Genomic DNA, 72,089 nt, shown 5'->3' on the forward strand with positions numbered 1-72,089 from the left:
TGACTGGCTGTTCGACTGACTGACTGACTGACCCACCCTGATAATAGTTATCTTTCTTGTGTGAGCATTTGTAAATTTCTGTGCACACGGTCCCTCTGACAATACATTAATTTAGTTTCAACAGTTTTTTTTTGACTCCTTCCTTAAACCCAACCAATAGTGTTTTCAAAAGCACCAATTGAGCTGTCACTTGGTGTTGAGCTGCTACCCACTTCCATAAACCCAACTGACAGTTTTAAAAAGCAATCCTGAAAAAGAAAAGCTCTCGCTTGATTTTTCCATGTTTTCAGATTTTACCATGTTCTCACCCTGTTATTTACTTGTTTACTTTTTTTTTTGGCTTCTCTTTTTGTCTTGCCTGCTTTCTGGAACCAATCTTCACTGGACTCGAACCCTATCTTCATGGTCAGCTTCTCTCTGCATCCTCAGTCCCCAACATACATGGCAAGCTATTTGGACAAACTGGTAAAGACGTAATGCCACCCCATAGCATTTGTTTTACAGATGAAATGCAGCCATACATACTTCTGGCTACATAATTTGCCTGTATCTCTAGAAACATAAATAGGGCTACGTTTTCAGAATGAGCCTATGTTGCAATAAATGGCAAGAAAAAAAATACATACATTTTTAAAATATCTTTGGCATATTTTATAACTTTTATCTTCTACCCATGTGCATTTAGGGCCAAATTTGTTTGAAAATATTTAAAGTTTTATGGTATAAAAAGTTAAAAATGTTACTGTACATAAATCTAAACATTTGCATATTCAGTTATATTGCTAAAATAATATTAAAATTAATATAAAAAATATATATAGGCCAATCAACCAGTCAATAAATAGATTGGCTGAGATAAAAAAAAAAATATGTATACCAGTGCAGATTCTGTGTGGACCTAGTCATGAGTTGTATAAATTTATGTGTAAATAATGACCACCGTAGCTACATGTTAGAACATGTTTGTTATTTAATGTATTTATTAACACTCTGTGGTAATTTTTTATTGAATTAATAGTAATATAGTTAATAGTAAAATTAAGACTCACATCATCATTAACGTACATTATCATTTATTATCATCTATGCAAAATGTCCTTAAAGTGATCCTAATAGTTATCTTTCATGTGTGTGCATCTGTAAATTTCTGTGCACACCGTCCCTGACAACACATTCATTTAGTTTCACCTGGGTTTTTTTTGACTCAGTGTTTCAGTTGGTTTCAGCTTCAAAATACTGTAATGTTTTATTCAAATATTTTAATTTCTTTTTAATACGAAACTATCTTTTTAAAAGCTACATGTTTGATCAGTGTCCCCATACAAAGCTCAGCTGTATCCTTAAAGAGCAGTACATTTCAAACAGTGTTTAGGGTTAACCTTTAAAACTCCTTAGACACTGTTGAGTTCATCCCGGCGAGAGAAAGAGAGTCTCATTTCACACCGACCGTCTGCAAACACCTGCTGTTTGCGAACACTCCGCTGTGGTGCCCGTCTATCCGGGAGTCCTTTAGCCCTAAAGACTGTTTTCCAGGCCTGGAGATCTTAGCTTTCAAGCGCTCTTTGGGCTAAATAGAGCTTCACCTGGATAAGGAGCAGAGGAAGTGAAAGGCCAAGGAGAGAGTTGTGTTTACTCCGGGGGCTTCCTTCTCAGCCAATGGGAATCCAGCCTGGCAATTTAGAGAAGTAAATGGTATTATTTTCTTCCCAGGCAATCAAAACACTATCTCCGTGAAAAATGGCAAGGGCTCTTGCGACATGATTGCAGGACTTTTTTGTGGGTTGGGGGTTGAAGCCGTGGGCCAGGCCTGGGTAATTCTCAAAGCCACAGACTGCAAGCGATCCAGCCAACATCTATCATGCGGCTGGCAGTAAAGAGATACTTGAGATTAGAGGACAGGAAACAGAGACTTGCGGCTTCCCCTGTGTGAAATGCGATACAAAAGGAGAGCATGGTCCCTCAAACTTTCTAATTGAAAAGATTTTGGGACTTAACCAGAGACCTTCTCGTGGAAACCTGTAGCCATTTTTTCTCTCTGATGAAAAGGAACTCATATCCACTGAGGTCGATTAAAGGAAACTCATATAGACTCCAAAACCATTTTTTTCTTATGTGATTCAACAGCTTACTCTGTGTCGAGTTTCTTTTCTGCAACACAGGCTCATTCTAAAAATGAAGCCCTATATACATTTCTGGAGATCGCGAATTATGTAGCCAGAAGTACGTATGGCTGCATTTCATCTTTAAAACGAACAATGCAGGGCGGTATAAAGCCGTTCCCTTTTGTGCTTACCAGCTGACTGCCAACCTCTTTATGGATGGCTTTTCCACTGTTACCAGTTTGTCCGGGGGCTCGTTGCATACGTTGGAGGATTTGAGATGCAAAGTGGAGTTAACTGTCATGATGGGGTTCGAGTCTGGTGAAGAACTGTTCCAGAAAGCAGGGGAGATAAAAACAAAAGCCAAAAAACAAACAACAGGGTGAGAATGTGGTAAAATCTGAAAATGTGGTAAAAATCCAAGCCAGGCACTTTAATAATGTACATCTATATACACTTCTGGAGATCATGAAATACGTCCTGCAGGAGGTACATTTTTTTTGCAGTGTTTGTTTTTGCGAATCCACCTGAGGCCGCTGTGTATGCTTTTTCAGATCTCAAATTTCTCTTGCGACTGCCATTCGCACTTGCTGTTCTCACGTAAATCCAGCAGAGGTCTCCGTCAACTGGCCGACCGATAGACTGTGTTGTAAAAATCAGGCTGCCGCAAGGGCTTTTCTTGTTATGCATTGCTTTCCAAAACACCGTCAGTTGGATTTAGGCAAGTGGGTGGGCACTCAATTGGTGCTTTTTAAAACACTATCGGTTGGGTTTAGGGAAGGGGGTCGGTGGGGTATCAGTGTAATGCAGCTTTATTTTATCAGTGCTTTGTTGTAGTTTTTTTCTGTAAACAAATTAAACCATTACACATTTTTCACAATGATTCAGAGTATATTTAAATCAAGAATATTAGATTTAAAAATAATAAAAGTATACTTAACTGTAAAAAATGCTGGGTTCCATGCAATTCCTTCATTTTGTCTTAGCACAAATCGATTAAGTTAACTTAATTGATTTTATTTTATTTTTTACAAATTTAAGTGGATTAAACATAAAGCAGTTATGTTGTTCCAAACAAAAACTCAGGATTTTTTTTCTTCGATTCAGCTGATTTTAAATAGTAGTTTGAATAAGCTGCAACATTTTTTTTGTCATTTTAATTTACATTTTTGTAAATGCTAGGATTTGTCAGCAACACGTTTTTGATAATAATAACAGAGTAAAAATGCACACATACTTTAAACACATAGGGCGGTACTTATGTTGTTTCTTAAATAATTTTATTTAACATGTTTAATATTAAGTATATTTTATACTGAAAGACATTTCACTCATATTTGTTGATTATATTGTAAAATTTAATCGATTCTTGTTATAGCAGTGCTAAATGTTAAGCAGCAATTACTTTAGCATCACATGATTCTACAGGAAACATTTAAATATGCAAATACATAAAATTGTTGAACATAGCTGTGCTGGTTAATAGTTTGTTTTGTGGAGATTTTTTCTCAATAATGTTTGATGAATAGAAATATAATAGCACTAAATTACAGGTGCAATTTAAAATGGAAATAAGTGAAGTTTATTTATAAACTAATTTCAAGAGGAGCACAAGCTTATGATTGATAGCAGCTGGTCCTCATTAACTCACGCACAATCGACCAGTCAGATGATTCCTAAATCACTATAAATAACCAGAGCATCTTACTTTAGCCATCTTCGTCTTGAAGAATCCCCCCTTCTACCCCTACTCCTCCCCTTTCCTTGTCATGTCAGCAAAGAGGCCTAATGGTTATCATCATTGCCTCACAGCAAGTATGTCACTGGCGCAGACCTTACCTGGCCAAGTCGACATATCGGTGTGGAGTTTGCATGTTCTCCCCATGTTTGCATGGGTTTTCCCCAGGTTCTCCGGTTTCCTCCCACAGACCAAAAACATGTAACATAAGTAAGTTAACAAAAGTAAATTGACATCATAGACAAGTGTTGAGTTCAGCATACAATCTCCTAGCTAACTCATAATATATATTTACAATCATCAAGCAGGGGTGTTCTCAAGACCTACTTGAGCTCAGACTCTTCTCTCGCCCTGCAACGGGAGGGAGCCCCAGGCTCGAGGATCTCACAAGCTCTGGGCTTGCTCCCGGGACAGCATGCCAAACACGCTTTATAATCAATTATCAGCTAAGGGCGAAATCTTGAATAAACAATTGAAAGTTTTTACTATGGCATCTAATACATTGGTTAAACCACTGATCCCTATAATGAAGAACAACTAAATATAAATAAAACTATTTACAAATAAACAACTAATTGTTTGCCAAATTGGTAAAATAAATCACCCAAAAAAAAAAACTTGTAATCACACTTTTGCTCACACAATCCAAAATAAATTAAGTGTTAGACTTTAAAATAATTGTTCTTAACTTACAGTGAAAGTGTTAGTTTGATACAATGTACTTAAATAGATGCTTTTAAATTGTACTTGCTTGATTTCCATTGTACTTGCTTGATTTTCACTGTACTTTCTTGCTTGAATTAAAACCTGCATGTAATTTCACCTGTAATGAATTTGTGCAATTACATTTATAATTACAGTATTGACCATCCCTTACACCTTAACCCAGCCTTAAACCTACCCATACCACCAACCCTTGCTCTAACCCTACTTGTATCACACCTCAACAGCACCAGAAGTGTTCTGCAATACAACTTTAACACATTAAGTACATTGTATTTATCTTTTGATGCAAGTATAAATTAATTAAAGCCACTTAATATAAAGTTGGACCAAATAAAGTAAACTCAGGCTTATTATGGATACATAGCCCTGTATATATTTCTGGAAAGCGCAAAATATGTTCCAGGAGCTACGTTTTTTGCCATTTTTGTTTTCCCTAATGCATCAGAGGCCGCTGTGTATGTTTTTTCAGATATCAAATTTGTCTCGCAAGTGCCATTCGCCGTCCACACAGACGCAAGCGATCATTTTAAAGATGAAATGCAGCCATACGTACCTCTGGCTACATATTTTGTGCTCTCCAGAATTGTATACGGGGCTATATATTCACAATGTGCCTGTGTTGCAACCAGTAATAAAAGCCACTGATTAGTGGATGAAGTGTTAGGATTAGGGTTTCCTTCCACACTTCTGTTTATCCATTTAATAATTGCATCATCCATGTATTTAAATTGCACTTATTCATTTTAAAATACTAGTGCGAATGCACTATTCAAACTTTTATATTTTAAAATAATGTAGAGTAGTGAATAAGTATCTGATTTGGGACACAAAATAAAGCATAAAAAAAACAATTATACAATTTATTATTTCTAAAATATTTGCCATTTGTTTCTCGCATACAAATAAACTCCAAACCATTCAGTCTGCAATTACAATTTAGCTTTCATGCAAAATGTTCAAACAGATAAACAGCAGAGCAAAAGCATAATCTGTTTGTTTTGGGTGTAATTTTCTGTTTTCACTTGTGTATCTTATAACCAGACTGTTCCCTGAGGCCTTTATGTTCCTCAAAGCCGAGGCAAAATAGACTCTCCCTGGCATCATTTGCACAGAGGAAGCTGATTAAAAGTACATGCATCGAAGTCCTCCATTAAACGAGCGTCGAAAATAGACACCTCCACTTTCTGCACACTCCAGCGATGAAGAGAAAGTTGTTAAAACCAATCAAGGCCAAGATTGTGCTTTTCTCGCTTCCACCCGTCTTCGTTAGCGAAACGCTTCCCGATTCAAACACTTACAAAACATGAACAAGTGCAGCTGCAGCTTTAAAGATAGCAACAAACATCTTCTCATTTTTTCCGCTTTGCAGAGCCTTATTCAGTGTAATTATGTAGTGTTTTGACAGAGCAGGAAGACAGCAAAGTGTCGTATTTTCTGAAATGAACATGCACAAGCACTGGTTTTCTGTTAGCGAGAGAGCAGATGTTGTGTCTTTTGAATAGCGGACGACTGGTGGGAGATGCGGTGAGCTGAGATGAATCCCCCATAATTGAGGATGGGACGACAGAGCCATCAAACACTGAACCAGGCTAATTCAACAGCAGGAGTTGTTTAAACCTGCAAAATATTTTACAAAGTGTGTTTTTTTAATGACCAGGTTATTATGGCCACCAAATGAAGCACCAGATAAAGTGCTAATAGTCAGTGCTCAGACGAGAGCGCCCTCTCCTGATGTGGCATTACATCTCTACTTTTATCATGACTTATAATCCAGTTCAATTAAAGGCTTTTATTTATTTATTTATTTATTTATTTATTTATTATTACTTTTTTTGTATCTATAACACATTGTTGCTTTGGAATATTTTCATCTTTTCTATATAAAAACGTATTTAATTTCTGATAGTTGCAAATACATATTTACTATTAGATTAACTTAAACCCTAAATTAATAAATAGAAAATAACAAAAAATTATTTTTTTTAAATAAAAAAATAAAAAAATAAATAAATCGCAGAAGCAGTGGCGCAGCAGGTAGTGTTGTCGCCTCACCGCAAGAAGGTCGCTGGGTCGCTGGTTTGAGCCTCGGCTCAGTTGGCGTTTCTGTGTGGAGTTTGCATGTTCTCCCTGCGTTCGCGTGGGTTTCCTCTGGGTGCTCCGGTTTCCCCCAAAGACATGTGTTACAGGTGAATTGTGTAGGCTAAATTGACCGTAGTGTGTGAATGTGTGTGTGGATGTTTCCCAGAGATGGGTTGCGGCTGGAAGGGTATCCGCTGCGTAAAAACTTGTTGGATAAGTTCATTCCGCTGTGGTGACCCCAGATTAATAAAGGGACTAAGCCGACAATAAATAAATAAAACTAAAATTATATAAAACGCTAATAGAATAAATTAAACTAATATATATATATATAAATTAAACTAATATATATATATATATATATATATATATATATATATATATATATATATATATATATATATATATATATATATACTAATACAAGCTAACAATCCAAACACTAAATCTGTATTGAAAATACAAAAGAAATTATACTAAAATTTAAAAACAGTAAACAATTAAAGTTAAATGGTACTATAATAACGATTCAAAATATTGTTTCTGGTATTTCTCCTTTGTCAAATGACCATATTTTACATCTAATTTCACTGACAAATAGCTGACATATCTATGCAACCCACCGATCCTACACCACCCAACCCATGCATTGCATGGGTATCGGTTGCTCTTATAAAGGGGGCTAAAGACCATGACTTGCAGTGTCTGTTGCTAGAGCACCTTTTGAGCCCAGAGGAGTGAGATTTACCTGCATAGCACTTCACTACCTGGCCTCTGTTACATCTAGATATAAAGCATCCGACATTTCAGCTGGATCTCTAAGTGATAATAACAAATTCACACCTCTCTCTCTTAAATGTAATAATCCGCAGTTATAAGAATTAATATTAATGTTTTGAGAGATCCATATCCTCAGCACCTCATGTCAAGGGCAACTGAATGTATACATTTTCATATCTAAGAAGTTAACATTATTGCATCAGCATCTCCTCTCCTAAATCTCTCATCTGTTCTGAGCTCTTCCTGGTTCAGCCTTCGGTCACCTTCGTGTTTCTGTCAGACAGAAAGTGTTGAGATTCAAGCTCCTCTACTTCTGATGAGTTAATTTACCGGAAACACAGACTGCTATAGACAAGAAAGAGAGAGTGCATGCTTTCAGTTTCACTGACTAAAGAACTAAAAAAAAAAGTAAACCATTTATAGAAGTTTTAGCTGTAGTTTAAGGCTTCTTCTGTACTCTTCTTCTAATTGGATTGTGATTTGTTAAAAGATACATATTTTATCCTCTTTTAATAAGATGTTAAATAAATATTTGACATCCCCAGAATGTGTCTAAGTTTCAGCTCAAAATTCTTTACAGATCATTTATTGTAATTTTCCCACATTTTGGTATGAGGACAATAGATTTTTTTTGTGTGTCACATGAAATGCAAATGAGCTGCTGCTTTTTCAGAAAAGGGCAGAGATTTTACCTGCTATATTCTGACATTCTAGAAAGAATGGAACAAGTGAATCCTACCAACATAGGCTTATTCTGAAAACAGAGCCCTATTTATATTTCCAGGGATTGCAAATTATGTAGCCAGAAGTATGTATGACTGCATTTAATTTTTTAAACGAATACTATGGGGCTGTATGACGTCATTCCGTTTCATTCTTACAAGCTAATCTCCATACGGATGGCTTTCCCGCTGTTAGCAGTTTTTCCAGTTAGCTTGCCATGTACGTGGGTGGACTTGAGTCGCAGAGAGGAGCTAACCACGACGACAGGGTTTGAGTCCGGTGAAGAACGATTCCAGAAAACAGGTAAGACAAAAACGGAATCCATAAAATAAACAAGTAAATAACAGGGTGAGATTGTGGTAAAACCTGAAAACATGGTAAAAATCAGGCAAGGGCTTTTCTTTTTTTTTGTTGCTTTTTGAAATTGTCGGTTGGGTTTAGGTAAGTGGGTGGGCGGGTCAGCCTGTGCATTTTAAAATACTGTGCCATTGGTTGGGTTTAGGGGAGGAGGAGGGTGGGTCAGTCAGTCAGTCGACAGCGGCCTCTGGTGAATTTATGCGAGAACAGAAGGTGCGAATGGCACTCGTGAGAGAAATTTGAGATCTTAAAAACTTACACAGTGGCCTGTTGTGGATTTGCAAAAACAAAAACTGCAAAAAAACATTAATCCTGAGACGTATTTGATGGTCTCCAGAAATGTATATACGGGAGCGTGGGACAAAAAGTAACATGGGGAAAAATGTAACACAGATTTTTAGGGTTTTCGCTCAGGGCTAACCATGGCATGCTTCTGAGGATTTTACCACAGTGTCGGCAGACGTCTTCTTGACAATCATTGAAAAAGTTTGAAACTTGGAAAAGAAACACAGGAGAAACCATTTTTGCATCATAAAAGTATTTTTATTGTACTCTGTAATCTGTGAAAGTATGTAAAATCTTACATTGTTTTGATTATTGTCTTCCAAGCTAAAAGATGGAACCATTTCGAAAGATGTAAAAAATACACAGTGACTGAGCCACTGAGCTTCCACACCGCCTTGGAATTATATTATATTATATTATATTATATTATATTATATTATATTATATTATATTATATTATATTATATTATATTATATTATATTATATTGACATGAATTTGACATGTAGAAAAAGAAAAAAGAAAATGTAGCCTATAGGCAAATGTGAGGCTGACAGCTTTAGAAAAATTTCCTTGAAAAATCCTATACCTTGTTATCTGGTTGGCCTTTTGGTTAGCGAATAACTTGCAAATGTAAGTATAAATTATTCAGCAGCTCTATAAAGCGAAAGTGCATTGTGAAGTACAACCAGTAATTTGTGGAGATACAAATTGTCCAGCTTCCACTCAGAAATGCAAATGCAATTCAGGATAATCTTAGCAGTTAATAAACTCTCTTTTAGAGTATTGTTTAGAGTGAGTTTGATTGTGGCTCTCTCATTAATTTGGCCTGATTAATGAAGAAGTCTTTTCGGCTGTAAAGGTGTTATGGGGGAATTATGTGTCGGGTTGCAGGATGCTGTAAAGCAAGCGCCATTTAATTAAATATTGAGCACACACACACATATATAGATGTCTTTGCTAGCGACCCAAACTGAAACCAATGCTAATTAAAGGTTCAGCTCTGTCTGGGGAGCTGAAAAATGTCTATCCCATAATGCAGTGCGGCACAGACTACCTATGAAAGCATCAATTCTGCCAGGTGAACAAAAAAATGGCAGACTCAGTTGTTTTAGCATTATTCTGAGTAATTACGTTCCGCTAGATGCCACGGAAAGTTTATCTGTCACATTGGGATGCCTATTATGACTTAGCGAATCATTATATCATTTGAGTGCGACCATCCAAGACATAAATACAAGCTACGTGATAGATTAAGCTGTTTGTCATGCTCCAAAGATTAATAACATCACTAAATTAAATGAATTGACATGCACTGCAACATTTGATAAATGTGTTGCTTCGCTGTCAAGCAGCTGTGTATCTTAGCTTACGCTAACTCTAATGAGCTGCCTCGCTAAAGGAAGCATTTCGTGAAGCCTCATAAGTGACCTGTTTGGAACACTTTTTGTCTACTTAGGCCTCAAGATTGATTGTGCGTGACCACACCAGTTATGTGACTTTTTCCTGCTTATACACCATCGTGTGATCATCAGCGGGACAAAATAATACCGCTGAGTACAAAAACACAAGGATGGAGATCCTAAGAAAAAGACTTGGGTTTGGATTTGATGTGTGAAAAGAATCTTTGCAGATTTAAAATTAATTAATTAATTAATTAATTAAGAAAATTAATCCTTTTTTTTTTTTACAATAAACACCATGGTTTAAATACTATGTTGAGTTTTAAAAACCATGACTTTATTTATTTTATGTAATAAAAGCATGGTTAATTTTTGTAAGGGAAGTTAGCAGGCTCATTCTGAAAACGTAGCTTTTTGAGATCTCAATTTTTTCTCGTGAGTGCCATTCACGCCTGGTATTTTCACATAAATCCACCAGAGGTCACTGTTGACTGACTGACTTACTGACTGACCGATCGACCCCCTTCTCCTTTCCCTAAAATCCAACTGATTGACCAGCACTCACCCCTTCCCTAAACCCAACTGACATTGTTTTAAAAGCCCCCCCCCACAAACACACAATTTTTACCACGTTTTTAGATTCTACCACACTCTCACCCTCTTATTTATTTGTTTTATTTATTTTTGGTTTTTGCCTTTTTGGAATTGTTCTTTGCCAGACTTAAACCCTGTTGTCACACTCAACTCCTCTCTGTAGTGGACAAACTGGGAACAGTGGGAAAGCCGTCCTTGGACAAAATTAGTTCTAGATCAACATCTTTAGATGTTATTAATATTTATTATCTCCACTTCCAATCGCGTGTACAGAATCTGTTTAGGAAAAAGCGTCTATTTATCTCTATGGAGTGCATCAGCTCCTAGTCACGCACTGCTATATGACTGTTTTGAGGATTGCATAGGAGGGGCCACGGCACCTGTAATGAAAAGTAAAGGAAATCCGGCCATTTTTATATTTATTTCAAAGTGTTTTCATGCCCAAATAAAATGAAAGCACAGAACACACTCACATTTAAGAGCAAATGGCAGCCCTTGAGGATCAGCTATTTTATGTTTTTACCATCCTTCAGAGAAAGACTGAAAATACAGGAGAATTACCTTTATGGGATGACAGTGGGATAGAATTGTAAAATATGGGAGAATCCCGGGAAAAAGGGATGGTTGAAAGGTATGGCTTTTATGCAATTGTGGCAATTGTGGCCTCACTGTGTCTTAATTTATGATCTATCTCCATATTAAAGCTGTCAATATTAATTGTTTCTTTGGTGCACTGTGATGGAGATGTGGTCAATTCGGTATCAGTTCAGTAATAATCATTTTGGTTATTATGTACTGATGTCATTTATCACATATGAGCTTTGTCGCCGTAGCTTACTCTACTGGGGAGGCGAGCATGAGTATTTACAGCGCTCCAACTACTTAAAAACACAGAAACTGTTCACAATTTCACTGCGTGTGTTTGCTGGACAGTCTTTCATTGAAGTTACAGCAGAAGTTCACTGCGATTGAGAAAATGAAACTAAACTTCTTTTCTCTCTCTCATAGTGGCCCATTTGACCAGCTGGCGTGACATTTCCTTACCTCTCGGCTGTCACAGTGATACTTGTGGATACAGACATGAGTGCATGACTGCAGAGCGAGTTTTCTCCACCGAGTCTATTATAGATTAGCTGTGATTGCCGCTGCCGTTTATCAGTGTCACTCATCGGTGAACAGCTCTAACACCAGAGTGTTTGAGCCAATCAAAGCCCTTTCTGTTGAGCATTTGACTAACTTATAGGGGTTTAACTCGCTAAACAAGGCTCATAAAGCAAGCAGAATATTTAGATTTGCTTATTTGCTATAAATGCTAATGTTGTTCTTTGCATGTACCTGAGTTTTTAAAGCTACAGTTTATATATCTGACTGTTTGCATTAAAGGACAAAATTGTATTACGAATACTATGTAAATATATTCATACATTTTATTACAAGAATTGTTGTGCTGTGAAGTAAAATATAAAACCGTGATGCACCGACATATCGTACTGAACCAAATCGATGGCATGATAATTGTACCTGAACCGAACCTTGAGACCAGTGTTCACATCTCTTCTCCATATACCAGTGGACTGCCAAGCTGTAAAAAAGTTTTTACCTAAATTTGGTGAGTAAATCTGTTGTAACTTGTAATTGTTAAGTTGATTTAAGCTGTTAAGTTGATTTAAACTGTTAAGTTGATTTAATTATTATGATTATGCATTCATTTCATTTACTGAATAATTTTAAGGCAACAGGTTAACTCACATTTTTAAAGTAAAGTCAACTAATCGCTTTTTACACTACAGAATTAAAACTCATTGAAAAAGACACTTTAAATGACCTTCTTGCAGAGGAAAGAAAGTCATACAGACCTGGAACGACATGAAGGCGAGCATATGATAAATATTTAATATAAAGTGAACTATCCTTTTAAAGTTTTCTTACTAGGTTTTGGAGCAGGACAGTTGTATATTTATTATTTCTAAACGAGGAACTTTTTGTGTTGATGTTTCTTGAACGTTAAAAGTATTTGTGGGCTGTCAGTAGTAGTTTCCTCACATACACACACATGCACTTCCACAGACTCACCTGTGAGTAATGAAGATGTCTCAGGACAGAGCTGGAGAATATGAAGCAGGGATAAAAGGATGAAGAAAAAAGCAGGTATTTTATTTTTGACTCAGGGGAGCCAAAGTGACAATCGTTGTCAGGCTGAAAAAATAATGATTTGCGAATGGAATGTTTTTCAGCGGTGGCTCGTGTGACGCCGGGAATGAGGGAATTGAGGAGCAAGAGGACGGGAACAAGGGATAAGCACGACATCGGCTAGTTTAGTGACAGCCTCTGAAATAGGAGAAACTCAGAAGTTGTCTTCATGTCTGCCCTCTTCCCCTGCTTTCTGTCTATAAGATAAGTGCTCTTACTTGGCTAGGAATGCTGAAGTTACTTCATGCAGGACTAAAAATGGCTGTTGTTGGTTAAAAAAGAGCTGTGTGAACCGCTTTGGCTATAGTGGCTTGTTATCTCCTGCTTACTGAATATGTGGTGTCAGTGGTGTGTTATGTTATTGTGAAAGATTCTCCAAGACAGCCGTTTGGAAATTTGACACATAAGCTCCTATAACAGTAAACAATAATTGATGTCCGTTTGACTTTATGCAACTGAATGTAAGCATAGTTGTTTTCTTCTTTAAAGTTCACATTTTTGTTCAGGCTGACTGCATGTTTAATACTACAACATTAATGCAGGAGTCTTCCAAAAAGTGTTCAAAAGGCGGGAAAACATCTCTCACTCTACACTGACACACTCTTGCTCCACTCTTCTTCTGTCTCATCCACAGTTTGGTCCAGTGTCCAACTTTGTCACCACCCAGCAAACAATTTTGAGTTTAATAAATGTCTAATAGACATCTAAACGACAGCTTGGCTTAAACAAGGCTAAACCTGGGCTGTCAGAGAAAGTTTAATATACATCTAAGAATAGCCCAAAACTAGACTAGTTGTCAAATAGACAGATTATACAGACTTTATATGTGTAGTCATTCATTTCTGTTTATTTGATGACTAGTCTAGTTTTGGCCTATTCTTAGACATCTGTTAGATTTTCACTGACAGCCCAAATTTAGCCTTGTTTTAGCCAAGACGACTATGTACAGATGTCTATTAGACATCTTTAAAAAAAAAGGTTGATTTTCAATCAGGTTTAAATCAGGACTATATGAGCTAAGATTTCAATATTTTAGTGTTTTTAGCTTTAGGAACTACTGTTTTGCTCTGTTAAATTTCCCTAATTTTCCTATATGAATATGGATTGACTTTGGACCAGTTCCCTGTGTGCAAAACATGCTTTAAAGCAAAGGTTAGTTCTGTCTTTAGATTTTTTTTCTGCTGGTGAGAGGTTTGGTCATTGAAGAGTGGGCATTTAGTTCAACTTAAATGTCAATGTGTGCCAAGAGAGAGATCCTCAACCTGTTCAACATTGAACTGAAGAGCAATTGCAGCTGCAGTGTTGAACTGATTGTCCATTGAGGTTCTCTTCAATGAGTTTGTGACAGTTGTGTAAAAATACAATACTGTTGAAATAACAGATTTGGAATGAACAATCTTGCTATGGTTAAAGGGTTCATACATTAAGCCTTTATTTGGACAACTTGCATTCAAATTGTCTGCATTTTGTCTTTAAAATGAATGCTATGAAACAGTTCATTTTAGCGCTACCAGCTGACTGCTTACCTCTATATGGACAGCTTTTCTGGTGTTACCAGTGTGGCCAGTAGGTCGCTGCATATGCAAGCGGACTTGCGATGTGAAGCGAAGTTGACTGTGATGACGGGGTTTGGTGAAGAATGGTTTCTGAAATAAGCAAAAACTTAAAGAATAAATAAATAAACAACAGGCTGAAAATGTAGTGAAATGACACGGCCACTACACTTCTGAAAGCACTATCGGTTGGATTTCAATTCAATTCAATTCAGCTTTATTTGTATAGCGCTTTTACAATGTAGATTGTGTCAAAGCAGCTTCACATAAATGGTCATAGTAACTGGAACAGTGTGGTTCAGTAACTGGAACAGTGTGGTTCAGGTTTTAGTGTTTAAGTTCAGTTCAGTTCAGTTTAGCTCAGTTCAGTGTGATTTAATCATTACTGAGAGTTCAAACACTGAAGAGCAAATTCATCGATGCGTAGCTCTACCAATCCTGAACCATGCGAGGCAGTGGCGACAGCGGAGAGGGAAAAAAAACTTCACCTGATGGGAGTGAAGAAAAAAAACCTTGAGAGAACCAGACTCAGTTGGGCACGACCATTTTAATTTCTCCGCTGGCCAAAAGTCTTGTGCAGAACTTCATTCGCCGTGGTTTATGCTGGAAGATGGCCTCAATGAAGACTCGTCTGTCCCTGAAGCGTCGCTGGAATCAGACACATGTTGTCCACTCCCCACGACCATCAGCGCAGCAGCAGCTCAGGATATGGCCTGGTCCCGGATATGGAATCCTTGGGATCATCTTGGATCTGGTCTTGGATCTGGTCTTGGATCCAATCAGTGACTCCGCCTAATCTGAGGACCTCGGGATGAGTATCCCCAGGTGAAAATAGAGAATAAAGAGAATAATTAGCGTAGCTGCTGTTCATAGTGTATAAGCAAGATGCAGAAGCCAGTGTGGAACCCGCTAGGTGATGCATTGAGTGTATGCTTTACTAAACAGATAGGTCTTTAATCTAGTTTTGAACTGGGAGAGTGTGTCTGAGCCTCAGACGTTATCAGGAAGGCTATTCCAGAGTGTAGGAGCCATGAAAGAGAAGGCTCGACCTCCTTTACTTGATTTTGCTATTCTAGGTACTACCAGAAGCCCTGAATTTTGAGATCTTAAGGAGCGAGTTGGTTCGTAGCGAGACAGAAGGTTGGTTAGATAAACAGGAGCTAGATTATTTAGAGCTTTATAGGTGAGAAGTAATATTTTAAATTCAATATTTTAAATTCAATACGAAACTTAACAGGCAGCCAGTGTAAGGAGGATAAATTTGGGGTTATATGATCATATTTTCTAGACCTGGTCAGAACTCTGGCTGCTGCATTTTGTACTAATTGAAGTCTGTTAATAGAGGATGCTGGGCAGCCAGCAAATAGAGCATTACAGTAATCCAGTCTCGAAGTCATAAAAGCATGGACTAGCTTTTCTGCATCTGAGATGGATAGCATATTACGTAATTTAGCGATATTTCTCAGATGAAAGAAGGCAGTTTTTGTGACATGGGATATATGGTTTTTAAAAGTTAGATTGCTGTCTAATATGACACCCAAATCTTTTATAGTAGAGCTAAAGCTAACTTTGTATCCCTCTAATTGTAAATTGAGTTGCGAGATCAGCTGTGTGCAAGATTTAGGCCCAATAAGTAATAATTCTGTTTTGTCGGAGTTTAAGAGAATTTAAGGGTGGTGGTGGGTGGGTGGGTCAGTCATTCAGTCGACAGCAAGCTGGCCTGGTCAGCTGAAGTGTATATTGTGCCCTCTGGTGGATTTATGTGAGAATAGGAATTTGTGATCATCAAAAGCCATACACAATGTGATTTGCTTAAAAAAAACTGCAAGCAGACACACTTCCGGTTGTTTTTCGCTGAGGTTAAAAATGTAGACCTGGGTATGTATCCACAATGACCTGGGGTTGAAAATTATTTTGCTTATCCCATTTTTGCTTGTTTAACAAAAAACACTTAATTTTACACGTTATTTCTAAATTTCTTTGTCTAGAAAATGCATCTTGATTTATTCATTCATTCATTTATTTTCTTGTCGGCTTAATTAGGGTTTTTACGCAGCGGATGCCCTTCCAGCCGCAACCCATCTCTGGAACACACACACCCATACACTCATACACTCATACATACTCGAACCTACAACCTTCTTGCTGTGAGGCAAACGTGCTACGTTCTAGACAAGCAAAACATATTGTCTTGTTTTAAGAAATATTTAAGTAAGTTTTTTTTTTAAACAAGCTAAATAATCTGCCAATGGGGTGAGCAAAATTATCTTGTTTTTCCTTTTGACATACTGCAAGATTACTTTGCTTACCCCATTGGCAGATTATTTAGCTTGTTTTAAGAAAAAACTGACTTAATTATTTTGTAAAACAAGACAATATGTTTTGCTTGTCTAGAAAATGCTTATCGATTTAAGAATTTTTAGATATTTGGACTAGAAACCAGACCATCCAAGTAAGAAAAGCATTTTTTGCAGTGTAGGAAACTGTAGGGTGTTCTCACACTTTTTCCTCCGCTATCTATAAAATGTATAATTTTAAAGAATAATTGTGAATTATTTAATCTGTTACTATTTAGAAATTCCACTTCATTTTAACGTGTAAAATCAACAGCCGACACCAGAAATAATCCATGCAAATGCATGCGAGCATTGTTAATAGACCTTAAACAGCTTCCATTTCTATAACTTAATGCATCACACAACCCTGTAAAAGGCCACAGGAGAACACCTCCTCATTCCATATGCAACAGGCGCCAGGGAAACAGATCCTAGATTAATGGCACTTACGCGTTTGCATAAATTCTTTATTAAGCTTGAGTGCTTCAATTTACACTGCGCCGAGAATAGTCGCTTTATTCATGTTCCAACAGCGAGAGTCACACCTGGACCCGTGGCTCCGTCTTCAACTCTGAATGCTCTGAAGATCTGCTCCTCTGGAACGGCCTGATTAATTCAGTGCGGCGCCGGCAGTTTCCGTGAGAGAAGTCAGAAGCAGAGATGACTCTGAGTTTAAGGGCAGCCTTTGCCCCCAGCAGCCGGCATCACTAAAGACCAAGACTGGAGCGGAAAAGAGGTGCAGTGGCTTTTCTCAGAATGTCATTCAAGTCTTCACCTTCAAATAAAGTAGAGGTCATTAGCAGAGAATTATCTCATTAACAACCCAACTCGCCGGTTCTCTGGGGACCAGTTTCAGCAGAGGCCAGGCCTGATATATGGATGGAGTTTTAATGTGCTCTATAAAAACGAAAGGGCCAAGCCGTAGACTGGGCTGTAAAACTCAGTCCGTGACAATACCGCCACGGCTTAGTAGATAAAAGGTGTTGGCAGGCACTTGGAGCTGATTTAGGATTTGTTTCCTGTTTCTAAATCAGGCTGAATCATTAAGGATGAAAGCTCAGAACTGGTCAGAGAGCGGTTAGTGGAGCTGATTGGTGCTCTCTAGGTGCTGAGCAGCTGTTGGAGTGGAGGGGAAGTAACGTCCTCGTTTAGGCTCAGGAGGTGTGAGTAAATAATTAAACGAAGATAAACACAAGATGAAGCGCATACTAAATACAGTTTGTGTGTATGAGTAAAGCTTGCTGGGAACTGATTGCTGGAAGGGCGGTTGAGTTGTTTAATATCCGAGAAATCAGCATGTGCCCATAAGGTCAAATCACTCTTGAAATGCAGGAAGACCATAGTTCTTGGTACACAATGTTTTTTTTAGAATAATTTTGTCTTTTTTTAAGTACACGTGCAGCTGTTTTTAGAGTAGAACATGTACGTAAATCAACTACAGCTTTACAGTAAATGACGTGTCAGAGATTTGCTTTTGGCTGTGAAACCAGCGCTTCATAGCCCAAATGTTATGCTTTCAGTTTAGATGGACATTCTATAGACCATGTTGAGGGATTTAAACAACAACTAGGGTCCCAATGTAATTCCTGTTTTATATTTTATTTTCTAGAGCTTCCGAGAGTCCAAAAAGAGCCACATATTGATAAATAATGTCATGATAGCTGTTTAAATGCTAAGTTGTGATTGAATTGCTTCTTGTTACAGATATGGAATAGTTTGATTACAAGTAGGAAATGTTCCTGGGCCAATGATATACACTTTTTCAGGTGGTCAATCTAAAATGGTGATTGTGTATTAACAGCTGTCAAATGTCAGTACACAAATAATCAGTCTAAAACCACTGCATTTCTCATTTTGGTCACCTATCACACAAAGTAAATAAAACTAGCAACACAGCTAAAATACAACAAATTTGTTGTAAAAGACTATATTGACACCCCGAGGTTTTGTAATGCCTAGTTTTCACTGAGCGGTAAAGTTCTGTATAATACAGGATGTTCATTACGGGTCACCCTGATCAGGCATGTGTTTCCATTGCCATCAGTACCCTTACCTTGTAGGTGTGGTGTATGCCATTATTTGCAATCGAAATTCACATATTGCATCTTTAGTGAACTCAAGTTCATTATTTCAAATAAAATAGTGTGTGCATATAACTTCACCCTTTTGGTACTATATTGTTATGCCAGGTACCCTTACAACATTGTCTTAAAAAGTGGTAGAGTTTGATTCGCTATTTTGGTACTTTTGAAAGTAAAAACGTAAATTCATGCTGTTACAAACCCCTGATGTTAGTCTAGGGGGTTGTGGGGTTTGACATTTGATTAGTTAAAATATATTTATATAAACAGTGAATGAGTGCAAAAGACAACCAAAGTAATGGCAAAAATATGTGCTTTTATTTACAATTGCCAAAAGTGAACAACAACAACGAATTAATCAAAAATAAAGAAAAAGTAAGTAAGGCAAAAATATACTATTTACAATATATACAACACTAAGACAAATAAAGACGGGAAAAAACAAGAGAGCTGGCAGAAGGGACGCGGGTGGCGCTAAAGAAATGAAAAGAACAAAACCCAAACTAAATCTAACTTCCCAGAAGCATCTAGCTAACTAACTATGTGAAAACAGTATAATTAACACGCGAAGATCTTCCGAGTCCTAACTATTTACTCTATCTAGCTATCCAAAAAGTACAAGGGGAGGCGCTCGCCCCTAACCTAATGTACTAAACAGCAGAGTATTCCTGTGTTGCAATGTATGTCACGTGACCTTCTTACCTGTCTGCTTTGTCCAAGCCTTGTAAACAACGATAAACTGAAAATGATGTACAAATAACAGACGGATAACGTGTACACAGAAACGGGCAACAACAAAACACACAGTTAGACAGGATTTTCTAAACGCACGCAATAACACAAACAAGCAGAAAAAGCAGAGAAAGAGAAAAAATTCAAGGGGCTAGCTAGTGGTCTGACGTGCACTTTTATGACGGGTGGTCTTTGCTTATTGGATGTGACGTAAGAGTGACGTAACCGGAGAGGAATGACTGATAGCTGAATGGACCAATGAACGGAACCTGAGAATACATGAAAGCAGATATGGGAGAACAGAGCGAGAGAGAGAGGGGAAAAAACACAGAGAAACAGAGCACAAATAACACAAATACATAACACATGCACACTGTACACTCTGTATTATGGATAGACAGTGGAAATGAGCTATATGTGTGCATATCTGCTGCTGTAGGTCATCTGCTTCAAGTTTAAATTTGTTGTGCGATAAGAGGGGATTTTTTTGCTATTTTAACTTTTTTGCTAAACCAGTTTGGCTACTCCTCTGACTTCTGGCCTAAACAACATTTTTGCTACTGTCACTTTTGAGCTTTTTTTTTTCACTGGATTTGTTTTTCAGGACAGGTGTGTATGGAGCCAGATCAGTCTCCAAATTAATACATTTACAAAATAAAATTTATGAATGCGCAGCACAATTTACATTTACAAAATCCAATTTGTAAATTCAAAACCCAATTCATAAATATAACACATAATTTGTGAATTTAGAAAAAACAAAAATCATAAATCATTTCGCCAGATAAATAGGATTTGTGTAATTTTTGAATTGTCTTTTGAACTTGCGAACTGGATTTGTGTATTTACAAAATCATGTTTTGAACTTTTTTTATTTTGTAAAATTGAACTCTGTTGTGGAAGTATGAGTTATAATTTAAATGTGTTTAGACTGATTTGACACCATAGTTGTGGCCTAATGGTTAGTGAGTTGGACTTATAATTGAAAGGTTGCAGGTTTGGTTCCTGGTAGAAACTGAAGATGGATGAAGTAAACGAACTATACTCTTTCCATCTTCAATTCCCAGCTGAAGTGCCCCTAAGCAAAGCACCTAACCCCTAATTGCTCGCCAAATACAGGAAGCATTAGCTGCCCACTTCTCTGGGTATGCTCACTGTCAAAAAACATATTTTGGGTATAGGTAAAACTGTAATTGACAAAACTTTGTCTCATGTGGCAGTGATGTCTTTTTTACTGTCAGAGCACTTACATTTGCATTAGTTTATTAGTCTAAAATAAGTTTTCTACCCTCACAACTTCAAAAGAAGAAGTGTAACAAGTTGGATAGTGGTGATGCCAAATGTCATTGGGATTTTCACCCTTTCGCCTACATTATACAGCTCAATTAAATAAGAAAAACACCCGCTGACTCGTGCTGTTTACGTGTAACACTTAATCATTTCCACGCTTGAGTCTCTGCAATGATGGTGTGAAAAAAAGTCTATTTTAAGCATTGTAAAATCAGTGTATTGCACCACCCTGCAAACTCATCACTCCTCACCAGCTGCAGAGGGAACATTTCTGTCGGATTGGACAGCTGTTTAACACAAACACACCATCCCACCATCTGCAGGGAGAAACCTGTTGGCCAATTATACCCGTCGAGTGTGCAGTTATTGGTAGGTTGACAATTAGGCACCGATGCCATTTATACTTGAGCATTAGGCACAGACAGTGATACTGCAATGCAGCTTGGGAAGGGAAGAACCAGGCTGCTGATTGCATCTATCAATTAAGAGTTACTTTTCTCACAGCCGCTCATCACATCTTTTCCAGACATTCAACATTGAAATGACATTTTAAACACCCTGTTTGGGAAACTTGCTTTTAAAATCACAGATAAACAGTCCTATAATTTAAAGCATTATGTATATTACCAGTCCCTACATTTATTATGCAAGCTGATAAATGCACTATAAAAAAGGTAACTCAAGTTAAAATGTTGCACAGCTTTTCAAAGTTGACTCAACTTTTAACCCAAGTACTGCACTTGACTCAATTAAGGTTGACAATTAAAATAGCTTCGCAGCAAGTTGTCTTACAATTTTAAGTTGAGTCAACAGTGCTAACTGCAATATAATATTACAATACAATATTTATTCATAAAGCTCATTTAAAAACAACCAAAGTTGACCAAAGTGCTGTACAATGTGGTAGGAGGCTTTTATTTTTTTTGTATTGCTTTTCAAAACACTGATGGATTTACGTGAAAACAGCAGACAATAATGGTACTCACGAGGGAAATTTGAGATTTGGAAAAGTGTACACAGCAGCCTCTGGCTGATTCACAATATTTTGGTTTCTCCAGAATTATATATATATAATATATATAATTCTGGAGAAACCAAAATATTGTGAATCCGCTAGAGGCTGCCCCCCTTATTAGCCCCCCTGAATTATTTGCCCCATTTAATTTTTTCCCCAATTTCTGTTTAATGGAGAGAATATTTTTTTAATCACATTTTTAAACATAATAGTTGTAATAACTCATGTCTAATAACTGATTTATTTTATCTTTGCCATGATGACAGTAAATAATATTTTACTAGATCTTTTTCAAGACACTTCTATACAACTTAAAGTGGCATTTAAAGACTTAACTAGGTTAATTAGGTTAACTATGCAGATTAGGGTAATTAGGGAATTTATTTTATAATGATGGTTTTTTTCTGTAGACTAATCAAAAAATTAGCTCAAAGGGGCTAATAATTTTGTCCCTAAAAGTAAAAAATAAAAATAAATAACTGCTTTTACTCTAGCCGAAATAAAACAAATAAGATTTTTTTCAGAAAAAAATAATAATTATCATTTACAAAAAGAATAAAAAAGTATAAATTAGCAGCAAATAAATTTGCTAACAGTTTAATAAATGTAATAGCTGTTATAAAGAAATAAAATCAAGTTATCAAATCTCATTAACATTTTCTTCACTTTATAGCTTACATGTTCTGATTAAAGAGTAATAAATAAATCTCATTTATTTGGATTTTTTGTTTGACTACATTAAATAACAGAGGTGTCTCTTTAAAATTTCACACATCTAACATTACAATGAAAACATTTGATTGCTTTCCTAACTTGTTATGCTCTTTTAGGACAAAAATAAAAAAACAAACAAAAAAAAAAACACCAAGATTGACATCTTTAGATGCTATTTTTATTATTATTAATTATATGTAAATGTCTGTTCAAACATGCACCTGACATTTGCTCTGCTTCAAATCGTGTCACAATCCGTTTGGGAAACGGTTTATTTATTACTATGGAGTGCATCAGCTACCAGTCACGCACTGCTATATGACTGTTTGGAGGATTGCATAGAAGGGGCGACAGCACCTGTAATGAAAAGAAAGGAAATCTCGCCGTTTTTATATTTATTTCAAAGTGTTTTCATGCCTAAATAAAACGAAAGCACAGAACAGACTCACATTTAAGAGCAATGGGCAGCCCCTGGTGGTTCGGCGGTATGGGTTGCATATAGCAAGTATCAGCGCTTTAATGTTTATTGCCACACTTTAGAGCAGGGGTCACCAATCCTGGTCCTGGAGGGCCGGTGTCCCTGCAGGGTTTAGCTCCAACTTGCCTCAACACACCTGCCTGGATGTTTCAAGTATACCTAGTAAGACCTTGATTAGCTTGTTCAGGTGTGTTTGATTAGGGTTGGAGCTAAACTCTGCAGGAGACCGGCCCTCCAGGAACAAGTTTGGTGACCCCTGCTTTAGAGAAAGACTGAAAATACAGGGAAAATATGAGAAAATACCTTTACAGCATGATAGCAGAATAGAACTGTAAAATATGGGAGAATCCAGGGACACATTATATCTGTGGAGAGTCTTCATAAACCACAAATATCAACAAGCTTTGTTTTCTGTGTTTTAAAGCAGCTTCTACTTCTTTCTCACTTATATTGCAATCTATTACAATGTTTTGAGGAATTATTGTTTTTTAGGGCTTTTTAAAAAGCAAAGAAAATTCTTTTCAGTTTTTAGTTCCTTACTGTTATAAACATACCCCGAGAAAACACTTCAATCAAGTCAGTTTGTGATTGAACTGTTTGAGTAATTTATACTGAATCACTAAGCATCCTAGGCTGCTTTGCTTGATTCATTTGTAACTTGCATATCAGTAATTTTCCAAGCAGTTTGTAGGCACCCCCCCCCCCCCCCTAAGAAGTTTCAAATAATAACAATAATGAATGAATAAAAAGGGTGAAGGAGTTGAAACCGAACAATCAAGCTTTGTGGTAAATCACAACAATACAAATCTGACTGAAATGTAAATATCTGACAATAAGACAGGGCTTCTTTTAGCATGATTGTTTATTTCAATCTCAAGATTATCTAAAACCATGGATATTGTACTTTTCACTAAATACCACTGTTAAAAATGATTATTTGAAAATAATGCATGCAGATGGTTATAACAACAACATAAATTGTCTATTATCACACATATCTCTTATCTCAGAGTGAGTCTTTAAAGGTTCAAAATATATTGTTCCAATTCCGTTCCCCAATGGAGAAAATGAGTGGGGTTTTTACTTCTAGAACTTGAGTGTTGCACTCTATATGATCCTCCACAGCGTGCAATCAACTAAATTGCCTCAGATTAGAATAATCAAACTGCTAAACCAAATAAAGCTACATGGGGATGTTTATGAAGGAAAGTAGACTAAATGAATACAATCCACTCTAAAAATGTACTTTAAGCTGTTACTGATAACTCCAATAAGTAGATGCATGATCTTAACCCCATTACGTTTAATAAGCCAACAATACGTGTGGTCTTTAAACATGGTGACCCAATTTCCTTTATTATTGTGAGGTGATAAATGGCATAAACTGATCAGAGCTACTATACGTTTTTGCACCTTTCACCCACCATTTAAAAGCATTAACCTGCTTTCTGTCAGTTTAATAAAGTGAGCATGTGTTATACGACATTCTTACAGATTTAATCACATCCAGACCGAGCAAATAGTAAATGGTACGTTTTGTAGTGAGGGAAGAGGAAATTAATCAGAAACTAAGACACTTTCTAGAACCAAGCAATTCTAAAAATATGTTCTCATCTCATAATGCAGAGGTAGAAGTGTTACAATCAAAATATTGCATTTTGAGAGGATACTATATGAGCTGTGGGTTTTCTGCTAATGTTGCAATACTTATATTTTGTTTTTAACAGTAGAACTACTGAGGCAGTCATTTTAAGTAATTTTACAAATGACTTAAAATGACTGCTTGCTGGACCAATTAATGTGTGCAGTCTTGTAACCTGAACACAATTAAAGAATAAACAACATTTTTTAGGGTAATGAACAGTAAATATGACAATAGATGTGTAAAGCTTAATTCTACAAAATCAATATATGCTGCAAATGTATATTTAAATGTTTATTTGGCATTAAATACACAAAACATTTCATTTTTACATCACAGTTTTGTTTATTAGTAAAACATGGTTTATGTTTATTGCTGGTTTTAAATAGTTAATTGGTTGTCGGTTGAGTAAACTGATTTTTGTGAGCTGTCAGTGAATTAATGTGCATGTTTAACATCTTTATTGAGTGTGTTTAAATAAAAGCTCTTAAGGTTTTTAATGCTTAAAGTGTCACGAAACACCAAATCATATTTTTTAAGATGTTGACAGTTATACTGTATATCCCACGTTGCTAAAAACACTATTAGGACACATATTTAGCTTACATGAGAAAATTGGTTGTTTTGAAATGTTTAGAGCAAATATGTTTGAACTTTGAAACAACGTCACAGCCATGAGATCATTACAGCGTGGAGATTGTTTGTCTGTACCGGCCGGTAGAATGTGACGTCATTGAGTTTTCAGCACATCTGTGCATTAATTTATGACAAAGACTTGGTTCAAACCAATCAGCGTGCTCTATTGTGAACGAGATACAACTTATACACTATATAGTTTTGAAGACTCATTTTACCTCTTACAGTGTTTAGAGAGACACCATGTTGTGTTCATTTATTCATTCATTTTCTTTCGGCTTAGTCTCTTTATTAATCTGGGGTCGCCACAGCAAAACGAACCGCCAACTTATGCAGGATAAGTTTATCACAGAGGATGCCCTTTCAACTGCAATCCATCTCTGTGAAACATCCATACACACTCATACACTACAGACAATTTCGCCTACCCAATTCACCTGTACCGCATGTCGTTGGACTGTGGGGGAAACCGGAGCACCCAGAGGAAACCCACGTGAACGCAGGGAGAACATGCAAACTCAGAAGCGCCAACTGACCCAGCTGAGGCTCGAACCAGTGACCTTCTTGCTGAGAGATGACATCACTACATACTGCGGCACTGCGCATAAAAACCCGCTTCTGAAATAATCAGATATTTGTGATTTTTCTGCTTATTTTGTACATATAAACACACTTACTGTATCTCAGACAGTTCACTCGTAGAGCTTTATTTCAGTGCATGCACAACATATTCACTACAGCTCCCAGCAGCTCCTTATACAAATAATATCCGCGACTAGCAGCACAACAATTCAACTATAAATCTTTTGAAGTCTGGTTTTGGATGCTGCAGTCAGGCTGAGGGTTACATTATACTTTCATTTCTGCCAGCCTTGACTTTGATTCCAAGTTATTTCCTTATTTTTTTAGAGAAGTCAATAGCGGGAGAGGGGTGGAGAGGTTTTTCCATGTCTCTTTATTCAAGGAGTGTACTAGACATGGCTGGAGGGTCCAAATGATAATCAATACACAAACAGCAGGTCTTTTTTAGTAAGACGACCCATAAAAAGGCTCTTCAATAGTGCAAACACAAAACATAGCTTTACAAAGAAACAACAAAACGGTGAGCACAAAAAACATGCCCCTTTTAATTATAGGATTTGTTGCCTGATTGGATTGCTGCATTCTCATTGGTAGTTGCTAGTTTGATGCAAATTCAAACTGAAACTTGTTACAACTTTGATGTGTCGCAAAATGCACTCGCATCCTGTTGCCAATCGTCTTTGTCGCTCATGCTGTCGCTGGAAGTTACTATAGTTCTCATTGAACATTAATGAGTTCATTTTCTAACTGCAAATACAGGAGGGACCATTAAAACTTCAGCACAGCATGATCCCAACAGGAAGGCCAGATGCTTTAGGGATTGAATGTAAGCGCATGGAGGAGATGCCTCCGTATGCTGTCATATTATTGACTAGTCTCATTAGTTGCATTAAAAGAAAAGCCAAAACAATTGCAATAGGTTCTGCAGGGCTGCAATTCAGTTCCCTGCCAATCATTACTGACTGGTGAAAGTACTTCAGAAAGTGTTTCCATGAGACCAGGGACTTTATGTGTCATGAAAGTGAGTGGCAAGAAGTGGCATGAACCTTCTATCTTGGGAGTCACAGTAAGAGAACTACTTTTCCAACACCTTAAAAGGTCACAAAGGTTTGAATGTGCCAAAAATAGTATGGAGCGGACATACTCTTTATGATATGCTGTAGTTATGTGGCAGGGTAATGCATTGTTGCAAATAAAAGGGGGTCTTTATACAGAAGCAACCAATCAATTTTGTTTTTAAGCCCTACAACCGTTGATTTTCTCTTCAAGACTGCTTTTCCTGATGTCACCCTTATAGAAAAAAACACCTCCTGAAATGTTTCACAAATTGCTCTTTTGTAACATTTTGACGTCTTTTTACTTTCCTATTATTATTTTTTTCCAAGTCAAAGTAGGACACGTAGGGATACATAAGAAAAATCTTATATAAAATACAAGAAAATGGTCCTGAATGCATACAGAATGTCTAACAATAAATGAGAAAACAAAACAAAGATAAATGAATAAGGTTAAATGTAAAGGTAATAATGTGATTTGTTGGTACGTTTTGAGTTTTTTTTGTGAAATTCTTTTGGAGGACATGATTAAGAATGATTAAGAAGAGGAGGAAAGAAAATTATGCCAATTTCAATGTCGGACTAGATTAAATAAAACCCAGCAATAAAGTAAGGTAAAATATGGTGAAAGCATGTGTCGCTGGTTCGAATCTCGGCTCAGTTGACGTTTCTGTGTGGAGTTTGCATGTTCTCCCTGCCTTCGCGTGGGTTTCCTCCGGGTGCTCCGGTTTCCCCCACAGTCCAAAGACATGCAGTACAGGTGAATTGGGTAGGCACAATTTTCTGTTGTGTATGAGTGTGTGTGTGAATGTGTGTATGGATGTTTCCCAGAGATGGGTTGTGGCTGGAAGGGCATCCGCTGCATAAAATACGTGCTGGATAAGTTGGCGGTTTATTCTGCTGTGGCGACCCCGGATTAATAAAGGGACTAGGGACTGAATGAATGAATAGAAAAGGTTGCTAGATTCATTCATTAATTTTCTTTTTGGCTTAGTCCCTCTATCAATCTGGGGTCGTCACAGTGGGATGAACCTATAGCACATGTCTTTGGACTTGTGGGGGAACCCGGAGCACCTGGACGAAACCCACACGAACACAGGGAGAACATGCAAACTCCACACAGAAATGCCAACTGACCCAGCCGGGGCTCAAAAAAGCAAACTTTTTGCTGTGAGGCGACAGCGCTAGCCACTGCGCCACCGCGTCGCCAAAGTTGCCAGAGTTTCCATTTATTTTGTTAAAGCAATTTTAAATATTGAATAAGTAAATATTCAAATGTTGCAACATAATGCCATGCCATACATGCTTGTAACATAATTAATAAGACTTATTGCATGAACTATGAAAATAATGCACAACAAATATACAAATCTAATAGATTAACATATGCTTCAAGCAAATAATTAACAAAAGCATCTCTTACTGATAACAAAAATAGACCTAATAATTATAAAATGTATTCTAATTTCCACAGAAACAGTAATACCAACAATTAAATAATGTTTCACTAAATAAAAAAAAACAAAAAAAAACAAACTCATTAGCCAAAATATAAACAGATCCAACAAACAAACATAAAGAAATCAGCCCTTCCAGATCCTGTCCCTTTAAGAGATCAGAAACTCTTTGGTGATACATCAGAGTGCATTAGTTTGATAATATATTCAGAGTACCTGCTATTTCCATAAGCTCACAGAGAAACTTGGCCAGGCGGCAACCACAGCACTGTAAAAATGAGCGGGCACAGGTGCCAGTTGGGCAGGGATGAGGCAGTTCTAAAATAATTCTCATCTCTTTAACAGGGCCAGAATTATGACTACCGTCAGCGATGTCTGGCAGCCGCTACAACATTTTCAGACGAGTTATGCATTTAATCTCATCTTCGCACTAAATTTAGAGTTTTCCTTTCTATCACTTCCTACTCTTGTCATTTTGAGCTTCAGCAAGCAACTCTGGCCTGTTAATTAGTTTATTTTCCATTGTATATTGGCTCGCCCATATGAAAAACTTAAGTTTGAGCGGGTCCTAGAGGCCCTAAGCTAAATTTATGGATAGCTGTCATTGAGTTAATAAAACCTCTCAAACTTCATCTGTTCATTCAGATCACAGTCAACAAACAACAAAGAGTTTAAACTTTTTGACAATTAATTACAGGATAAATGTAATAGAAAAAAGTGCTAATTAAATTATTAATTTAGCCTATTAAAGTAATTATCTAAAATAAAGAAATTGAATCGAGTAATCAAATCTCTTTACTCATTTTCTGATTAATATGAAGTAGATATAAATTGATTGAAAATATTCTGCGCAGTGAATGATTTTCTTGTGATTCTCTCATTTTCTATTTCTTAACATAAAACATTATTTCAAAAGTAATGAATTTAATAAAGTTACATGTATTGAAAATGCTATTATGTTTAGTTGACCTTTGACTTAAAATCTGATTTCTAGTTCCCAGCATGCCTTTTGTCAGACTGCATTAGTGAAATAAATATTAAAAATAAATTGTATTGTGTATTTTTGCATACAATGTATGTGGGACTGTTATCTTGAAAACGAGAGAGGCAAGGGAAGTAAAAAGGAGCAATGTATGAAAACAGTGTTTGCAGCTTGTCAGAACACAAAATGCGGGGTATTTTACATTAATTTAGCACCACCCTGAAGATGCAAAAGGTGTTTTTAGTTTAACATGTATACTGTGAAATTTGCCTCATATGTTTATTACTAGAACCTAAAGTTTATTGATATGATTAATTTGATGTTGGCTTGAGAAAGCCAACGTGACTGCACTAGGACTAGGAATGGCCATTGGCAGGAAGCACGGTGGTGGTTGCTAAGTGGTTGCTAGGCAGTTGCCAGGCCCGGATTAAGAACTCAGGGGCCCCTGGGCACATTGTATTGTAGGGCCCCCTACCTGGCCGCACCCCAATAGTTGAATTTAAAAAATAAGAATAATATAATAATTTTTAAATAAAATTAATCTATAATTTGTTGCCCACATATTTAAATAAATGATATATAGTACATATGTATTTATAGTCTGCAAAGATTTAAATTATTTTTCAAAGCATTAAATAGAAATACTAATAAAACTACATATATATATATATATATATATATATATATATATATATATATATATATATTTTTTTTTTTTTTTTTTTTTTTTTTTTTTAAGGGTATTTTAGTGTATTGCTTTTACAAACTTATAAAGCATATTATTGCCATGGCATATAACGCACAATGCTTCTCCAATCCAGTTCTATGAATCTGAGTTCTATGAATCTGAGTCTTTCATAATACAAACACTGATTTACTCTCTCTCTCCTCTCCCTGTATTTTCTCTACTCTTCTCGTGATGAAAACTTGATTATAAACCTAAAAGTATCCGAAATCACAGACACTATACCTCTTCTCTCCCCTCTCTCTCCTCTTCTTGGCCTTTCTCTCTCTCTCCCTCTCTCTCTCCCTTTCTGTCTGTCTCTCACACGATGAATCCAGTCCGCGCTGCGCTGCCGTTAGCCTCCTCCGCCTGGTTAATGCTAGCTTCTCATCTTTTAAAGTTAACGTCTTCTTCTGTACCCTCATTCTCCTGATCACGGGTCTGTTTAAAGAAGGTGTGTATGGAAAATGCCTCAATAAAGATGCCTCCTCTCCTCTTTCTCTCGCGTTTGCTAAATCCACTTGTCCACTCATTTTTGATCTATGACAGATAAAGTCCGCTCAGTTTAGTGCGGGTTATTACAAAACTGACGTTTCCGCGCTTGACCAATTACAGCATTCTGTTTAGTTAAAGAAAGAAAGGCAATTTAAATATAATAATAATATTAATATGTGATCGCGATTTTTTTGCTCAGAGGAAATACAGTTGTCTGAGCAATAGAGTTTTTGAAGAGAGGGAGGCGCGGCAGGCGCGTATAATAAGGCTAAACATTATTAAATACCCACGAGACACTTGTGACTTTATATCACATTTGCATTATTTTTAAAAAATGTTTCTTTCCTGTTAAAAATAAATATATTTCCAATCTGATATGTAATGGGGAGAAAAAAAAGTAGCACGAGTTCAACTGATGGTGGATTCGAACCGATGTTATGTGTAATCGCGTCAAAAGTTGGTGCTGTGTGCCTTACAAGGTGCGCCACTGCGGCTGTATTATCACACTGCTCTTTACTCATCTTGTCTCTATCAATCAGGCATCGATAGGCGTAAACCCTGAATAGCTTAGTCCAACTGGATGCGCTATTTGCAATTAGCCTAAAAAGACACTCCGAAATTGTCTTTTTTTCTCCCCCCTCGCAGGGGCCCCTAGTGCGCACGGGCCCCTGGGCCTGTGCCCATAAGGCCCATTGGTTAATCCGGCCCTGGCAGTTGCTAAAACAATTATGGCATTGTTAGGTGGTTGCTAAGCAGTTGCTAAATGGCAATGCTCGTGTACATGTTTGATCAAATGCTAATACTTAGTAGGCATTTCTAGCTTATGTTATTGCATTTAGATAATCATTCATAGCATGTAGCTAATCGTTATTAGCACTTGGCTTCCATTATCATTATCATTATTCCAAGCCAATGCCCAGGTCCCTACGATGTTCTGATGTAGAGATATTGCTATTTTTAAATGGTTGCTAGGTTATACTGTTTTATTGCTATGGGGACATTTGAAAGGTTAGTGATGATACATCAAAGCTTCTTGGCAATATGAGTGATCTTAATCAACCCCGATGTTTCTATGACAGTCTTTATGAGTGTCAAAAACTGGACATTATGTATTCCTGGTGTTGGGTTGCGGCTGGAAGGGCATTCGGTGTGTAAAACAAATGCTGGATAAGTTGGCGGTTCATTCCGTTGTGGTGACCCCTGATTAATAAAGAGACTAAGGGAATGAACATTATGTAAAAATGGCTTGCTGTATTTTTTTGAAAATACAACGCTTAATAAGTGTGAAAGTGATATATGCAAAAATGGCTTGCCATATCAGTAAAAAGTTTAAAAAGTTTAGAGTCAAAAATGGCTTGCCATATTATAAGAAAATAATGCTTAAAAATTATTTATTGGAAAACTATAAGTCTGATAAACCTTAAAGATATAGCAACAAAATGTAACGCATCTAAATACAGCTTTTGGCCAAATTTGAGGCTTGTATAATTTTTTTATATGCCCGGATTATAAAAAATTTATATTTAACATTTTTTATTAAAAAAAACAATAAGTCTTATAGGCATGAGGAGATATAGCAACAATCTTGAATGTAGATGCACATTTTGACCACATTTGGGCCTTGTGGCATAAACGGCCTAGGTGGAGATACGTTTGTTTTCAAGGACAGAGTAGCATAACAGTATGTTGGCTTTCTCAAGCCAACATAATGACGCAACAAATATTGCTAAATATATAAGCAATATCACACTCATAGCAGTGCAATGTGGCTGTATATCGGCACTGGTGGGAGGTGTGTGCAGGCAGAGTGCCTTAGCATCCCACCAGTGACGATATATAGCCACATCGCACTGCTACAAGTGTGATATTGCATTTATACAACAGTTCGACGGCATGATTGTGTATATAAAAATAAAATCAAACACGAAGAGTCTTAAAACTATTTTGTAAGAGGAACTACTTTCTTCCGCTAGTCATTCACATCTGCAGCTGACGTAAGAAAAGCAGAAGCCGTTACTAATTTACCAACGTCATTTTAGATCTAGTATTTGATTGATTCTCTAGCGTAATGTCTAAAGTGATGACAATACAGGTGATCTGCTCACATTTTAAAATTATAAGGCTAAACTGCATGAAATGCCATCAATCTACAGAGATATCTCCCAGTATTTCTCAGTTGCAATCAGAAGATCACAATATTACAAACATACAAAAGAGAGAGATCAACTTAGAAAGTGATTTACCTGTTTAATAATGATTTGATCAGTTGTAATTTGAAATTACGCTGGTTTTATCTTAGGGCATATTATGCACCTCTGTCTCCGACTTGTGGATGAATATTGTCAACTGTCTTTGCTCAAACAGGCTAATGGCTGCTGAAGAGCTGTCTCTCAGAAATTATAAATATTTAAAAATAGGCACTATCCTTATGAATAAACTGCATGGTTGCAATCTAAACTACATTCTCGACTAAAAAAGCCTCAAAAGTACATTATGTCGCCCCCCAAAAAGCAGCAATATTTGATTGGCTCTTAGATCAATATCGAGTAAAAATATCCAGAGCTTATCATCATTATTGAAATAAATTTTATTGCGATATGATATTGTTTATTGGCCCAGCCATTAATATAAATACATCTCTATTGGCCCCTTTTGACTAGTAAAATTATAATTTAGCCTATATTTCATCCACAACACAACTCAGGAGCAAACTAGATTATTCTGGTAGCTAAAATAAACCTCTCTACCTCTTCAAAATGGAAAATATTGTTAACAAGACATCTACTAAAGCTGCATTAATATTCACGACCATTTACAAGTATGGTAAAAACAAGCTTTTTTGAACTTACATGAGCCACATACCTACAATGTAGATATTAGAGAAGAATTGAACATATTGAAACAATGCACTCTATGGCACCTTTAATTCATCTTGACAGTGAAAAAAAACTCCGGCAGGAGTGGGATTGAAAAAAAACATTCCCACACAGACCTCTACTACACATTAGGACACTGAAGATCAAATGAAAATATCCTCATCATACAATGCCTCTACTGGTTTTAATATATATATACATTTACATATATTTTTCAGATATAATAGCTTGTATCATTATGTTTGGTGAATTGGTTCACTCATATTTCGCACTTCCAAACATCTGTTAAGGAAAGTGATGCTCAATGGTTTTCATGTTGCACTTTTCAGGGACTACTGGACTACTGGACAAGGGAGCCGATTGAGATGCATCATCCACATTCATTGGAATACAAAATAAGTAGCAAAAAAAATCTAATCAATCTTTCATGTTTGGAAGCAAAGCGGCCCCCTGATGGTTTGGGTGTCCCATGCGTATAGGGAGAATCAGCTCTGGCTAAATTCTTTTGCGCAGAATGAGACTATCCTCTACCCACTCTTCAGGGAACTGCCTCATAAATGTATTAAAAAAAGTCATGTTCGGCTTGTGATATAGATATCATTTCAGAAAGGCTCTCACAGCGGGATTCTGCAGTCGGCTGAAGAATACTTCACCTGAAGCTGCTTTTGTGGAGAGAAGCAATCTCACCGCCGTCCTCCGGCCTGTGCCATCATAGGTGTCATTGATTCCCTGAGCTTGATCCTGTTGAATAGACAGATGTGGAATGTAGATGGAGGGAGTTGAGAGGGGTCTTCGATGCCCTTCAGCTTCCCATTCACTTCTCAATTCAGATTCCTATGGACGGCGGTGAGTTTAAAGCAGTTGCCAATGGATGGATTTCGTGGTTCTTGTTTTTGAGCACTCACTTTGCCTTTCATTCGCTCTTTCTCTCACGCCCCTGTGTTTCATCATCTTTTCTTCCTCTCATTTTCTTTGTGCACTGTCCGTTTCACCTTCTCCATCCTGTGCTTGTGTTTTTACATTGTACTTTTCTTTTCCTGTCTTTATTTTGTTCTTTAAAGAGATAGTTCAACTTAGTTGAAATTTCACTCACCATTTATTCATCCTTAAGTCATTCAAAATCTAAAATTAGACATTAAGATGTTTCTTTTCATGTAGGGAAGGGAACTTTCAAGCTTGATAAAAAATAAGAGCAAGCTTGTTTTGCAAAATGGTCCATATACTGTAACTCATTCTTAGTTGCTGAAGTTAGAATAGGTTTGTGTGAGAAATAGAGCAGCATTGAAGTCATTATTTACTGAAAACTGCACTGCTGTTAACCACTGTGACTGAATCACTGAGTCACTAAGCTGTGAAACAGTCAAGTGCATGAATAAATCTTTTAAAAAGTTTAGAAAGTTTTCTGTGAATAATAACATAAACAGCAAATGTTTTTCACATAAACCTATTGATTTCTGAAAATAAAATGTAGGTATATACCTTTAAGTAACAGAAGAGTAAGCAAGCTTTGGGACACTATTTCTTCATTAACAGATCGTTATGTTGCTTAGTTACATCCACTGTCAATCAACTCAACACTGTCATGACGGTTAGTGACCACCGGAGGGCGCTGTAGTTCACAGACTCTGAGAATTGACTACAGCGCCCAAAAGACTACAAGTTCATACATACCACGCGCATTACACCCGGTCCACGTACACTGATTGGCTCATAGATGTTCCTGTTTCCTGTTAATTTCCTGGACTATTTATACAACCATTTCACCTCTGTTTGTCACTGCGTCGTTTGTCTATCTTGTCTCCGTATTCCTGTATGTTTAGAGTTTCTGATTCCTGAGCCCTGTCTCTGTTTTGTGTTTCTTGTTTTATTTGTTTATTTGTACTTTGCACTTTGGACACCTTGTTTTTCTGTTTGATGCACATTGTAAATAAAACTGCACTTGGATCGGCACCTTTTTGTTCCCGTTTGATCTTGCTAACGTGACAGAACGACGCAGTCACATTATGGATCCAGCAGACAATAGCATCATGCTTTTAAAACAAGGTAACCGCTCAATAGAGCGTTATATCAAGAAGTTTTTGGAGCTAGCCCCGAAGAGCTCTCACAGTAATCTTTTGCTGATGATGTTTTTCCTGGGAGGACTTTTGGAACCAGTTCGTTCCCTCATGCCACCATACGAGGATGACTGGAACCTTTATCGTTTTATTGAGGCGGCCTTATTAATCTCCGGCTCCCCTCTCTCTGTTGCCCTGAAGGAGGAGAACCCTCAGGAGGGAGGTCTGAGTGTAGGGCAACAGAGAGGGATATTTTCGGGGCCGGCTGATGTATTTATGGGAAGGAGAAGAGAGGCTGGGTTGGAGTTGCGTCCTTATCCGCGAGTCCGTAGACCACCTTTCTCTGAGCCTCTGGAGAGTCTGCTAGAACTGTGTGGAACCCCAGTGTCTGCTCCAGTCCCACAATGCCCGCCAGTGTCGGCTCCAGCTCCAGAGCAAGCTCCCTCTCCTGATGACAACACTCTCCCTTCTCAAACCACCAGAGGAAGGAGGCACAGGAGGAGGACTGCCCATGTCCCAGCAAGTCCACCAGTGTCGGCTCCAGCCCCAGAGCGCCCGCCAGTGTCGGCTCCCGCCCCAGAGCGCCCGCCAGTGTCGGCTCCCGCCCCAGAGCGCCCGCCAGTGTCGGCTCCAGCCCCAGAGCGCCCGCCAGTGTCGGCTCCAGCCCCAGAGCGCCCGCCAGTGTCGGCTCCAGCCCCAGAGCGCCCGCCAGTGTCGGCTCCAGCCCCAGAGCGCCCGCCAGTGTCGGCTCCAGCCCCAGAGCGCCCGCCAGTGTCGGCTCCAGCCCCAGAGCGCCCGCCAGTGTCAGCTCCAGCCAGTTTGATCTTGCTAACGTGACAAACACATCCTGAACCTTTTGTTCATATTTGATTACCTACCTTATTGGAGAAGCAGCAGCAGGATAATCTGCCATTCACAAGTCTTTCATGTAGAGAAATCCGAAGTTAATGTCCAAACATATCTTGATATATAACAACTTTACTTAAGCATCTCTACTTGACGGTTGGTCTAGTGCATCTGCCATGTTTGAATTTTTGTTTACACTTCTACCCGAGTTTGTAGTTCTTATCAAATTCGCGTGCATTTAGAGTATGAATGCTTCTACACTTCAAAATTTTACCAGAAATAGAAAACCATCCAGGAAACTTTGGCATAAGGTGCATCCCAAAATGCATACTTATTCACTATTTTACGTCATTTTGTACACTGTAAAACCCAACAGTCAACTTTATCAAATGAAATGAGTGTAGTTAATTCAAAATTGACTGAAAGTTAATTCTTCTAATATTTGAAAAAAAAAATGAACTCAGTGTTGAAGGTAATGAGTTAATTAAACACCTCATTACTTTAACTTAAATGGAGTAAGTTCACTGTACTCATATAGATTAGTTTTTTTAAACTCAAATGGTTTGTTGCAATTTGTTTCCTCAAACGGAGTGAGTTGCCTTAACTTATTGGGTTTTACAGTACTCACTTGGTTTAAGTTCTCTTCATTTATTAGGCTTTATTGTGCACAAAATGTTTCATTTACTCATATGGATTAAGTTCATAGTACTCATTAGGGTTAGTTTTTGAACTTAAATGGTTTGTTGCAATGGGTTTCCTCAGACAGTTTGAGTTACCTTAACTTGTGGGGTTTTACAGTGTAGTATAAATAGTGTAAGTAGTGCATTCACACTAAAAACTCTAAAAAGAATAAGTGCATTTTAAATATGTGGATGATGCACTAATTCAACCGTTAAAATAAAGTGTGGATTGTTGGACACTTCAAGCACTCAATGGCCGCTGCTTTGATCATGTAGTGGAAGGCTCGAAACTTTCGAGCACTGATGCTGGATTACTTTTTTTATTCTGGATTGAGAAAGCAGTATTCTCCTTTGAGAGTAATTATTGTGCCTCCCGATGGTAAATACGGTTATATCCATGGCAGGTATTATTTGGTAGTATGGTCATTTATTTAGCTAATTTCAAAAATCAAACATCATCTGGAAAACAGTTTGAATTTCCGCTAAGTATATAAAAAGTTAGTGTTCCATTTGGGACGACACTGCATACATTAAAAAAATGCAAAGTTCCACACAATTTATTCATGTTGTCCCAACACAAATTGATTAAGTTAACATAATACTTTTAACAAATTTATTTGGATTGAACATAAAAAAAGGTTTCCTCAATAAAACCTCAATATTTGTGCTGTTTCATCTCATTTTAATTAAGTAGTTTGAACAAATAGAAAAAATATTTTTTTAGTGTACATTTACTTTACTGTTGAGTGTGTAAGTGCATAAGTACATAGTGCATACGTGTATTGTGTGCCAATTGGGACGCAGCTTTACTCTTTTCAACATACCATGGTATGGTACAAACTAGTTCTATTTTTCAAATAGTATTTAGAATAAAAAGTATGCGAATTGGGGCGCAGCATATGCGTCTTTTATGAAAGTAATCCAAACTTGCAGTGTTGTTTAATAATTGTGTGTGTTTGTTTGTTTGTTTTTACAGTGAATATTGCAATTGTCATTTCTATTATTTTGTTTACGATAAAAATATAGTAGTAATAGTAATCACAATAACAACAACAGCAAAAAAAGTTAGTCCTGTCATTACTATCATTATCATTAATAAAAAAAAAACTGCCTAATGTACACATAAAACTTAAATACACACATTCTTACCAAATGATGCAGAAAAGCAAACCAAAAAACATATTTTTATATTATTACTTTTTTGCTTAATTCATAATGATCATTCTCATTGTTTATTCATTTGCCTTTAGCTTAGTCCCTTACTAAGGGGTCGCCACAGCGGAATGAACTGACAACTATTTCAGCATATGTTTTACGCAGTAGAGAAAATTCTCCTAAACAGTTTTTAGTGGTAGTGTTATACATATTTATTCCAATGTCTATCTTTTTCTGTGTTCTATTGAACAATGGGGTAAATGAGCACAAGTAAATGATAACAGAATATTCATTTATGTGTGAACTACTAATTACGTGTATGCTATCTCTTTAAATACATCTCCTCTGGCCTTCACCCAGTTCTTTCAGCTGGACTCCAGCATGTCATGGCGCAGTTGCATATGCTGTCTGTGCCATATGAACTGGTTTAAATAGGTTCTGACAGGTCGACCGCATTGTTCCCGTGACTGTGGTGTATCTGAAAGCCAGCGGTATCAGTGTGGTCCGAATCTGGCCATCTGCTGCCAGCTCCATGAGCCGTATGAAAAATACCGCCTTGATGAACTAACAATATACCACACTAACATCATAAGAAAGAAGCATTTCCTTCCAGTCTCCATCTGCTTGTGTGTGTGTACGTGTGTGCATTTATCATTCAGATTCTCATTAGCACTAAATTAACGTTAATTTCCTTATCGCTATGATTTAAATTGAATTTCATAATAGATCCGACAGCAAGTAAATGAACAATGTGATGCAATCAAATTATGCTGCTGTTTCGCTTCCCGTAGTTACCGTGTCCAAGGCCAACGCTTCCTCCTCCAATCAAAAGATCAGGCACGCTTATTTCCAATGGAAGCAGGAGGGAAAGGAATTCAATTGGCTGTCAGCAGGAGGCTGTTGCAGTCTATTTTGGTGAGTAGTTTGGGACAAATCATTGTTCTCTTTTGATGAGAGATATTATGGCGTACCGCGGGAAGTTTTTGTCATGGGGCAAATTAATAACACATTTCCGACTGACCTTGACTAGCGGCTCACATTTTGAAACAGGATTAGGCAAGGCCCTGCTGAGGTGATTGTTTGAAAAATCCAGACCACAGTTCTCTGAAAAATAATTAAGGTGAAATCTTAATACAAGTAGAGCAAGCGAATGATTAACAAACATGGGCTCTAATAGTATGAACCACTTAGTTGTTAATCATATAAAAGACAATCGAGAAGGCAAGTTTTCTTTACTATTACCTTAAATTAACAAAATTATGGAAATTGGCAAATTGTAAATTGATTTTTTTAAATATTGACATATTGGTAACACTTTAAAATAATGGTTCATTAAAGGTGCAGTAGGAAGCATTTTTTGTTGTGCTGGTTGAAAGTCTATTCACAGTCTAATAGTAATGATTACAGTAAATGATCTAAATGTATTTATATGTATTTTTATATTTTGGGTACGGCATAAAACAAAAAAATGTTCATCCAATTAAATAGAGTCGGTCTGACATCTCTCATAATTCCGATAAGTAACCCAATCTGTCTGTCAGCAAATGCAGATTTGAACAACTGTGTAGCTGTTTGTATGCAGCTTTGCCGACCGTCGTGCGTTCACGAGAGAGAGCACGCGTGAGCGATTGGTAAAAACCTGCTGAATCAAAACTTTTTAAAAGCCTGAATCAATATTGGAGTTATCTTTGCATGCTGGAGAAAGGATGACACCATGTCTGAAGGATTTCTCCTAAACAGGTAATGTTCTGTTTTTAAACTGTTTTAGCTTCACGCAAAGCTGATGTAACGTTAGATGTTGTTACAAATGGGTTATATCTTCACAGAAGTGTTGTTCAGCTACTAAAATCTTTCCATGAAAGATTGATAAGACTATTTTCAGTTTCATAAGGGACCTTTTACAGCATCGATGATTTAGATTATAATTAGTTTAACAACAAAACACAAGTAAATACTGCTATTCCGCCTAGTCTCTCCCTATATTGTTTACCATGCAACTCTAAATATTTGCTCTGAAATAGCATGACAGTTTGGCTTGCACGCTGCCGGACAAACACTAGTTGCTTTTAACACATGAGAGAGGGTTCTTTTGCTGCGTTCGTGTTTCAGGAGGCGTGGCTCTAGACGGCAGGGGAGGGACTGTGATTCAGAGATTTATGCTAAGCTGTTAGCAATGTGGAAGATGACCTCTGCACCTTTAATGTATTTACTTACATTAACTTTAAATAATCTTGTATTAACATATCAACATGTATTAGTTTAACATTTACTAATGCATTACTCAACTTGGAACTTGTATATGTTAACATAAACTAACATTAATATTATTTTATTTAAATAACGTTAACTATTGTCACTGGTATAAAGTAACAAATTACAAATACTAAAATTACTGAAACTGTCATTTTTTTCTGGAAATGTAGTTTACTAAGTAGTTTTAAAAATGTGCACAGTTACTTTCTCTTGAGTACAAATTTATTGCTGTATCTGTACTTTTACGCCAATATTTTTCTTCAACCTGCAGTCACTACTTTATTATTAATCATCTATGGGAATTGGCTAAAGTAGAAAAAATCAATCCAGTGATTCCTGTCCAATCAAATCACACAAAAAAAGTAAATCGCATCATACTGAACAACCCAACACATGAGGACGCTTCATAAATGCAGCAAACTATTTGGAAAGGGGGTTGAGGTGGTTCTTCATGTGAACACAGCTACTGTGCTCGTGCATCCAAGTTAATCATGAACAACTGCACACATATATGCACAATCCTTAAATGCTCTGCTGAGTTGGACTCTATAATACCTGTTTTATAACTTTAAACTATCAACAACCACCAATGAGCTATATTCTATCGTTCTTACCGCTCCGTGGTTGATTTTGGCATAGTCCATTTCACGTGAGATGGCGGGGGTGAGTGGAAGAAACCAAGTTGTGGAGGGAATATTTTCTACATAAATAATTTATGATTTCTTATGTGGCCTGGTAACGTTACCAATTGTTCGGTGGTTGGGGACCACTGCTTTAGACTATCTAAAAATATATGTAGCTTAAAGGGGCTAATAATTTTGCCATTAAAATGGTTAAAAAAAATTAAAATAAAACTGCTTTTATTCTAGCCAAAATAAAACAAATTAGACTTTCTCCAAAAGAAAAAAACATTATCTGACGTACTGTGAAAATTTCCTTGCTCTGTTCAACACCATTTGGAAAACATTTAAAAAAGAAAAAAAAATCATTAATTCTGACTTCGACTGGATATGTGTTTCTGTATGTATTATATCATCTTTGCTTCAAATTACAAAAAAAAAGGTTAATCACTAGTGCGAGGCATTTCTAATGCAGCGTCTATGAAACAGGACAGTAAATTTGACCTTATTCTCTTCTCTAACTGCCATTATTAGTCTTACACAAATGTTTTTCTTTTTTTGAAAGTCTTTAAAACATCATTTTTTATATTAATTACTTTTTAATTTTTTTCTTGTTATTTAATTCAACCGCTAAATGTAAAAAAATGGAATATAATGCTTTCATGTAATCATAATAGTTTGTCAGTTCCCCAGTACCCTTGAAACCTTTAAACGTTCATTATGAAATTAAAGCAAATTGTTCTTGTGAAACTGAACACAATTACCCAGGAAAGTATTTCACAGCTTGACTTCAGACTAGCTTTAGTTTCAGGCAACATGTGAATTACACACACACTAAAAAAACAAAGGCAAAATCCAGTAAAGTCCTGGTCTATACTAACATAAAACAGAGTTCATTGATTCAAAGCCAACACGCCTGTTAGACAAGCTCACAATGGATGGATGACAACTGATGGTTGACGCTGCTCTTTTCGCTTCAAAGAGAAACTTAAAAATGCAAATGTCAAATATGCTCACTAACTTTTCTAAATTAGGCAAAGCAAAAGTTCGATAACTAATATTTTTTGTGATTTTCATCAGAGTTCCTATGACTACATAAAAGGTACATAGTTATGGAGCTAATAATATGGCAAAACAATCTGAATTTGAATTGTGTTAGTTTTAATTAATGACAATTGTAATTTAATAAATAGAGATTATTATATGCCATACATTTTTATTGTATTTGAATTGCTTAATTTAAATATGAATTTCATAACTTTAATAGTGAATATCTGAATTTTAAGACCGTTTGAAAAAGTAAAAAAAATTTAAGATGCAGAAATTCAGAACGTCAAATTCTATATTCTAAAATTTAAAACCAGAACTTCAGATTGCAAAATTCGAATTCAGCAGAAAGTAGGTCATGGGTGTATTCAGAAGACAAAAAATCTGAAGTTTGAAAATAATTCTATAAAAAATTCAGCCTTAAAAAAAATCAGTTGTCTTAAATTTGAGATGTTCAGTATTCAAGTTATGGAATTCAAATTGAGAAATTCAAACTCAAAACTTTTAATGGCATATCAAAAATTTATTTATTAAATTACAATTGTCAATAATTAAAATTAACACAATTCAAATTCAGATTGTTTTGGCATATTATTAACTCTATATAAAGTCGAATTAACAGACTATAGATATATTAATACTAATTATGATGATACTTTTGATAATAATAAGTTATTATTATTTGGTCTTAAAGCGATTAAATAAAATTTATAAATTACACAATTTAATTATATTCTTATTATTTCTGTATTCACTGATACATTAATGATAATAATAATATTGTTGTTGTTTATTTGTGTAAACATGTAAAAATAATACATATGAGTAATAAACCTATTGTAGTAATTTTGGTATGCCATCATAAATGAATAGATTGAATAATATCTAATAATTTTTCCCAATGCATATTTTCATCTGCATTTTTCTATGACTACATAACAAAACTAATAACATTACAATAACAACAACAGCAGAAAATAGCACTATTATTGTTATTATATCATTATTATTTAAACATGTACACATAAGTCATTCAGTCATTTTCTTTTCGGCTTAGTCACTTTATTAATCCGGGGTTGCCACAGTGGAATGAACCGCCAACTTATCCAGCACATGTTTTACGCAGCGAATGCCCTTCCAGCTGCAACCCATCCCTGGGAAACATCCATACACACTCATTCACACTCATACACTACAGACAATTTAGCCTACCCAATTCACCTTTACCACATGTCTTTGGACTGTGGGGGAGAATCCAGATGAAACCCACATGAATGCACTAAGAACATGCAAACTCTACACAGAAATGCCAACTGACCCAACAGAGGCTCAAACCAGTGACCTTCTTGCTGTAAGGCGACAGCACTAAAGCACTACTGTGTCGCCCACATGCATAAATAATAAAAATATAAATTATAATTTATTCTTTACTTTTGTTAACATAAGTTCAGAAATGTGTTTACCAGTTATTGTGAGTGTATCCTTAAAGTGAACTTCTCCCTGTATCTGCCAGACACAGAAAGCTTGAGAAGTTTTGCTGATGTAAATATGTATGTACACATTTTTACCTCACATCATATTGAAATGTAAAAGCCAAAGCAGAGGAGCACTTTGACAGAAAATCACTTCAACCAAGTAGAAATGTAAACAGCAAGAGCAGGCGAATGCTTCAGCAACAGGCCCACACACACACAAACAGTGTTCAGACTGTAACAGCTTAACAAAATTGCCTTTGCAGTGGCGACTCTAGCGATATATGATGATGTCCCTCTACATATTTGCTTGTTGACTTGTCACTTAAAATTGCTGAGAACATAAACTTGTCACCCAACAATTTCAGACTGGTTCTAATTTAAAAAGCAGCAAGCATATTGAGAAGAACACACTCTGAAAAAAAACATGCCTTTTTAAAAGAAATAACATCAAATTACAGGAAAAGCTCATCCAAAATAGAAAAGAAAAAAATATTACTTTTTATTTACTCATCGTCAGGCAACCTCAAGTTTTTTCTTTGGTATAATGAAAATAGTAGCTGAAACTCCGATTCATAATTCAAGTAAATAGCTACTGGCATTTGACAGTTGATTTTAGATCATTTTAGACAGATCATAGATCATTTTAATGTGGTGATGTCACTGGCTTTTGAATTTTTTTTGTCAAACTATTTTGTATCGTAACTGTAATGAGAGGCAATTTAATAAAATCTTAACATTAAAAAAGCCATCATAACATTATTTAGCAATATGTGGAACCTTTTGGATTCTTGGAAGCTATGGAAAAATTAAAATGTAATAGAGGAACTATGTTAGGACCATAATTATTGTGTACATCCCTTAAAATGGTCTATAAAAAGGTCTTATGAAGCTTATGTGGAAAAAAAGAACATTATTTACAAGATTATTACCTTTAATCTAAAGCTTTGGGGGCGTCATGGTGGCGCAGTGAGTAGTACATCGCCTCATAGCATTTCTGTGTGGAGTTTGCATGTTTCTCCATGTTCATATGGGTTTCCTGTGGGTGCTTTGGTTTTCCCCACAAGTACAAAGACATGCACTACAGTAGGTGAATTGGGTAAGCTAGTGTATGTGTGTGAATGAGTGTGTATGGGTGTTTCCCACTGATGGGTTGCAGCTGGAAGGGCATCCGCCGCTTAAATTAATAATGATTGATAAAGATTTGTAAAGGGACTAAGTCAAAAAAGATAATGAATGAATGAATGAATGAATGAATGAATGAATGAATGAATAAAGCCTTGGGAGTAAAAAAGCCGTAAAAAGTATAAATTTTGTTTTGCCTGTATGCAATGTTTTTTTTTAAGTTACAATTTATTTCAGCTTAAGAAAAGTTGCCTGTAGAGGCATTGTTACTACAAGAATGCTCCTCGTAAAATGACATCTCAGACAGCATAATGATTTAATTATATACAACAGAATAGATAAGATCCTTGATGATAATGAATGGGACATTTGTTTAGTAATTATTAACTATTAAATGCCACAAAAGGTGGAAAACATTGGTCAAAAACATTACAGAAAATTTCACTAGAGCGATGCCTTCCTTACTTTGGAATGCTGACACTAAGCACTACATTTTCAGCTTAAAATATATGCAAATATTAATAACATGTTGATGGAAAAAGGTACAAATGCTTTTAAAAATAGGTGGTCCTTGTACAGATGGTACCACAAAAAAACTTTAACATCTTTTTCATTCCACAAATCATTTTTACAGTGGGTTCTTTATCATCATTAAAATGTTCTTTACACTATGCTTCTTAAAAAAATGTTCCCTAAAATGTTCTTTGGAAGCGAACTTTGGAAACATTTTTTAAATAGTCTACTTCTTAATTTTACCTGAGTAAATCAAGAGCAAATGTTCATTTTGGGGTGATCTCTCTCTTTAATCAACTATCACAAAGCCTCCAACATACTGTTTCACCCATAATCCACATCAAGCTGCTGAAAACTACAGTGGCACATACGTTATTGCTTAATAATACTGTGAGAAAACACAGGAACGCAGATTAGATTTACCCTGTCTGGCTGCAGTAGATCGGCACGTACAGCACGAGCAGCACAATAAGATCAAGTCAGTCAAAATGAACATCAGCTGCAGCAGTAGCACCGCAGATAACCCTACCAGAGCCAAACAAAGAGACCCGCGGTTCGGCTATCAGCATACAGGGGGCGCAATATGCCCAAACTGCACGCGCCAGGTGACAGCAAAAAGCACAATACAAGTGTCTAACCTGCCCAGTCACCTGCCACCCGGGGCTATTTATCTAGATTCACCCCTCCGAGGGGGTCACAGCTTGGGGTATTACACGGGAAGCTGTAAATGAAAGGTGTGCGGGCACAAAACCAGACCTCGTCCCATTAAGTCATTTACAGGGCTGACAAAATGGAGCAGACGAGCATGAGCTAATGACGTTTCTGCCATCTCTAAAGGCTGCCGGTGTGTGTGATTGTAAGTGTTCGTTTGCCGGCTGAATGCGGAGGCTAGAGATAAATTATGTAAAAAGAGTAAAAACATGTATGAATGACAAAAAGTCGGCCCTTTGCTCGTCAAACCCGCCTTCAACAATTTGACAATTTGCATAAAGCCCTCTAATATCTGACCCAAAAGAGCTGTGGCGGCTCCGCTTGAGCGGTAATGCCGTCTGCGTCCACGCCGTTGATTGACGGAGCAGAGAGAGAGTCCGCTGGCGGCGGTCAGCGCGCTTGGCCCTTTTTTTCACAGGTAATTTGCTTCACATTTCCATATTTGGATTACTGCTGCGGGGCTGTGCTGGTGGCCTTTTGCAGGTTTTTCGTTTGAAATATTGCCATCCCCGTTTTCCTCGGCGGGAGGCTTCCCACAGTGCTCCACTCTGCGCTCCTCGATTACTTATAATTATCAGAGATTTCAGATCTCTCCCCGCAGTCAGACAGTTCCAAAATTAATCCTACAGCATGACAACCAATGCGCATTTGCTCACTGTAAAAAATAAACAAATAAGTAGATCTTAATTTCGTGTGAGGTATAGCATAAAGATGTGTGAATAATAACAATAAAATAAATATTAATAATATAATAAAATGTCAGCATACTTTATTATTATTATTTTCATCATCACTGTTGTTGTTGTTCATTGTTCATTAAATATATATATATATATATATATATATATATATATATATATATATATATATATATATATTGTAAATGTATTATTATTTGTTTATATTTTGCAAATATTATTAATAATTTATATATATATATATGTTTTATTTTATAATATATAATATGTATAAACTATTATGTTATATTATTTTATTGTAGTTTATGTTTAATTTAATTTTGGTTTATTTTCAGTCAGTGATTATATTAAATTTCAATACAATTTCAAGGAGATATTTCTAATGTTCATTAAAAGTTTTCCATATTTAGATTTAGGTTCAGTTTTAGTTTAAAACTGTTTTGATGGAAATATGTTTATTTTTTATTATATTTTATTTTAGTTCTAAAAAAAGACAACAATAATAAAAAACAAATATCGAACCAATATCTTCAAAAACCTTTATGTGTTGTACAAAGAAGGGTACAAATTGTCCTTTTCATGTTTGCAGTTACGATACATATTGACACTTTAAAGTGTTTATTAGTACTTGAAATGTAAACCTTTATTTGTACTTACTACTAAAGTTTGAAACTGTACCACCCTGTACCTCAATTTCTGTGTCAAAGATAAAAACCCACATATATAGAAACACACACACACGCACGCACGCACACACACACACACACACTTTTTTTTTTTTTCTAGTTTTGACAGCTTGTAAATATTGAAATTAAACCATTACATTTAGACTTTCTTAAAAAGCACATTGTATAGAACAGGCTTAAGTCCATATGAATGCCATGAACTATCAAGCCTCTGTACTCAACTGAACAGACTTGTATTTTTTACATCGAGTGGCTTGAAGTGACAGTAAGATTAAATGATTGAAGGAACAGACTGATATAGTAGCTCCAATGATGTAATACTGTGAATGGCTTCACCCTCCTGCTTCTGTCTCATCAGCCATCAGCAGAAAAAATACAGCCATTCCATACAGAAAAAATTAAAGGTCTAGACTGGAATGACAGAGACTGAGGAGAACTTACAGCCAGAAAAGACAGAACAGTAATAGAATAGGTTATCAAAAACATGGCCTATATATCTACAATCCCATTCTCTCAAATGCAATCACTTTTGTTTGGACCTAATCATGAAGAAGCAGATAAGTCTGATGGTGGGAAAGCAAAAACCTACAAAACTTATTTTCGGCAAGGATGGAAGTGGAATAAAGACTCAGCAAACAGATATCTTTCTTCAGGGCTAGTCTGAAATCTTTTTAAAATCATTTTGCAAGTTGCAGTATCCAGAAAAGAACAGTTTACCCCAGAAATGAACCCCTTGTTATCATTTATGCACCTGCAAGTTGTTCCTGTCACATTTTGTCTTTTGTTTAACAGTTTGCCTTTTACAATGACAGTAATGGCAAACCAGCAACTGTCATGTTTCAAAAGTTCTGAAACATGTTAAGAAAAACATTTTTAAAAATCCATACAAAAAAAAAAAAAAAACAATTCACAACGATTCAGAAAAAAAATATAAAAACAGCAAAACCTTAGCTCTCTAATATAGCCATAAAAAAGATTTTATAATTTATTTAGCTATATTATTTTTAATAAATGACATTTTAAATTAGAAAGAGAACAGATATCTAGAAAGTTCTCTAATATCCATTTAGACCAGGGGTGCCCAAACTTTCTTTTATGAAGGTCCAAAAACCAAACTTGATTGAGGGTGGTGGGCCGAAGGTAAATATAGCCTACCTATAATGAGAAAAAGACACTGACAATGAAGTGCGGATCCAAACGCAAGGTTTATTATGCAGAGAATGGTCAGGCAAACAACAGTCAACACAGTAGCAAGCAAATGTATACGGCCAATGCGGAGTCGTGGTCATTAAACAGGTGGATGGTCAAAAGGCAGGCAGCAAGCAACATAAACAAACAAAACAGAGCAAGGTACAAACACAGAAGGCAAGGAAACCGTGTTGTAATGTTCACAAGCAGTATAAGAAGACTCAGCAAAGTCTGTATGTTTATGTGCTGTATAAATATTCCAACAAATCAGTCTGTGAGCAGCTGTGCAAGTTAGCAATCAGCCAGGATTAGGATCCTGTGTGTGTATGTGCAGTGCATGACTGGAACATGTAGTCCATATAATGGCGGATTTTTAGTTCTATGCGATACTGTGCGTTTACCAGTGATCTGCACAGGCTGGATCGCTGGTGATCGTGACAATACCAAACTATATCAAAAACAATTCATTTTAAAACAGAGTGGAGATCAGTGGAGCACTTGTTTTTGCCTTGATTTGCTCGCCAATGCTTTTTGTATTGGCTTCTGTTCATCAAATGACGATTTACATTTACAAAAATCTAAATCATTTATAGATAGATTTAATTGAAACATTTCATTTAAGTTTTCTTTTTTTTCATAGATAAGCAACAAACAAACAAACAAACAAACAAACAAACAAACTTTGTTTCTGTATGTTAAATTTGAAATGACAATCTCTGTTAAAGGCACTTGCCCCAACCCTCCCCATCACTCTCTTCTCTGATGCAATGGTGGGCCAAATAAGAGGTTACCATGGGCGAACTTTGATTCGCGGGCCCAAGTTTGGACATTTCTGATCTATACAGTACATTAAGAAGATATATTACATGAAATATCATGCTAATCAAATTTAAAGTGTGAATGTAATGTATTTATGCATGTGTACAGTTTTTATTTAATTTTATTGATATACAGTGTAAGTAGTGTAAGATTAAATAACAACAAATATTATTTTAGGAATAAAATTAACATAGAATGTAAATTGAATTGAATCAGTATATATAATACAATGGCAAAAAAGCTATTCTTTAATTTTCCTTCGTTTTAGTCCCTTAGGAGTCACCACAGTGGAATGTACTGCCAACTATTCCAGCATATGTTTTACGGAGTAGATGTAACCCAGTACTGGGAAACATCCATCAAATCTTGCCTTCACACATGCACTCATACACTATGACAATTGAATTAATCCAATTCACCTACACCGCATATCTTTAGACTGTGGGGCAAACCAGAGCACCCAGAGAGCACGGGGATAACATACAAACTCCACACAGAAATGCCAACTGACTCAGCCAGCAACCTTCTTGCTGTGCCTTGTGCTGCCAAAAATTAAAATAAATAATAATAAAATAATAAAAAATAATAATCACACTCTGTCAAAGAAATATTTTTAAAGGCTTTGCTTTTACCTGTGCAAACATTATATCTACTGTTTTTGCCTTCTTCGGTAGTGTGTTTTTTCAGATAAATTGCTAAAGAAGAAAAAAAGCAGCAATAAAATTTTGCTATGAATCTTCCACAGAAGAAAGATCATTCAGATCTGCCACACAATCAAGATGAATGAATAATATCAGAAATTTAATTTTATGGATGAGATATCCCTTCAATACAAATACGCTCCTGCACAACCCGCCTGTCAATCTGCAATTGTGTTTTTGCATCCACTTTCCTCTCAAAATGCTGTTCTGATATTCACTACCTCCAGAACGGATAAGGAAAGGCAGAAAATGTTCGGCAGAAATAAATAGCCTCAGACCTCCTGTGAGGAAGAGAGAGCCATTAAAGTCACACGTTCGTTTCCGAAAGCAAAAAAAAGTAACAGGAATTGAGACTCTTTCAGATGATGCACCAGACGAGGTGTATACGAGTGGAGCTTTTGTACAGAACCTGCGTGCGATTATTGGCTGTGGGAGGAAATATGATTAAGTGCACTCAGGGTTCAGAGGCAATAAGCGCCCACATTTGTGTTGCTTCAGGAATACGGGCTCGCAGGAGCTCTGAAGGCTATGTGATTTACTGTGTGAAAGGTCAAGTTCAGACTGAAGAGAAGGAATATATTATACAAGTAATGTAACCTTATTAAGTATGAGTAATGAGCATACACACACCTACTGACATTCATTCTTTTAAAGGGGCACGGCTATACAGATTGCAGAACCATTACAAGTTAAATGCACAATTTAGGAAGACTTCAGTTCTGTAATTATCTACATTGTGTGTGATTATTTTATACTTTGTGCTCATTTATAATGATACAAGCACGACTAAGATCTATTTATAAATCTATTAAATTGTCACAGGGGAATGGTTAAGCTAAGCCCATTACTTTATATACTTTGGCTATTATCATAGAAAAAAAGATGGATGTCACAGATTTTTAATTTATGCCACTATATAAAAGTGAAGGAAAAATATCACAGAAAGATTGTCGCCTTCTTGCAGTGATGATGTCATTTGGACCCAGAGTCTGCAAGTTTAGAAGCAATTTGAAGATTCTACTTCCCCCTGCTCCATCCAAATAGTGTCCTGTTTATGTGCTTATAATTAAACTCCACGGATGAACTCTGTCAAATTATTCAAATGTTTTCCTTTCTCTCTGATTCACTGAATGGCATAAAGAAAGTGATACAGTGCATTTATTACATTTTTTTTTTGTTGCAAAAAAAAAAAAAGCCATCCACGAAAATGTGTGTAGAATTTTTGTTTAAGCAGAGACCTGAAAAAAAAAAACATAAAAAGGCCATGAAAATATGGCAAACATAAGCCCCTTTCACACATACTTTTTTCAGAAAATCACTGTCTATTTTCCAGAAAGGTCTGTATGTGTAAACAGGCCCTTTTTGAAAATACCGGTAAATTCGTTTCTGCAATTTTCCGGAAAGAGAAGTTGTAACATTACCGGTAATTTGCCGGAATGCTGTGCTGTATGATCGCAGAAGGGAAATTGCCAGGAAGAGTGCGTTTATGCTTACAACACGCTGACGTGAGACATCTACTCCAGCCTATCAGAACATTCAGACGCATTCACATCCACGCTGTTTATGAAAATAAATATTGAATATTTTTCCAGACACATTTAGCTGCTAGATGTTAGTCAGATAAAGTTTCTATGTTCCTTCTTAATGCCAACTGTGTAAAAAATTAGCGATAAAATGCAATTTCGATTAACTGTTGTTTGTTTATCTTCAAGGTCGCAATACTTATCCATCCACGGAGTTTGTAATGTAGTCAAATGTTTACAAATACAAGTCCATCTGTTTAGAGGTCATATCTGGTTAATTATATCAGAATTTACAAGTATTTTGGAATAGGGGTGAAAGGTCTTTTCTTAAAAAATTGCCTGTGTGAACAGTGCTTTTTATAATTTACCGTTAAAGTCAATCCAGAAATTTTCTAGATAGTTACTCGTAATACTGTGTAAAAGGGGCTATAGTCATGCTTCTTTGCAAATAATTAGAGATGAAAGTTGTATGGAAACAGGAGTGAAGATATATTCACATTTTGGTATGCACATAAATGCTGACAGTGTCAAAACTAAACTGTGTTTTTGTTGCTTAACAGTCCAAAAGCAACTTTAGTTTTTCAAAGTACATTTTCCATTCATCATTTTCTTTTTGGCTTAGTCCCTTTATACCAACTCATTTTTACCATTCATAACTTTTGAAGAGGAAAAAAATCACAGAAATTAGAAAAATAGAATTAGATGAATCTTTCTTATGTACACACAGGTATATTAATTTGTGCTGGGCCGGTTGATGACTAATGGATTATTTGCTAATTGATGTTACATATTTTATGTTTGACAATATTTGTCACTTGTCCGGATTTGGTATGCTCTGTATTGTTCAGTCTGTGTTTTATTTATTTATTTATTTTTTATGATTTGACAGGAATGCTTTTTTGTTTTGGTATTTAACTGGAATATGTGATCCCACAGTATAAATACCTGCCGGCAGCTCTCTCTCTCTCATGTCTGTGCCTCCTCAGAAACTCACTCAGTGCAGTTGTATTTCAGGTAGTTTAAGCAGTTTGTGTGTTACTATGGTTTCGGCCCACCTCAGTGTACTCTGTCCCATTTCGATTTAACTTTGTTCATTTCTTCAGAGTTAACAACATCTCGTTTAAAGTAAATGTTCATAACTGGCATACTTCAAGCTATATAAGTTTAAAGATTCAAGTGCAAGGCACGGCAGAAACTCACTACTCATGCTAGTGCACATTTGTCTTTCAGCTCACACAGCTTTGTGTGTAATGCATGTAAAATAATGTCAGAATTTTTTTTTAATAACAGCAGCCAAAATGAATGCCCTGTTGTTATTACCATTAATCAACAACAAAAGACTTAATTAAAACTCAAAGACTGAAATTCAAATACCTTCAGATTGAGAATATATATATATATATATATATATATATGTTTTTTAAAATACTGTATATTATAAGGCTATGCATTTGATGTATGGTATATCAAAAGGGTTATTAATTGTTACAAGAGTTGTTAAAGCCAATTGTTAAAATGTTAAAACCAATTTAAACTGAAAACTGTGACCACAGAACTGTAACAAAAACCGAACTGACAATTTTGTGAACCATTCCAACCCTAATATCAGTTTCTGATCCTGTGGATCCAAATATGTGATCAGACTTGTGATTGTCAACTAATCATTTTATAAATGTTTTTATTAGTTTGTTGTCCTTATTTTGTCTCCTCTATTTATTTTTCCAATTGTGAAACAACAGCACTGTTCAGTTTTGATACCTTGTGGACAAACAAAGTAGTGCAAAAACTATTTAAAGCGAATGCATAATCTGCATTTAACAATTCATTCATTCATTCATTCATTCCTTCATTCATTCATTCATTCATTCATTCATTCATTCATTCATTCATTCATTTTCCTTCAATTTGTCATTGATTTATCAGGAGTTGCCACAGCAGAATGAATCACCAACTCCTCTGGCATATGTTTTATGCAGTGGATGCCCTTCCAGCCACATTACAGTACTGGGAAACACCCATGCAGTCTCACATTCCCACACACACTCATACACTAGAGGCAATTTAGTTTATCTAATTCACCTATAGTGCATATCTTTGGACTGTGTGGGAAACCAGAGTCCTTGGAGAAAACCCACACAAACATGGGTAGAACATGCAAACTCCATAAGCCAACTGGCCCAGCCAGGCCTCAAACCAGTGACCTTCTTGCTGTTAAGTCACAGTGTTAACCACTGAGCCTTCATGCTGGCTTGACAATTTACATGTTGTCGGAAATTATTGGGCTGCTCTCATAGTACTAGAGTACATAGTATTTTTTTTTTGCATAAAGTGATGGCCAATCAGAGTATATAATGTTTCAATAAACTTGTAATCAAGTCAAATGATCTCATTATATCATTGATTTGTGTAAGTCTTAAAATTAAACTGCTTGCGAAAGGCTATTGACACATTGTCTAATTATGAGGGGTTTTAGCACAGATGACAGAATTGATTCTCTCATGAATTTTGGCACTGCATTAGAAGCTTTGGCAAAACTTCAAAAACACGTTCATTCCCTGTCACACTGGACACCAGCTATGTCATATCACCCTCTTGAAATAAACAGAATATTAAAGTAAACATATCAAACGACATTGCTTTCAAATAAGTGCAATTAAAATGCTTGAAATGAATTACAAAGTGTTTGGTTGGATGACGGTTAAATCCTTACTCTATACTTTGAAGCTTTCCATGGAAAAACAGTGTGATTGATCCTTAAATTGCCCCTTAACTCACAGGACTCTCCAGACTTGTGGTTTCCTGAGACCGGTGCTCATATTATTTATTACTGCAGGTCTCGGTCTCTGATTAATTCTGAGCTAATTGCAACCTGTGCATGAGCTATTGATTTCTGAGACATAACTTTGCCCCTGGCTGCAATTTAGTAATTGTGCAAAGACAAATGTGTCCAAAACCTAATCTGAAACTCAGGAAAATTACGACCAACATTACCTAATATTTCAGAGGCCAGTAAACACAGTGACAAAAGCAGCCCTGCTTTCTCTGATACTGTACAAAAATAAAATCTAATCAAATAAATAAAAAAGGACATCAATTGATTTCACAAGCTTAAGGCTCCAGAGATGTGAAAAGATATTAAACATAAATACTGAAATTCTCACACATAGCCTGGAGAAACACTTCCAATTCAGAGAGGAATCAACTGTATATTAAAATACTTCAGTACACATGGGCTGTTACATAAAATCACCTTACATGGCATGCAAATGTGGCACCTAATGAATTAATGGAATTACACAATCTAGCTTCCAGCTCTCAAGTTAGTCCTAATAATAATATGTGACAAGAGGAATATTCACAGCCTCCTTATTAGCGATATATTGAGCTTTAATTGGATGCTGTTTTCCTCCTCAGAAATGAAGATATGAATATTGCTAATAAGACAGCAGTAAATGTTTTGCATTTGCATCTGATTTTGAATTCTGCATTTTTTTTAGCTAGCAAACAAATGAGTAATTAAATAAATGATCTGTGCTTGTTTTCGTACAATATGTGCTGCTTACCTGCACACATGGATATAATGAAGACATCAGGCAGTAGAAAAACTGTCACCGGTCACAAAGATCCCGGCAGACCTGATGGATGAATTAATAGAAAGTGCCATCTTCTTTGACCTGGACCTGGCAACCCATTCTTATTCCTATGGGACGAAGCTGGCAGTCTGCTTAGTGTCAGGAATGGAGCTGCCAGATGAACAGCAATCCTCATTCATTTTCCTGAAAATATGCCGGCATATGACAGTACAGTCCTGAAATGGAGTCATTCCCATGGAAACATCTTTCGGCGGTGTCTATCAAGCTTGACGTTTGTTTGAGTCTGATGTCATTGTTTGCTGTATGATGGAGTCTGCTACTTGCATGAGCTCACTGTAAGAGTGGATCATATCTCCATAACATTGCGACTGGGTGGAATGAAATTAGGAGCAAAAACAAGAGAAGCATTCAGTCCAAATGTACACATATAATTACATTTACTATAATGTAAACTGAAGGTTTCTTGTTATAGTTAGGAGTCAGTAAGCACCGCCACACTGACATTAAAAACATAAAATGCACAATATAATATAATATAATATAATATAATAATATAATATAATAATATAATATAATATAATATAATATAATATAATATAATATAATATAATATGGTGACACGGTGGCGCAGTGGGTAGCATGTTCGCCTCACAGCAAGAAGGTTGCTGGTTCGAGCTTCGGCTGGGTCAGTTGGCATTTCTATGTAAAGTTTGCATGTTCTCCCTGTGTTTGCGTGGACCTGGTACAGGTGAATTGGGTATGCTAAAATTGACCGTAGTGTATGAGTGTGAGTGGTTAAATGTTTCCCATTGATGGGTTGCAGCTGGAAGGGCATCCGCTGCATAAAAACATATGATGGATAAGTTGCCGGTTCATTCTGCTGTGGCAGCCACAGATTAATAAAGGGACTAAGTCGAAAAGAAAATGAATGAATGAATGGATGAATAGTATAATATAACATAATATTGGCAACATGGTGGCTGATAAACCACCTGATAAATATTAAATAAGGGAGTAAGCTGAAGGAAAATTAATGAATGAATAATACAAAAAACTTACTCTGTTAATGGAAGAGAATATTACTATGGACCACAAATCTGTATTATGATCCATGTATATTTATGACAATAGACAAAAAATACATTGTATGGGTTAAAAAGAAAGATGTTTTTACTTTAAGACAAAAAAAAAAAAAAACCTTAGAAAAATGAGATAATTCAAATAATGAATTATAAAAAATAATTCAAAGATAATTCAAAAGATAATGTCAATGCAGATATTAGGAAATTATATCAAAACTATTTGATTAGTAATATAAATATAAATATGCATTGCTAAGAATTTAGTTGGTCCGAATTTAAATTCCTGATTTTCAAAAAATTCAATCTCAAGCAATTATTGTCCTTTACTAATAAACTGTAACTGTTGGGCGTTGGACAGCAGAGATTAGGATCCACATGCTGGGAAAAAAGGAATTTATTTTTATCACTTTTGTGTCTTTATTTCTTATTAGAAAAATGTTTAGACTAACAACAGAATAATCAATCTTTTTCTATTGTATGATACCACATATTGACCAGACATACTTCTTTTTTTACTGTGCTGCATACTTTTTAGAAGAAAATGCTGACAAGATGGAAATAGCATAATAAGATTAAACTTAGGGTGGGGGCCTTTGTTCTAGCCTGTTGCCTAGACATGTCACATGTTGTCATGATGCTTGCAGAAGTTGTGAACTATATTAAAGATGCACATAATTGTTCAGTTCTGGTATGCAGAGAAGGGTTGCAGAAAGAGGAAGTATGTCTGGGGTACAAGAGACAAAGAACTGCAGAATGACTGAAACGTGATGTTACACCAAACTCCACCTGTTAATATCAGTTGTGTATATATGCTGGAGTCAGGAAATGCATGTTAGTTGCCAACCTCTTGAATGTAATTCTTGTATTGCATTGGGGTAACGTAACCCTGAGCTCTGTCATCCAATTTTTCATTTGTATCTAATAAATTACTAATATTTTTGGCATTGAAGAAAACCCTCTCCAGACCTTTTCGTATTGAACACGCATGGAATTGGCTTGATATTACAACACTTATTAAAAAAAGGGGTCAGGCAGGCAATGGTCAGACATGGGTACAAACCATACCTATCAACCCTCTCGTTTTTCTAGTTTTTCCCGTTTTTTCTGGGATTCTCTTGTATTTTACAATTCTATCCTGCTGTCATCATGTAAAGGTATTTTCCTGTATTTACCCCGTATTTTGATTCTTTCTGGTAAGGGTGGCAATGGGGTATATGCCGAAGCATGCTAATAGGACTTTTAATTTGCCAGTAATCTGGGTTAAGCGCTTCCGGCGAATTGAATGTCAATGCAAAATCCGGTGCGTTTAAAGTCTGTTTTCTTTAAAAATCAGCGATCTCCACTGGCTGAGTGATATTCGATATAAAGTGGGTCTCAGATTGTACAAGAAGCTCTGCATTAAATTACATTTCCCCCGCCATATCTTTATAATATGAGCATTTATTTTTACCCCAGTATATTCAATGGAGCTTCTGCGTTAGCCTGCCGATTCTGACGGGCGTGTGCGAGTAAACAGCTTTTTGCCTCGTTATACGCTTGAGCAACTAAATAAATGCCAAAGTTTATTTAACTGAATGTATTTTAATGACATTACAACATCGATGCAGTATAAGGAACCGTATAAAATGGAAAAAAGTTCACAATAACAGGTCACTGGAAGTGTATCAGCATGGGAACAGCACTATCGGCATATACCCTATTAACATTAAAGAGCCAATCCTCACTTTACGCAACCCATACCGCCGAACCACCAGGGGATACCCCTTGCTCTTAAATATGAATCTGTTCTGTGATTTCATTTTATTGAGACATGAAAACACTTTGAAACAAATATAAAAACGGCAGGATTGCCTTCATTTTATTACATGTGCCGTTACCCCTCCAATGCAATTCTGAAAATACTCATGTGTATGTAGCAGTGCGTGACTGTCAGATAGGCTTACCACTTTTGATACAAAAAAATAAATAATAAACGCATACTGCAGCGGTGAGGAACAGATGCAGTCAGTCTTTCTCTTTTACAACTCTGCAGCACTGATATAGCTGATGTTATGTTTAACAGTCTGGTACAACATGCGTTAACTCAGCTGCTGTAACCTAGAGGAGAGGAGAACATTCTAATGAACCTATTTGTAAAGGGTGGTATTGATAACAGATTTGGGTTAGGGTTAGGCTAACCCTTACCTGAAGAAGCATCTGCCATTATTCTTTGTCAAGACTTGACAGACTTAAAAGACCCGCCCTCCTCATTGGACGAGGACCAATTAAACCAACAATGACATCAAGTATTACCCAATCAGAAGTAGGAAATGAGGCATCTTCATAAAATGCGTGTGCATGCAAAGCTACTTTAAAAAAAAGTGTCTCGGATCTCGTCCGATTCCGTATTTTAAGAGACGGTTGGCAACCCTACTGTCAGACACTGTCAGTGATAAATACATGCTCTTTCCCAAATGCATTCTGTACACACATAACGTGTACACAAGTGGGGTGAAAGTGGAAACTCTGGGTTTTGGGTGCGTGTTTGAACATACATATACACAATAATAATAGAATTTATAATAATAATTATAACAATAAAAATAATAATAATATTAATAATAATAACAACAACATCTAAACAGGTCAATCTTAATGAGTTTTCTTTTAAACACTACAATTTTTGTCTTAAATGAGCATAAGTGGATATCCCTTATTTTCACATTCCAATATTGACAAGTGTGATACAAATGGGTACATGCAAGAGAACCTGGAAGTGTCGTCAGGTCATAGGCAAATGATGGATGCAGGCAGCAGACAATGTAAACAAAAAAACAAGGCAAGGATTAAACGTGGAGACAAAGATTGCAAAGACTGTGTGACAAAGTGAGCAGTCTAAAAAAGTATTCAGTCCTTGAGCAGCTCACAGCTCTTTGTGTGTGTGTAATCAATAACCGTAACAGGTGTGTGTGTGTGGTGTCTGAAGGGAATTGTAGTTTATAGGGTGGCAGAATTGTAGTCCAGGTGAAAATGCATGTTTTCCAGTAATCTGCAAAGCCTAGATCGCTGGTGATTGTGACATACACACTACATCAAAGGTAAGCCTATTTATTGAACTTTTAGATTAGGAATAAATGTAAAAAATTACTTTTATGACTGGTTTTGTGGTCCAAGGACGTGTATGTGTGTGAATTAAAAATATGATAGTAATATAACACAGTATTTTGATAAATTTATATATGTAAAATACAACTTAGCATGATATGTATGCAAGTTCTCAAATGTATTTAGAATATTTTATAGTTAATAAAAGATTTAATGTGCCTTTCTTTTAAGCCAATTATTTTTAAAATTAATATTTAACTGATGAAATGACCACAATTTTCTGTTCCACAACATCCCATACTAAATTCACATACATATTAATATTTATCACTTGTCCGGAATGCATCTAGCCTTATGTACACTTATCATATGCAGATAGCCGCATGCATCTGCTTCTGTATTGGTGCTCTCTCAGCTCTTATTCTTTCCTGACCTTTTGCTGAACTTTGTGCCATTAGTCTGCGTTGATTTTGAGCAGAGTGCATATTTAAAAGTGTATACGCTTTCCTTTTCATCTTGCGCTGAAGTTTCCTGACAAGCCAGAGGGGATGCGAATCAACGTGATATCTGGAAAAGTGCATTAAAGTGATAAGTTTATTCCACAGGCATGAAAGGGAATGGCAAAATAAGGCATCTGGCTCAGAGTGCTGCGCTACTGGCGAAGCAGGGAGACTAATCAGAAGCAAGCCTTCACAGAAAAAGAGAGAGAAAACTTCAGTGCAGACTGCAGAGACGACAAATCATAGACGTACTGAGAATCCATATTTCATTTCAAATTGAACTGTAAATTATGAAGGGCTAACAAGGAGAGATAAGTAAATGCTGAGGCTGTGGTTATGTGTAAAAAGACACGATGGTAGACATTCTGTGACATTGTTATGAGACAAACAGTTTAGGACTGACAACCACAGATACCTGTACGGACTGTAGACTCATTTGAATCCTCCACATGTCAAGGCGTCTGACATCTTGGAACATTTCTGTTCAACACTCGCACTAACTGTTCAATGCATTTTCAATGAAGATGCCACAACATTGTGCAGCATATAGGGTTATATGAAGTTCATCATTCCAAAAACACATATAGACACACACACACACACGGTTTTGACGTCAACTGCTGAAGTGAAGGAATGGCGAAAGTAAGTTGTTCCTTATACAAAAGGATTTTTGAGACTCTGAGTTGGATTTTCTTGATTATGCCGTTGAACTGTTGTATAAACACAATATCACACTCGTTGCAGCGCGATGTGGTTGTTTATCGTCACTGGTGGGACACTAAAGCACGCCTCCCACCAGTGCTGATGTACAGCTACATCGCACTGCTACACGTGTGATATTGTTCATATATAATAAATTTAACTGTTGAAATTTATTATTTACTTCTTAATTAAAGTTATTTAATTAACTAATATTAACTTATAAAGCTATGGTAACTAATAACCTTAACTTTTCTGAATTTGATTGTAATGCATTAATGTGCATCTTTTATAAAGCTGCTTTGAAAATAACTATTATGAAAATTGTTATACAAATAAACTTGATTTGAATTGAATTAAACATTGAACAGAAGTAGATCAGCTACAACAGCAGAGGTAGAGCATGGGTCACACTCCTGTCAGCTAAAAACAGCAAGCTTAGGATACAATTCTTATAATCTTACCAAAACTGAAAGATTGAAAAAGGTTGCCTGGTCTGATGAGTCCCAATTTCTGCTGCAACATTTTGGGGTCAGAATTAGGTGGAAAGAACATTAAAGCATGGATCCATTCTGCCTGATGAAAAGTGTACCTTGCCAGTACATTTTTTTCTAACATGACAGGGAGTTCAGTAAACTTAAATGGCCTCCACATTGACCAAATCTCAATCCAATAGAGCACTTTTTGGTTGAGAAGGAATGAGGGATTTACATTATGAATGTGCAACCAGAGAACTGCAGCAGCTGCATGATGCTATCCTGTCCAAAATCTCCCTGCCTCAGTTTTACAAACATAGCTTCTGATTATAATTTTTTTTCTACACAAATAATTAACTCAGGACTGCATGTTCTCCCTGTGTTGCCGTGGGTTTCCTATGGGTGCTTCATTTCCCACACAGTCCGAAGACATGCACTATAAGTAAACTGAATAAACTAAATTGACTACAGTGTATGTGAGAGTGCATGGATGTTTCCCAGTACTGGGTTGCAGCTGGAAGGGCATACACTACATAAAACATATGCTGGAACAGTTGGCAGTTCATTCCACTGTGGTGACCCCTGATAAATAAGCTAATAAAAAACTAAGCTGAAGGAAAATTAATGAATGATTACTTTAAACTAGACTAATATCAATGATATATGAAGTTTTGTCTAAGTAGTCAGACGTGTCATTTTAACACTAATAGTTTTTCTTTTATTTATTCGATCAATTAACATTAAAAATCTTCACAATATGAATAATTATAATTATTTTTTGGATGATTTCTGACCTTGGTGTGAACAAAATTGCAATAATGTGGTTACAGTTTTTTGTAACCGTTTCAAGACATGTTTTTTTTATTATTATTATTTTTTTTTTACTGACCTCTTCTTTACCATTGTCGGATTACTGTATGGGGAAAAGCAGCACAGCAGAATGCAGGAGCGCATCCTGTGTAAATGCTCCTATTTTCCACATTCTGTATTCATATTCTGCAAATTTGGTCTTTGTTGTCAGAGATGGGCATGCTTTATTTCTTTATTATACTTTCCTCTTCGCCATAAGCTTTGTGTCTTGAATCATTACATACTTTGATTTTATGCCACCTAAGGTCATTATAATCGAAATATGTTTTCTATTTCCTTGCACAACTTCTAAGTGTTGTCACCATTGTTGCAGAATGCTTGTTAGATGCTGAATATCACATTAAAAGAACCTAAAAAAAAGAACCTGCAGACCTGCCGGCCCATTAAAGTAAGCCATAAAAAAGAATAACATCTTGTTTACCTTCTAAAACCACCTTGATGGCCGTAAATAATTCTGTTTGTACCTTTAAAACACACACAGAGTTCAGTAGCTGGAGGTTTTGGGAGCTTCTTTGTGAGTGGTGATGTTGTGGTATGAAGATGAGATGCGTATCGATTGTTTTGAATCCGAAAGACGTGGAGCGGATGCACTCTGCGATCCCCCATCGTGTTTTTAAGATCAGCTTTTCTCTGATGAGGATCCAACACAGCCACAGGCACACCAAGAGCTGCTCTCTGTTGAAAAGCAACCGTACACCATCGCGCTAAGCCAAAGTTTACTCCCCAGAGAGCAATTGACTAGACACACATCCTCTCTTTTGCTGTCATCTGTGAGAATGTTCACAATTTTGCACTTCACCGTGCTACTAGATGCGATTATGGTGTGATTTTGGTATGCAGAGGTTATAAAGCCGCTGTTTTGACATGCAGGATCAGTGAAGTGCTACTGTATTTACCTCTAAACTCCTCAGGATCTGCAAGAGGTCCGGTTTATGAATCCTTAGCAGTGGTGGTGGTGATTGTGCATTAGCCTGAGGCTGATTAAATTTAAGGGATTTGTGAATCAGGGGCTGATTTGGCTGAAAGGGCAGGCTATAGCATGATTAATGGCCTTATCCAGAGCTGATTCTTGCCCATCGGTGATTAGATAATCAGTCATCTCCGTGTCACACTTGACTGCAGAAATGAGAGGATAAGGGAAGGAAGAGGTGTCATAGAATATGAAAATGAGGTGACACGGGGCTATTATGAGCTGTAAAACCAAGAAGAGCATTTCACAGACATGAACCAAATGGGATCAGACCTATCAAAGTTCTTTGAAGCTCTCCAGAGTGTTCAGTATGCTGATTTTCTCTAATGAAAGCATCAGTTAATGTAGCGATGTAGTGCATTTTTTAAAGAGTTTTAGTTTGGAACATCTAAAATTAAAACTAATATGCCATTTAATGGTATTTATTTATTTATTCATTCATTCATTCATTCATTCATTTTCCTTACTGTTTCCTTTTTGGTCCCTTTTTTTAATCTGGGGTCACCACAGCAGAATGAACCACCAACTTATTCAGCATATGTTTTATGCAGCGGATGCCCTTCCAGCCGCAACCAATCACTGGGAATTTAATGTTATTTAGTTATCAACAATTTCCTTCATGTGCCAGATATTTTAAAAGGCGGTTTTCATTAATTTATATTTTACATAATACTGTAATATTTTTAATAAAAATAGTAATAATTATAACAAATACTGTTATATTTGTAATTTACATTTACATATTTATATTTTAGATAGTTGGAATAAGGATTTTTTTGTCATTTAATTTATGCCCACCTAATTATAATAACCATTACATAAAAAGTATTTTAAATGTAGATTTTTTTTATCAGTTTTATATAATTATAACAAATATGCATTTAATCTTGTAAAAATATTTTAAATAGAGTTACATTTTGATTTAATTAATTTAATTATGATGACTTTTAGTTAACTGGGTGAACAACCCTGATATAAAATAAATATTTTATTGTAATTTTAATTCAATATAATTTGTTTGTTCATTCATTCATTCATTCATTCATTCATTTTCATTTTGGTTTAGTCCTTTTATTCATCAGGAGTTGAATGAACTGCTAACTTATCCAGCATGTGTTTTACGCAGTGGATGCCCTTCCAGCCGCAACCCTTCACTGGGAAACACTCAAACACACTCACATTCACATACGCACTCATACACTATGGCCAATTAACTTATTGAATTCACCTATAGCGCATGTCTTTGGACTGTGGGGGAAACTAGAGTACCCGGAGGAAACCCACGTGAACACTGGGAGAACATGCAAACTCCACACAGACATTCTAACTGACCCAGCCAAGGCTTGAACCAGTGACCTTGATGTGCTTCTCACTGTGCCAGCATGCCGCTTAATTCAATATGATTGATATATTAATATGGTATGCATGAATAATAATTGTATTTACATATATTAGTAATTACATAGATCGTTTGACCACATATGAGTCATTATCACTATGAACTGCCCTTAAAACTTAAAAAAAAGTTTGAGTTTTTGGTTTGACCACATAGTTGTTATATTAATTAAACCTTAGGCTGTAAGAAATAAATGTTGGTCAAGCTCCTGCACTTTTTATAAATAAGCAGAAAAACAGTAAACAAACCTCAAATTCAGTCAACCCTGCATGAACAAATTCAAACTATGTATATTTTCATTGCAGTGTGATTATAAAATGTATATTTTCAGAAAGGTTATGTGTCTCTTTAACAACCAAACTTGGTTACCAATTATGTAAAATGTCTATTTATATTAAATAGTGGACAAAACATTTATTTGCCAATAAAATATGGGATCAGAGCATGTTCTTAAAAAAAAAAAAACAACAACAAAAAAAACAACAACTTCTAAAATATTTTTTCAAACTCAATTTTATTAAACACTATTAACTGGCCTTATTGGTTAATAAAAAAAAATCATACAACATTTTTTGTTTATAAATTGAATAATACATTTTAAATAAATTAGTTTAAAATGATTTGTTTATTATATATATATAGTATCTAACAAAGAAATTGCATTAACCTAAAAAAAATATTTTAATAAGTGGAATGAATGGCCAACTATTCCAGCATATGTTTTATGCAGTGGATACCCTTCCAGCCACAACTTAGCACTGGGAAACACTCACACACTTTCACATTCACTCATACACTATGGCCAAATTAGTTTATTATTTACTTTATTCGTTTTCCTATAGTGCATGTTCTAGGACCGTGGGAGAGCACCTGGAGGACACCGACGTGAACACGGGGAGAATATGCAAACTCCATACAGAAATGCCAACAGGCCTAGCTGGGACTCGAACCAGCAACCTTCTTGCTGTGAGGCAACAGTGATAACCACTGAGCCACTGTGCTGCTCATTTTAAATAACATTTTTAATATACAGTTGAAGTCAGAATTATTAGCCCTCCTTTGATTTTTTTTCTTTTTTAAATATTTCTGATAATATTTTTTTCTTCTGGAGAAAGTCTTATTGGTTTTATTTCGGCTAGAACAAAAGCAGTTATTAATTTTTTAAACACCATTTTAAGGACAAAATTATTAGCCCCTTTAAGCAATTTTTTTTCAATAGTCTACAGAGCAAACTACCATTATACAATAAGTTGCCAAATAACCGTAACCTGCCTAGTTAACCTAATTAACCTAGTTAAGCCTTTCAATGTCACTTTAAGCTGTGTAGAAGTGTCTTGAAAAATATCTAGTAAAATATTATGAACTGTCATCATAGCAAAGATAAAAGAAATCAGTTATTAGATATGAGTTATTTAAGTTATTATGTTTAGAAATGTGTAGAAAAAATATTCTCTCCATTTACCATAAATTGGGAAATAGATAAACAAGGGTCTAATAATTTAGGGGGGGGGGCTAAAAAAATAAAGAAAGACTTCAACAGTACATAAGATTAAATGCATACCCAATTTGTTATTTATATATTTTATAATAAATCTGTTTTAAAATCTACTCAGTGGCTATGTTTACCAGCTTTGTCCAGGCTTGGACTGTGTGCAGTGTTACTTGCGTTTAGCAAGTGTCGAGACTGGGCTGCATAAGTGACAGTGCTCCAGGAGAGAAGCGTGATAAAGATAAATAACTGCTACTCTGGAACATTTTTTGCATCATTAAACATGGCAAACATATTAGCTTTCATAGAGTGAAGGAGAATCCCAGGGGAGATGAGGCTGAATCATGCAGCCCACAGTGATCATAAAGGGGTATAGACTCTTGCCAATCCCTGTAACATCAAAGACAAGTGAGGAATTCACTTCACGCCGCCGGAATAACTAAACAGAGACGAGTGCTTTACATATAGGCAGACCTGAGGAACAGCACTTGCGGAAAATCCAAACGTCTCAAAAGAAGCTAAAAATAGGGTAATATTTTACAATAGGGTTCCATAATGTATTTACTGACATATAATACAGTTGTTCATTGATAGTCCTTGTTAAATCACATTACAATAAAGAATTAGTTTGCCCAATATGAGAAATCTCGTGATGTCTCTTCACTGTTGCTGTCTATGACGAATGAGGGTCAGAGAACTCTTGGATTTCATTTAAAACATCATTATTTGAGTTCTGAACAATTGCTTTGACCAAAATGAGGGTGCATAATTGTTAACAAAACTTTCATTTTTAGTTGAACTAATCATTTTGTGTTGACAAGCATATCTCTAGATTTTAATGCATTAGTAAATGTAAACCTATGGTCATAGGTCATATTTAACAGTACATAACATATATTCATAGTACATAAGGTATATTCTGTACATGTATTGTTCATTCTTAGTTCATGTTAATTCAGTAAAATATTAAGTTATAAATAAAAATAAAACTGTCATTCACATTGTAATGAGATGAGAAGTTTCATTTTATATTCTGAATCACAGTAAAAAAACATTTTAGTATTGAAAACATGTTTAATTTATTTTGATCTAATAGTAAATATTATGTTTGTCATCAAACTGTATAGAAGTGAAAGGTGGAGGAGAAAGAGTCATGGTTTTCTATAGTAGAAGTTGGAAAGTCTGCAACCAGATACTAATTGTTGGGGCGCCGGTTTATCAGAAGCTTATTCTTTGCCCATTGCCCTGCATTTCCACGCTGGCAAATGAGCCTCATCACAAAGTCAGACTAAAAAACCCTCTACAGTTAAAAGAAGAGTAAATCACAGCCGAGCAATGATATCTAGATGTCTAGAAATGTCCTGCAGATGTATTCATTTTGACTACTTCACTTTGCCAGCTGCAAAGTGAGGCCAGTAGAGGGTGCTCATCATATGGTCTGTATGGATTCTAATGCCCCAGTATACTGTAGTGACGAGAACTCCATACTGTAAGTGAGCACTGTCCTTTGTCCTGACTCTCTGTAGTTATTAGATATTCCCAGATTGTCCTTCAAAAAGGAATGTGTCCCTGGCATTCTGACTATCGGTATATCATCTCATGTCTACCAAAAAGCTGGTGTATGGAGTGCACTCTGGAATCTAAAAATGTCTTTTTATCATCAATGTGAATTGGGAGATTCCCAACCCAGTCTCAATCTGATTACATACCCCTATATACATTTCTGGGGAGAGCAAAATACGTCCCAGGAGCTACATTTTTTTGCAGCTTTTGTTTTCGCGAGTTTACCCGAGGCTGCTGTTTACACTTTTTCAGATCTCAATTTTTCCATTCGGGCATGCTGTTCTCACGTAAATCCACCAGAGGCTCCTGTCAATTGACTGACTGACTGACTAAATGACCAATGACCCCAACCCCTCTCTTCCCTAAACCCAACCAATAGTGTTTTCATAAGCATCGATTGACCTGCCCACCCCCTTCCCTAAACCCAACCGACAGTTTTAAAAAGCAATCCAGAAAAAGAAAAGGCCCCTGATTTTTACGTTTTCAGATTCAACCATGTTCTCACCCTGTTAATTACTTGGTTATTTTGTTTTTTAGCTTTTTTTTTTGTCTCACCTGCTTTTTGGAACTTTTCTTTGATGGACTCGAACCCTGTTGTCCTCTCTGGAAGTCCACCGATGTACATGTCGAGCCACCGGACGAACTGGTGATAGCAGGAAAGCCGTTTATATAGAGGTAAGCGGTCAACTGGTAAGCGTGAAAAGGAACGTCATTATACCCCCCCAAAGCCCCATAACCCACTTCGTTTTAAAGATGAAATGCATCCTTACTTAGCTATGGCTACATAATTCGCGCTGTCCAGAAACGTACGTAGGGCTTTGTTTTAAGAATGAGTCTAAGTTAGAGATTTCCTATCTTTACAGAGCCCAGGAAACCATCATATAAAAGTAATTAATTATTGATTATTATTATAATAACATTCAGATTCTTTATTTATGCTACAGTCATTCCTGTTCTCTAATTGTGATCACTGTATTTTCCACAAAGTAAAGAGTATTTGTCGAAGTGCCTTGGTTAGTTAGAATAACCTTGCCCTACTAGCCACAACTGAAACTATGAAGAATGCATTATTTTTGAGGGATAAAACAAAAACAAATGTTTGTTGCTTTCCAGTTTAGATCTCCATTGTCCACAACACCCACTAGTTGACTTGATAATGTTTCTTTTCCACACACCATTACCAATTTAACCCAAATTTGTCTAGTGCACTACAATAAAGAGTTTAAGAAGGCATTAAGTTAAGGATAGGTGAAAATGTTAATGAAAGGTCACTGTAGGTGTTTTGTCTAAACATGATGTCCACAGCAAATATAAAAATATCTACACCAGTGTTCTGGCACAGTCCCTCACGGTCTCGCCCTGCTGCCCTTTTGAATCTCTGCCTTTAATAAACAGGACTGTTAGCACTTTCATCAACCAGGTCAAACGTCACCCAGAACCTGTTCATCTGAGACTGCACTGACAGAAATTCACCTCATTGTGAGCCAATATGGCCACTTAGGTCTTCCTTCAGGCCTTATATCTCTCAAAGATAGAAAACAGGTGCCCAAAACAACAAACCTAATGGGATTTTAGCCTCTCTTTTTTTTAAGACTGCAGTTTCTGCAGTAGATGAGAGAGAAGAACTCAGGCCTGGCCGTGCAGCAGAATACCATTGTTTTGAGTATATATTGACATTTCACAGGCTGGTAAATGAGGGAGACCTGGCCCTTGGCCCTCAGTGTGAGTTCAGTGCCACCGAGCAAATTAAACGCTGGACCGGGGGGCTGATGGGAAATTGATGTTCCTGCGTCTCCCTCAGCACTGTTTGTTTTTCCTTGAAGGCAATAAATTGGTATATGGTGTGAATGAAGTCTTTCTCTTTATACACACTTTGTAAAACATCTGCATACTGTTCAAGTGCTTAATGAATATTTCATTTGATACTTTAAATAAAGCTGTTGATAGGATGAAATTATGTAAGAGTAGCCGCAATGAAGAATTTTTTGAATTGTACTTTTTTGTATTGATAATGATTTCATATGGTTTTGCATTAATTTTGTTTTCCCTGTATGTTTTATTTACTCTCATAGCACCAGTAGCTGTTGATGTGCATTTTATGAATCATCAAGGACCACAGTTTTTAGATTATAGTCTTTTTTAATGTTCTGATGAAGTATTTTTCAAATTCTTAGTAATTTTTTAAAGTGTATTTTTCTAAAAATGTCAAAATATGATTTTTTATTTTTCATATATGTTATAGGTATCACTTTAGGTTAAGTAACAGTTCTCACCATTTATTACCTTATTACCTGCCTATTATTAAGATGTTTACTGTTGTTTAGCACTTATAAAGCATGATCTTATTTGACGCCAAACCAATACATAAACACAACTACTACTTAACTAACTATGAATATGAATAAGTGTAATGAGCTGAAAATGTTAGTTAAGGGTTTGTTAATTGTTTGTTAATAGCGTTAATTGTATTAAAATTAAGTGTAATCAGCGTATGTTATTATTTTCTTTTTACATTTTCATTAAGTTATTCAAAGTTCAGAAATTTGCCAGACTGACAAAAGTATAGTAATAAAATATTAGCACCGTAAAAAATGCATTATATTTTTTTTACTACTAAACATAATGATGTATTTTAGTATTGAATCAAGAGAGTTGTATAATCTTACTTTTTTCTTATTATTATATTATAATAATAAAGAGGTACATGAATGCATGAATATTTGCATGCAAATTTGAATGATTTATTTTTTTTATTTGTTTAATTGACAATGCATGTAATATGCATTTTACTAATTAAATAATTTATTAATGAAGAAATATTTAAATAAACTAATAGTTTTAACAGTTTACAATAAGGCAGTTTATACTGCTGTGGTGATCCCTGATAAAGAAGAGGATTATCTAAAGAAAAGGGAGAAAGTGAAGGAGTGAGTGAGTTAAGAATAAGATACATTAGTTATTATAATATAATGCATACAAATCAGCCAATGTTATCATTCAATTGAATGGGGGTTATCAGTGGTGATCAGCTGATAGATATGGCCCAGTAGGGGCCTACTGGTAGGTTCAAAAGGCTGTTATTATTCATCCACATGGTTAATTAGCTATAGATCACATACAACTGCGACTGGAAATGAACGAGAATTATTTATATTATTTAATCAATTTCCAATTAATTGTTTTTTATTAACGTCTAAAACGTTAAACCCAACCATCACAGTAATGTAAAAACAGATCTGGATCTGGAGTCTTCTCTATTAGTACAGCTGATTAACCCAACCTGGGCTCATTCTGAAAACGTACCTCTATACACATTTCTTGAGACTGCAAAATACATCCCAGGGGATACATTTTTTTTAGCTTTTTCGCAAATACATGACAGGCCACTGTGTATGCTTTTTGAGAGTGCCATTCACACCAGAGGCCGCTGTTGACTGACTGTTTGACTACCTGACTGACTGATTTACTGACTGGCTGATCGACTGACCCACCCTCCTCCTTCCCTAAACCTAACCAATTTTATTGATTGACCCGCCCACCTACTTCGCCAAACCCAACTGACAATTTTAAAAAGCAATCCAGAAAAAGAAAAGCCCTTATTTGATTTATACCACATTTTACATCATTATCACCCTTCTATTTACTTATTTATTTTATTTTTTGATTCTGTTTTTGTTTTGCCTGCATTCTGGAACCATTCTTCACTGGTGTCGAACCCCATCGTCATGGTTAACTTCTCTCTGCGTCTCAAGTCCGCTGACGTACATGGCGAGCTAAAGGGACAAACTGGTAACAGCGGGAAAGCCGTCTATATGGAGGTAAGTGGTCAGCTGGTAAGCGCGAAAAGGAATGGCGTCACACCACCCTTTAGTGTTCGTTTAAAAAATGAAATGGAGCCATGCGTACCGCTGGCTACATAACTCGCATTCTCCAGAAATGTATATAGGGCTACATTTTTTAGAATGACACTATGTTGCATTAACAATAATAATTATTTATATTATTTATTAAATTTCTCTTTAATTGTATTTTATTAACTTCTACCCCTAACACAACCCTGAACCCATCCGTCACACCAATGTAAAAACAGATCTGGATCTGGAGTCTTCTCTTTGAATATAGCTAATTAGCCATGTGGATGGATGATAACAGAAGGCAAAAGGCCCCTACTGGCTCATATCTAACAGCTGATAATCAATGATAACACCCATTCAGTCGAGTGCTAACACTCAAATCAGGTGCAGCAACTAACATTGTAATGATTAACATGTTTTTTACAAGGGCTAATCATTTTACATTAGCTAATAAATGTACAGCTGTTCAAATGTTAGTTAATAGTAGCTCAATTTTCTTAAATAAAAGTTACTAATAAATTATTAAAATCAAAAGCTTATTTAATAATGTTGATATTAATGTAATTAAGATTAATAAACATATTATAATTATTTTTTATAATACATGATGTGTTTAGTTTAAAATAAAAAAAAAGTTTTAGACACTGAACTAAGGAATAAGCATCATGCCAGCTGACCTTAATACTATTTATCTCAACAGGAATTCAGTTCTTATAAATCTAAGAAGAGATGAAATATAATTTGCGCACATATTGCAATCACATTGAGGCAGGGTCAGAGCCAGGACAGGAGAATATGATT

The 72,089-nt window shown here is 36.1% G+C and overlaps 1 long non-coding RNA gene across 1 annotated transcript; it reads right to left on the minus strand.

Annotated features, from left to right (window-relative positions):
- Positions 1 to 14,726: 14,726 nt before the first annotated feature.
- On the minus strand, positions 14,727 to 55,696 carry LOC147832209 (uncharacterized). Its single transcript, XR_015518402.1, has 2 exons — positions 55,276 to 55,696; positions 14,727 to 17,637 (listed from the first exon to the last, which is right to left on the minus strand). It is a non-coding gene; the product is annotated as an uncharacterized LOC147832209 (long non-coding RNA).
- Between the last annotated feature and the right edge of the window lie 16,393 nt (positions 55,697 to 72,089).

Source organism: Danio rerio, chromosome 20 (assembly GCF_052040795.2).
Source record: "Danio rerio strain M-AB ecotype USA chromosome 20, GRCz13ab, whole genome shotgun sequence".
NCBI lineage: Eukaryota > Metazoa > Chordata > Actinopteri > Cypriniformes > Danionidae > Danio > Danio rerio.